General features: G+C 39.5%; 1 pseudogene; it reads left to right on the top strand.

Moving 5' to 3' along the window:
* The first annotated feature begins 42,118 nt into the window (after nt 1-42,118).
* On the top strand, nt 42,119-47,256 carry LOC126068748 (cation channel sperm-associated auxiliary subunit beta-like; annotated as a pseudogene).
* Nucleotides 47,257-72,089: the final 24,833 nt, after the last annotated feature.

Below are 72,089 nucleotides of genomic sequence, written 5' to 3'. Positions count from 1 at the left end.
CATATACACCTTGCTACACACTCCCAAATACTCTCCCCCTAATGAGACAGCCCGCTCTCGCCCTCCACTCTCTCTTTTCGTGTCCATTTCACCAGCTTCTAACCCTCTCCACCCTCTCATCTCCCATAGAGGCAGGAGATACCAACATAGTCTCAAGTGTCCACCTGATCCAAGAAGCTCAGTCCTCACCAGCATCCCTCTCCAACCCATTGTCCAGTCCAGTCCATGTCTGAAGAGTTGGCTTCGGGAATGGTTCCTGTCCTGGGCCAACAGAAGGTCTGGGGGCCATGACCAGTGGGGTCCTTCCAGTCTCAGTCAGACCAGTAAGTCTGGTCTTATGAGAATTTGGGGTCTGCGTCCCACTACTCTCCTGCTCCCTCAGGGGTTCTCTGTTGTGTTCCCTGTCAGGGCAGTCATCGGTTGTAGCCGAGCACCATCTAGTTCTTCTGGTCTCAGGATGAGATAGTCGCTGGTTCATGTGGCCCTTTCTGTCTCTTGGGCTCATAATCACCTCGTGTCCTTGGTGTTCTTCATTCTCCTTTGATCCAGGTGGGTTGAGACCAATTGATGCATCTTACATGGCTGCTTGCTACCATTTAAGACCCCAGATGCCTCTCTTCAAAGTGGGATGCAGAACGTTTTGTTAATAGATTTTATTATGCCAATTGACTTAGATGTCCCCTGAAACCATAGTCCCCAGACCCCTGCCCCTGCTACGCTGGCCTTTGAAGCATTCAGTTTATTCAGGAAACTTCTTTGCTTTTGGTTTACTCCAATTGTGCTGACCTCCTCTGTATTGTGTGCTGTCTTTCCCCTCACCTAAAGTACTTCTAACCTACTATCTAATTAGTGAATACCCCACTCCCACCCTCCCTCCATCCCTCCCCCGTCTTGTAACAACAAAAGAATGTTTTCTTCTCAGTTTAAACTATTTCTCAAGTTCTTATAATAGTGGTCTTATACAATATTTGTCCTTTTGCAACTCACTAATTTCACTCAGCATAATGCCTTCCAGGTTCCTCCATGTTATGAAATGTTTCACAGATGCCTCACTGTTCTTTATTGATGCATAGTATTCCATTGTGTGAATATACCATAATTTATTTATCCATTCATCCGTTGATGGGCACCTTAGTTGCTTCCATCTTTTTGCTATTGTAAACAGTGCTGCAATAAACATGGGTGTGCATATATCTGTTCGTGTAAAGGCTCTTATTTCTCTAGGATATGTTCCGAGGAGCGGGATTGCTGAATCATATGGTAGTTCTATTTCTAGCTTTTTAAGGAAGCGCCAAATCGATTTCCAAAGTGGTTGTACCATTTGACATTCCCGCCAGCAGTGTAGAAGTGTTCCAATCTCTCCACAGCCTCTCCAACATTTATTATTTTGTGTTTTTGGGATTAATGCCAGCCTTGTTGGAGTGAGATGAAATCTCGTAGTTTTGATCTGCATTTCTCTAATGGTTAATGATCGTGAACATTTCCTCATATATCTGTTAGCCACCTGAATGCCTTCTATACTGAAGTGTCTATTCATATATTTTGCCCATTTATTAATTGGGTTATTTGTCTTATTGCAGTTGAGTTTTTGCAGTATTATGTAGATTTTAGAGATCAGGCACTCATCAGAAATGTCATAGCTAAAAACTTTTTCCTAGTCCGTAGGTAATCTTTTTACTCTTTTGGTGAAGTTTTTGGATGAGCATAAGTGTTTGATTTTTAGGAGCTCCCAGTTATCTAGTTTTTCTTCTACATTCTTTATAATGTTTTCTATACTGTTTATGCCATATATTAGGGCTCATAACATTGTCCCTATTCTTTCTGCCATGATCTTTATCGTTTTAGATTTTATATTTAGGTCTTTGATCCATTTTGAGTTAGTTTTTGTGCATGGAGTGAGGTATGGGTCTTGTTTCATTTTTTTTCAGATGGATATCCATTTATGCCAGCACCATTTGTTAAAAAGACTGTCTTTTCCCCATTTAACTGTCTTGGGGCCTTTGTCAAATATCAGCTGCTCATATGTGGATGGATTTATGTCTGGATTCTCAATTCTGTTCCATTGGTCCATGTATCTGGTGTTGTAGCAGTACCAGGCTGTTTTGACTACTATTGTGGTATAATAGGTTCTAAAATCAGGTAATGCCTTATTTATCTGGGGCCTCTTTCCCTTACATATGAAATTGGTGATTTGTTTCTCCATCTCATTAAAGAATGTCGTTGGGATTTGGATCGGAATTGCATTAAATGTATAGATAGCTTTTGGTAGAATAAATATTTTTGTAATTTTAAGTCTTCCTATCCACGAGCAAGGTATGTTCTTCCACTTATGTAAGTCTCCTTTGGTTTCTTGCAGAAGTGTACTGTAGTTTTCTTTGTATAAGTCTTTTACACCTCTGGTAAGATTTATTCCTAACTATTTTATCTTCTTGAGGGCTACTGTAAATGGCATTGATTTGGTGATTTCCTCTTCGATGTTCTTTTTGTTGGTGTAGAGGAATCCAACTGCTTTTTTTGTTTATCTTGTATCCTGATACTCTGCTGAACTCTTCTATTAGTTTCAGTAGTTTTCTGGAGGATTCCTTAGGGTTTTCTGTGTATAAGATCATGTCATCTGCAAATAGAGATACTGTTACTTCTTCCTTGCTAATCTGGATGCCCTTTATTTCTTTATCTAGCGTAATTGCTCTGGCTAAGACTTCCAGCACAATGTTGAATAAGAGTGGTGATAAAGGGCATCCTTGTCTGGTTCCCGATCTCAAGGGGAATGTTTTCAGGCTCTCTCCATTTACGGTGATGTTGGCTGTTGGCTTTGTATAAACACCCTTTATTATGTTGAGAATTTTTCCTTCTATTCCTATTTTGCTGAGAGTTTTTATCATGAATGAGTGTTGAACTTTGTCAAATGCCTTTTCTGCATCAATTGATAAAATCATGTGATTCTTGTCTTTTGTTTTATTTATGTGATGGATTACATTAATTATTTTTCTAATGTTGAACCATCCCTATATAGCCAGTATGGATCCCACTTGGTCATGGTGAATTATTTTTTTGATATGTTGTTGAATTCTATTGGCTAGAATTTTGTTGATGATTTTTGCATCTACATTCATGAGGGATATAGGTCTATAATTTTCTTTTCTTGTGGTGTCTTTACCTGGTTTTGTTATCAGGGATATGGTGGCTTCGTAGAATGAATTTGGTAGTATTCCATCCTTTTCTATGCTCTGAAATACCGTCAGTAGTAGTGGTGTTAACTCTTCTCTGAAAGTTTGGTAGAACTCTGCAGTGAAGCCGTCCGGACCAGGGCTTTTTTGGGGGGAGAGTTTTTGGATTACCTTTTCAATCTCTTCTTTTGTTATGGGTCTATTTAGTTGTTCTACCTCTGTTTATGTTAGTTTAGGTAGGTAGTGTGTTTCTAGGAATTCATCCATTTCTTCTAGGTTTTCAAATTTGAGTGTAGTTTTTCATAGTAATATGATATGATTCTTTTAATTTCAGTTGGGTTTGTTGTAATATCGCCCATCTCATTTCTTATTCAGGTTATTTGCTTCCTCTCCTGTTTTTCTCTTGTCAGTTTGGCCAATGGTTTATCAATTTTGTTGAGTTTTTCAAAAAACCAGCTTTTGGTCTTGTTAATTCTTTCCATTGTTTTTCTGTTTTCTATTTCATTTAGTTCAGTTCTAATTTTTATGATTTTTTTTTTCTGGTGCCTGATGGATTCTTCTGTGGCTTTCTTTCTATTTGTTCAAGATGTAGGGATAGTTCTTTGATTTTGACCCTTTTTTTTTTTTTGGATGTGTGCATTTATTGATATAAATTGACCTCTGAGCACCGGTTTTGCTATGTCCCAAAGTTCCTGATAGGAAGTGTTTTCATTGTCATTGGATTCTCTGAATTTCTTTTTTCCATCCTTCATGTCTTCTATAATCCAGTCTTTTTTGAGCAGGGTTTTTTTTTTATTATTGTTCAGTTTCCAAGTGTTTGATTTCTTTTCCCTGCTTTTCCTGTTATTGATTTCCACTTTTATGGCCTTATGGTCAGAGAAGATCCTTTGTAATACTTCAATGTTTTGGATTCTGCTAAGGCTTACTTTATGACCTAATATGTGGTCTATTCTAGAGAATGTTCCATGTGCACTAGAAAAGAAAGTATAGTTGGTTGCTGTTGGGCGGAGTGTTCTGTATATGTCTACGAGGTCAAGTTGGTTGATTGTGGCATTTAGATCTTCCGTTTGTCTTTATTGAGCTTTTTCTGGATGTCCCGTCCTTCACCGAAAGTGGTGTGTTGAAGTCTCCTACTATTATTGTGGAGCTGTCTATCTCACTTTTCAATGCTGATAGAGTTTATGTACCTTGCAGCCCTGTCATTGGGTGCATAAATATTTAATATGGCTATATCTTCTTGGTGTATTGTCCCTTTAATCATTATATAGTGTCCTTCCTTATCCTTTCTGATGGATTTAACTTTCAAGTCTATTTTGTCAGAAATTAATATTGCCACTCCTGCTCTTTTTTGATTGTTGGCTGCTTGATATATTTTTTCCATCCTTTGAGTTTTAGTTTGTTTGTGTCTGTAAGTCTAAGGTGTGTCTCTTGTAGGCAGCATATAGACGGATCTTGTTTTTTAATCCATTCTGCCACTCTCTGTCTCTTTATTTGTGCATTTAGTCCATTTATATTCAGGGTAATTATGGATAGGTATGAATTAAGTGCTATCATTTTGATGTCTTTTTTGTGTGTTGACAGCTTCTTTTTCCCACTTGATTTTATGTGCTGAGTTGATTTTCTTTATATATTGTCCTTTCTTCATATTTGTTTTTGTTGATTTTGTTTCTGCTGAGTCTGTATTTTCCCTTGTATTTTATGTTGATGAGTAGGATAATTTGTCTCCTTTGTGGTTACCTTATCATTTACCCCTATTTTTCTAAATTTATAACTAACTTTTATTTCTTTGTATCGCCGTATCTTCCTCTCCATATGGAAGGTGTTCGATTACATTTCTTAGTCCCTCTTTATTATTTTAATGTTGTCTTCGTTTATATAATAACATCGCCATTACCCTGTGTTGGGCTTTTTTTTTTTTAACCTTGCTTTTTTTTTCTTTTTTTTGGATTTCCCTGTCTGGGTTGACTTGTGGTTGCTCTGCCCAGTGTTCTAGTCTTGGGTTGATACCTGATATTATTGATTTTCTAACCAAAGAACTCCCTTTAGTATTTCTTGTAGTTTTGGTTTGGTTTTTACGAATTCCCTCAACTTGTGTTTATCTGGAAATGTCTTAATTTCACCTTCATATTTAAGAGACAGTTTTGATGCATATATGATTCTTGGCAGGGAATTTTTTTCCTTCAATTTTTTAAATATGTCATCCCATTGCCTTCTTGCCTGCATGGTTTCTGCCGAGTAGTCCAAGCTTATTCTTATTCGTTCTCCCTTGTAGGTGACTTTTCTTTTACCCCTTGCTGGTCTTATAATTGTCTCCTTATCTTCGGTTTTGGCAAGCTTGATTATAATATGTCTTGGTTACTTTCTTTTAACATCTACCTTATGTGGAGTTTGGTGAGCATCTTGGATAGATATCTTCTCATCTTTCACAGTATCAGGGAAGTTTTCTGCCAACAAATCCTCAACAATTTTCTCTGTATTTTCTGTTATCCCTCCCTGTTCTGGTACTCCAATCACTCGTAGGTTACTTCTCTTGGTAGAGTCCGTCATGATTCTTAAGTTTTCTTCATTGTTTTAAATTCTTTTATCTGATTTTTCTTCAAATATATTAGTGCCAAGTGATTTATCTTTGAGTTCAGAAATTCTAGCTTCTACTTGCTCAATTCTGCTCCTCTGACTTTCTACTGAGTTATCTAATTCTGTAATTTTATTGTTAATCTTCTGAATTTCTGATTACTGTCTGTCTATGGATTTTTCCAGCTTATTAAACTTTTCATTATGTTCCTGAATAATCTTTCTGAGTTCTTCAGTTGCTTTATCTGTGTGTTCCTTGGCTTGTTCTGCGTATTGTCTCATTTCCTTTCTGATGTCTTGAAGGGTTCTGTATATTAAACTTTTGTATTCTGCATCCTGTAATTCCAAGAATGCACTTTCATCTAAAAGATCCCTGGATTCTTTGTTTTGAGAGCCTATTGAGGTGGTTGTGGCCTGTTTCTTTATGTGACTTGATATCGACAGTTTCCTCCGCGCCATCTATAAGTTATTGTATTAGTTTAAGCTTGCTTACTGTGTTGTAGCTGCTTGCTTTGTTTTGTTTTGGTATGCTCCCATGGGTTGCTTGAGTGAGCTAGCTTGGTTATTTTCACCTTTGGAGCTCTGGTGTCCTGTCACCAGCTGGCTAGAGCTGTTTTCTGGTATATCAGTCTAGGAGTCTATTCAGTTTTCTTGTATGAATTCAGCTCAGGTTTCCAGGTAGCTGATATCAAGTGTGTGGTACAGGCCCTGTCCTACAGTCTTAGAGGGGCAGGGGTGATTGGCGTATATACCCATATCTGATTGCAGCAGGGGGTCACACTCTGAACAAGGCAGGGGGCTGAGAACCGACCCCCATGTGTCTCTGAGGAAAACTCGTCTCTCTTCCCTAGACCATGCTGGTGGGTGGGCTCTGCAGAGGGACCATGGACACCCAAAGTCTTTGTCGTAAGGACTGAGAGGTACCAGTTATCCCTGGGCTCGTGTCGCGGGTGGCTGGGCGACCCAAGTGGAGCCACCAGTTCTTAGGTCCCTGTTGTGGTTAGGTGAGGACCTTGTTTAATAGGCAAAGCAATGTCAAACGTCAAACACCCACCTCTCCACTGCACCGCTGAAATGGTTGGAGTTTGCCAACAAGGGCCTATTCTCCTGAAATAGGACCACACAGGTCTGTGCAGAAGGAAATGGTGCTCAAGGTGCATGGGCAGCTTATGCCTGGGCAGGAGCAGCTTGTGTCCTGAGCTCACCCAGTTAATGGAGCTAGCAAATTATCTTTTCCCCCCAGTTGCAAATTTTTTCCTTCCCCAAGGCTGGGACGACGGCTCCAGTTGCTCATCAGGGTCTATATCAGGCCTAGGGATTCAGCCACTGAAGCTGGGTTGGGGGGGCGATAAAATATATGCAAATACTTAGCTTTTGCTGAGAGCGCCCTTCTCCTCAGGGTCTGGAGGTGTGAGTGGGTTGTGTGGCTGGCTGCTTCTCCCTAAGGAAACTGCAGCTCAACGCTAGTGCCAGCCCGCCACCGCTGCCACTCCGGGAATGGTGCCTGAGGGCTCCCCGTGATTCAGGTCCAGTAACTCCTCTCCGCTTCTGAATGGTCTCGTCCTTCCCCTGCCCCTCAGTTTGTTGTCTAAGCTTGCCTTTGATGCTCAGGGATCCCAGCTTGTCACAAATATACTCATTTCACTTGTTTTTTCAGGTCTTTGTTGTAAAGAGGGCTCGACGGAAGTGTCTGTCTATTTCGCCATCTTGGCTCTGCCTCCCAAAAGTGAAATTTAAAAATTCCTAGAATCAAATGAAAATGGAAACACAACATACAAAAGCCTTTGGGACACAGTAAAGTAGTATTCAGAGGGAAATTTACAACAATAAATACCAACATCAAGAAAGAAGAAAGATCCAAAATCACTAACTTAAACTCACAACTTGAACAAATAGACAAGGAAAACCAAAAGAAACCAAAAGCAACCAGAAAAAAAAGTAACAATAAAGATCAGGGCAGAAATAAATGAATTAGGAAATAGAAAAGCAATTAAAAAATAATTTGATTTCAAAAACAGTTGAAGAATTAAGTTGGTTCTTTGAAATGATCAATAAAATAGACAAACCATTGGCTACACTGACAAAAGAAAAAATCCAGAAGAGGCAAACAGGCAAATTAAGAAATGAAATATGACATTACGACTGATGCATCAGGGATAAATAAGACCATAACCGATTACTATGAAAAATTTTACTCCAACAAATTTGAAAACCTAGAGGAAATGGACAAATTCCTAGAAATGTACTATCTACCCAAATTAACACAGAGGTAGAAAATTTAAACAGACCCATCACAAAAGAAGATATCAAAGATGTCATTAAAAAACTACAAACAACAACGAAAAAGCCCCAGGTCCAGATGGCTACACTGGAGAAATCTACCAAACATTCAGAGAAGAGTTGACACCAATCCTACTCAATCTCTTCACACACATATTAAAGGAGGGAACACTACCGAACTCCTTCTATGGAGCCAGCATCACCCTGATACCGAAACAATGCAAAGACATCACAAAAAAAGAAAATTACAGACCAATATCCCTTACAAACATAGATGCAAAAATTTTCAACAAAATTCTAGCCAACAGACTACAGGAACATATTTAAAAAATCATCCATCATGATCAAGTGGGATTCATGCCAGGATTACAAAGGTGCTTCACTACATAAATAAAACAAAGGAAAAGAACCACATGATCATATCAATCAATGCATAAAAGGCATTTGATAAAATTCAACACCCTTTCCTGATTTAAAAAAAAAAAGCTCTCTGCAAAATAGGAATAGAAGGGAAATTCCTCAACATAATTAAGGGCGTATATAAAAAACCAACCCCAAACATCATACTCAATGGAGAAAGGCTGAGAAACTTTCCTTCAAGAATGGGAATGAGACAAGGACGCCCATTACCATCATTATTATTCAACATTATACTGGAAGTCTTAGCCAGAGCTGTAAGAGAAGAAAGAGAAATGAAAGCTATCCAAATTGGAAAAGAAGTAAAATGATCACTATTTGAAGATGACATGGTTCTATATACAGAAGACCCAAAAGATTCCACAAGAAAACTGCAGGAACTGATAAAAGAATTTAGCAACATTGCAGGATACAAGGTTAACACACAAAAATAAGTTGGGTTACTCTACACTAGTAAAGACCATTCTGAAAAGAAATTAAGGAAACAATAGCACTTACAATAGTCCCCAAATCATTAAATACCTAGGAATTTACCTAACCAGGGACATAAAAGACTTATACAATGAGAACTAAAAAACATTCCCACAAGAGATCTTCAAAATTGGAAAGACAGAGGCAGAGCCAACATGGCTCTATGGACAGAAGCACCATGCCATCCCTCCACAGCAAAGACCCAAAAAACTACATAAACAGAGACAAACATCAATCCTGGAATCCTAAGCACCAAATGAAGGGATAAACAACTCAACCAAGCACCGAATGGAATAAGAAACCCGCAGAGAACAGAGATCAAGGACAGATACGGAGTGGAGGTCCCCTATCAGCTAACACAGCACAGATTCGCCATCTCCGACCACTCAGGCACCAAGAACAGCAGACAGAAAGTACAGGAAGGCAGCTTCACGGAGCTCCCAGCAGAAGACAGAGCACCCTGTAACCAGAGAACCATGCTTTCCCACCTGCCACCCTTCTTCCCCCTACTCAGCTTCAGCCACTTTCCCATGAGCTGCGGTCACTCAGCCAGGGAGATGCCGGCTCCTTTAGGCTTGGATTCACCCCGCCCACATCAGCGAGCTCCTTCAATGACATTTTTTTGTTGCTGTTGTTGCTTTTTTTTTTTTTTCGGCTTCTTTTGGTTTCTTCTCTCTCTCTCACCTCCTTCCTTTCCTTTCTCTTAAACACCTGGCATGTGCCATTTCTGCTCCTTCTTGACAGGCTGTGCAGTGCTGCTCAGCTGGGTCCGAGCCACCATGCTGGTGGGCTCCCTGACAGCACTTTTTTTTTCTTTTTTTGTTTTTCATTTCTCGGTTTCTTGTCTCTTTCTGGAAACCCTGGTGGCATAATGGTTAAGAGTTTAGCTGCTAACCAAAATGTCAGCAGTTTGAATCCACTACGTGCTCCTTGGAAACCCTTTGGGGCAGTTCTACTCTGTCCTATAGGGTTGCTATGAGTAGGAATTGACTCAGTGGCAATGGTTTTTTTGGGGGGGCTGCCTCCTTCTACCTTCCTTCTTTTCCTTTCTCCTGAACACCTGGCTCCATGTGCCATCTCTGCTCCTGCTAGATGGGCTGTGCAGTGACACTAAGCTGGGGAGCCCCTTCCCTGGTCTGCATCACCAAGCCAGAGGGTTCCCTCAAGACATTTCTTTTCTCAGTTTCTTAGTCTCTACCTCACTTCCTTTCCTTTCTACTGGACACCTGGTGCCATATGCCATCTCCACTCCTTCCTGATGGGCTGTGCAGTACCACTTGGCTGGGGAACCCTTCCCCCCGGTCTGTGCCACCATACCAGTGGGCACACGTGGGGCAATTTTTTCTCTTCTTTTCTCAGTTTCTTGTCTCTCCCTACCCTCCTTCCTTACACTTTTCCTGAATACCTGGCACAGTGTGCCATATTGGCTCCTTCTTAACAGGCTGTGGAGTGCCACTCAGCTGGGGACCTACTTCTGGTGGGCTCCCTTGTGACTTTTTTTCTTTATTTCTCTGTTTCTTGTCTCTCTCTACCTTCCTTCCTTTCTTTCTTCCCAACCACCTGGCATCTTCCCCCACCACTTTGTTTTCTTTTCTCTCACTACCTTCCTTTCTTTTCTTTCTTCCAACCATCTGGCCACTTGTGCCTTTCTTTTTTTAAATCTAGTTTCTTAACTCCTTCCCCTTTCCTTTCACCTGCCCACCAAGCTGCGTGTGCCATATCTGTCCCTTCTTGACAGGCTGTGCCACACTGCCCAGCTAGAAAGCCACCAACACACAGTTTCCCAAGGTCTGTACCACTCCAACGGTAGGCTCCCTCAGCACTTTTTTTGGCTTCTGTTTCTCTCTCCTCTTACTTTTCTTTCCCACACCCACTTAGCTCTCCATATGTGATATCATATACTATCCCCCCTCTTGCTTATCTGAATTGTGTGATGAGCATCGGCCCCCTGAGTGACACAGGCACAGTCTACTGGGATCTGCCATGCACTGTCCCCTAGCCCCACCCTGTCAGCCCCAATACATGCCACAAACAACCCATTCCAGCTTCCCCTCTGCTGGACCTGCCCTGCTGCACCATAGCTAAGCAACTGGCCCTGCCCATTGGACAAGGTGGTGAGAAGTATTGTGCCCACAGACAAGCAAACAACAAAGAACATCCAGCTAGCCTGCCCAGGCATAACCAAATAAAACAAAAAAGCAGGACAAAATGAACAAATCTGTAATCAATAAACAAAGAAAATAATTACCAAATGTCATGAAGAGAGCAGACAATATTAGAATAATACTAAAAAAAAAAAAAACAGGACAGGGTGGTTCCAGCAGGCATCCAAAATAAAACACCGGATGACCTTCCAGTAGAAGAATAAGGAAATTCAAATCTCTAATATTCAGTACTATCCAATAGATGAAGGAAAACATGACAAAAATGAGAAAAAAAAGACAAAATCATGGAAAAATACATGCAAAATCATGGAAAAGACAGACAAAATCATGGACAAATTCAGGAAAATAATACAGGAACAAAATGTCAAAATAAACTCACAACAGAAATCATACAAAAACAGCAAATAGAAATCCAAAGGATAAACAACAATATTTCAGATATGGACAGCATCATAGAAGGTTTGAGGAGTAGGTTTGAAACAACAGAAGACAAGATCAACGAAATTGAAGAAAAATCCTTGGATAACACTTGGTTTGAGAAAAAATCAGAGAAATGAATGAAGAAAAATGCAGAAACCCTGAGAACAATGTGGGATACAATGAAAAGCAAAAATATGCAAGTGATCAGAGTTCCAGAACAGGGGCAGAAAACAGAAAACACAGAGAGGATCGTTGAAGAATTGCTGACAGAAAATTTCCCTAATATCATGAAAGATGAAAAGCTGATCATCCAAGACTCAGGGAACAACATATAGGATACACTCCAAAAGAAATACAGCAAGGCACATTATAATCACACTTGCTGAAACCAAACACAAAGATAGTATCCTGAGAGCAGCTCAAGAAAAACTAAGTAACATACAGAGGTGAGACAATAAGACTAAGTTCTGATTACTTCACAGAAACCATGCATGCAAGAAGGCAATAGGATGACATACACAAAATCTTGAAAGAAAAAAAAACAACTGCCAACCAGAAATAATATATACTGCAGAACACTTGCTCAAATATGATGGTGAAATTAGGACATTTCCAGATAAACAGAAACTAAGGGAATATGTAAAAACCAAACAACACTTACAAGAATTATTAAAAGGAGCTCTTCAGTTAGAGAACCAAAAACATCAGGTAACAGCCTGAATCTAGGATGCAAGACCACATCAGCCAGACACCAATCTAGGTAATGAATTCTAAAGGATAAAACAAAACTAAAAGAGTTACAACAGGCAACCAGAGAGATTAATCTGTAATTGACAATGTCAGAACAATAAAAGAGGAAATAAACAGTGTAGGTATAGAACTTTATAATGAAGAGGAAGTCAAGGTGATACCAAGTAATAAAAGACTGGTTCAAGCTTAGGAAGATTAGGGCAAATTTCAAGGTAACCACAAAGATAGTTAACAAACCTACTCACCAAAATAAAGAAGAAAAATATGAAGTCTCAGTAAACACAAAATCCACAAAAATGAAAGAAAGAAACAAAAAAAAATCCACAAACAAAAAGAATTCAGCACAGGAGATTAAGAGGAACAAAGATAATATCAGCACCACAAAAAAAAAAAAAAACAGCACTACAAAACGGCAGTAATAAACTCACATTTATCAAAAATTACACTGAAAGTAAATGCACCCATAAAGAGACAGGCAGTGACAGAATGGATAAAATGACAGAACCCATCAATATGCTGTCTACAAGAGGCATGCCTTAGACACAAAGGCATACATTTACTAAAAATCAAAGGATGGGAAAAAATATATGAAGCAAACAGCTACCAAAAAAGAGAAGGACTGGCAATATTAATCTCAGATAAAATAGATTTTAAAACAAAATCCACCATAAAAGACAAAGAAGGGCATTATATAATGATTAAAGCGACAATCCATCATGAAGACATAACCATAATAAATAGCTACACACCCAAAGACAGGGCTCCAAAATACATGAAGCAAACTCTAATAGCACTGAAAAGAGAAACTGACAGTTCCACAATAATTGTAGGAGACTTCAACACACCACTCTCAGTAAAGGACAGAACCTCTAGAAAAAAACTGGAAAAAGATACAGAAGATCTAAAGGACACAATCAACCAACTTGACCTCATAGACATATATAGAACACTAAACCCAACAGCTGCAAAGTACACATTCTTTTCCAATGCACATAGAAAGTTCTCCAGAATAGACCACATCTTAGGCTGCAAAGCAACCCTCAACAAAATCCAAAACACTGAGATACTACAAAATATCTTCACTGATCACAATGTCATCAAAGTAGAAATTAATAACAGGAAGAGCAAGGAAAAAAAATCAAATACAAGGAAACTGAATAATACCCTCCTTAAAAAAGCCACTGAGTAATAGAAGAAATCAAAGATGGAATAAAAAAATTTCTAGAATGAAAACATATCATACCAAAACCTTTTGAACACAGCAATGGCAGTGTTCAGAGGTCAATTCATAGCAATAGAATCACACATCAAAAAAGACAAAAGGAACAAAATCAAAACATTAGCTACACAACTCAAATAGAAAGAGAACAGCAAAAGAAGCCCATAGCCACCAGAAGAAAGGAAAAAATAAAAATTGGAGCAAACAGAATAGACAAACAGAAAGAATCAACAAAACCAAAAGTTTGTTCTTTGAAAGGATGAACAAAATTGACAAACCGTAGGCCAAACTGACAAAAGAAAAACAGGAAAGGATGCAAATAACCCAAATAAGAAATGAAATGGGGAGCACTACAGGAGACCCAGCTGAAATAAAAAGATCACAACAAAGTACTAGGAAAATTTATACTCAAAAAATAAGAAAACCTAGAGGCAGTGGACACATTTCTAGAAACACACTACCTACCCAAACTAATATAAACTGAAGTTGAAAATCTGAATATGCCCATACCAAGAGAAGAGATTAAAAAGGTAATTAAAAAAAAAAAAACTTCCAACAACAACAAAAAAGCCCTGGCCCAGATGGCTTCACTGGAGAATCCTACCAAACATTCAGAGGAGAATTTACACCAGTACTACTCCAACTATTTCAGAACATAGAAAAGTAAGGGATACTTCTGAATTTATTCTATGAAGTCAGCACAACCCTGATAACAAAACCAGGCAAAACCCATAAAAAAAAAAAAAAACAGGCAAAGACACCACAAAAAAAGAGAATTACAGACCAGTATTAAAAAAAAAATTTTTTTATCTTTCAGGAATATAGATGCCAAAATTCTGAACAAAATTCTAGCCAATAGAATTCAGCATCATATCAAAAAAATAATACACCACTACCGAGCAGGATTCATACCCGGTATGCAAGGATGGTTCAACATTAGAAAATCAATTGACATAATCCACCACACATATAACATAAAAGAATCACATGATCATCTCAATCAATGCAGAAAAGGCATTCAACAAAGTCCAACACCCATTCCTGATAAAAACTCTCAACAAAATAGGTATAGAAGGGAAATTCCTCAACATAATAAACAGCATCTATCCAAAACCAATAGCCAACATCATTCTTAATGGAGAGAGGTTGAAAGCATTTCCCTTGAGAGCAGGAACAAGACAAGCGTGCCCTTTATCACCACTCCTATTTAACATTGTTCTGGAAGTCCTAGTAGAGCAATAAGGCAAGAAAAAAGAAATAGAGGGCATACGAATTGGTAAGGAAGAAATAAAACTACTCTCATTTGTGGATGATATGATACTGTACCTAGAAAACCCAAGTGACTCCATGAGAGAACTACTGGAAGTAATAGATTCAGCAGAGCCGCAGGATATAAGATAAGCGTACAAAAATCAGCTGGATTCCTATACATCAATAAAGAGAATGATGAAAAGGAAATCAGGAAACCAATACCATTTATAGTAAAATATGCCCTAAAAAAAAAAAATACTTAGGAATAAGTCTAAAAAGGAATGTAAAAGACCTATATAAAGAAAACTACAAAACACTACTGCAAGAAACTGAAAGAGAACTACATAAATGGAAAAGCATACCACGCTCATGGATAGGTAGACTTAACATTGTGAAAATGTCAATGCTACCCAAAACAATCTACAAATACAATGCAATCCTGATCCAAATACCAACAGCATTTTTTAAAGAGGGGAAGAGGCCCCAGGTAAGTAAAGCACTATTGAAGAAGAAGAATTAAGTAGGAGGACTTGCTCCACCTGACCTCAGAACCTCCTATACAGCTATGGTAATCAAAACAGCCTGGTACTGGTACAATGACAGATACACCGACCAATGGAACAGAATTGAGAAACCAGATGTAAATCCATCCTTCTAAGGTCACCTGATCTTTGACAAGAGCCCAAAGTCCTTCAAATGGGGAAAACACAGTCTTTTTAACAAATGGTGCTGGCAAAACTGGATGTCCATCTGCAAAAAAATGAAACAGGACCCATGCCTCACACCATACACTAAAACTAATTCAAAGTGGATCAAAGACCTAAATATAAAGCCAAAGGCTATAAAGATCATAGAAGAAAAAATAGGGTCAGTACTAGAGGCCCTAATACATGGCATTGACAGGATACAAACCATAACTAACAACACACAAACTTTAGAAGAGAAGCTAGATAACTGGGATCTTCTAAAAATTAAACACTTATGCTCATCAAAAGACTTCACCAGAAAAGTAAAAAGAGAACCTACAGACTGGGTAAAAATTTTGGCCATAACAAATCTGACAAAGGTCTAATCTCTAAAATCTACAGGGAAGTTCAATGCCTCTAAAACAAAAAGACAAATAATTCAGTTTAAAAATGGGCAAAGGATATGAACAGACACTTCACCAATGAACACATTCAAGTGGCTAACGGACACATGAGAAATGCTCACTATCACTAGCCATTAGAGAAATGCAAATAAAAACCACAATGAGATATTATCTCACCCTGACATTACCAACACAAATCAAAAAAACCTAAAATATCACATGTTGGAGAGGCTTCAGGGAGACTGGAACTCTTATGCAGTGCTGGTGGGAATGCAAAATGGCAGAGCCATTTTGGAAAACCATATGCTTCCTTAGAAAGCTAGAAATAGAAATACAATGTGATGGGCAATCCCACTCCTAGGAATATATCCTACAGACATAAGAGCAGTCACACGAATAGATATATGCACACTCATGTTCACTGCAGCATTGTTCACAATAGCAAAAAGATGCAAGCAACCTAGATGCCCATCAACAGATGAATGGATAAACAGTGTTACATACACAGAATGGACTACTACACAATGATAAAGATCAGTGATTAATCTGCGAAGCATCTCACAACATGGATGAATCTGGAGGGCATTATGTTGTATGAAATAAGTAAATCATGAAAGGACAAATATTATATGAGATCACCACTATAAAAACTCATGAAAAGGTTTACACACAAAAAGAACAATCTTTGATGGTTACGAGGGAGGGGAGGGATGGGGATGGAAAAACACTAAATAGACAATAGATAAGTTGTAACTTTGGTGAGGGGTAAGACAGTACACAATACTGGGAAAGCCCACACAAATTGTCCAAGGCAAGGTCATGGAAGCTCCATAGACACATCCAAACTCCGTGAAGGACCAAATTATTGGGCTGAGGACTGTGGGGACCATGGTCTCAGGAAACATCTAGCTTAATTGACATAAAATAGTTCATAAGAAAATTGTCTACATTCTACTTTGGTGAGTAGCGTCTATGGTCTCAAAAGCTTGTGAACGGCCATCTAAGATACTCCACTGGTCTCACCGCTTCTGGAGCAAGAGAGAATGAAGGAAACCAAAGACACAAGGAAAAGAGTAGTCCAAATGACTAATGGACCACAAGTACTACAGCCTCCACCAGATTGAGTCCAGCACAACTAGATGGTGCCAGCTACCACCACTGATTTCTCTGACAGGGATCACAATAGACAGTCCCAGACAGAGCTGGAGAAAAATGTAGAGCAAAGTTCTAACCCATGAAAAAAAGAAAAAAAGAACAGACTTACTGGTCTGACAGAGACTGGAGAAACCCTGAGAGTATGGCCCTGGACACCCTTTTAGCTCAGTAATGAGGTCACTCCTGAGGTTCACCCTTCAGCCAAAGATTAGACAGGCCCAAAAAACAAAGTGAAACTAAATAGGCCCACCAGCCAGGGGCAAGGACAAGAAGGCAGAAAGGGACAGGAAAGCTGGAAATAGGGAACCCAGTGTCATGAAGGGAAGAGCACTGACATGTCAGGGGGTTGGCAACCAATGTCACAAAACAATATGTGTACTAATTGTTTAATGAGAAGCTAGTTTGTTCTGCAAATCTTCATCTAAAGTACAATTAAAAAAAAGGAAAGACATCTTGTGCTCATGGATAGGAAGGATTAATATAGTGAAAATGTCAATACTACCTAAAGCAATTTACAGATTCAATGCAATCCCGATACAAAGTCCAACAATATTCTTTAGTGAAATGGAAAAACTAATGAATAATCAACTTCATATGGAAAGGAAAGAAACCTGAATAGCCAAAGCAATATTGAAGAAAAAGAACAAAGCAGGAGGCTTCACATTCCCTGATATCAAAACATACTATACAGCCACTGTAATCAAAACAGCCTGGTACTGGTTCAACAATAGACACATAGACCAGTGGAAGAGAATAGGAAATTAAAAACTAAACCCAAACATCTTTTGACAAGGGGTCAAAGTCCACTCAGTGGGACAGAAGAAGCCAACAAACACATGAAAAGATGCAATCATGAAAAGATGCAAACACATGAAAAGATGCAACCATTAGAGAGATGCAAACCAAAAGCACAATGAGATACCATTTCACTCCTACTAAAATGGCACTGATTAAAAAAACAGAAAAAAAACAAATGTTGGTGAGGATGTGGGAAGATTGCAACCCTTATTCATTGTTGGCGGGATTGTAAAATGGTACAACCACTGGAAAACAGTTTGGCACTTCCTTAAAAAACTAGAACTAGAGCTGCCTTAAGGTCCAGCAATCCCACTCCTAGGGATATACCCTAGAGACCTAAAACTACTGACAATATCAAATATATGCACTCCTATATTCATTGCAGCTTTATTAACAACAGCAAAACAATGGAAACATCAAAGTGCCCATCAACAGACGAATGGATAAGCAAATTGTGGTGCATACACACAATGGAATACTATTAAGCCATAAAGAACAATAAGTTGGCGAAACACATTATAACACAGATGGATCTGGAGGGCATAATGTTAAGTGAAATAAGTAAAGCATATAAGGACAAAAATTATATGATCCCTCTTTTATAAGAAGACAAGAACAGATAAACATAGAGAAATCAATGTTCATTGGTAGTTATCAGGGAGAAGAGGTGGGGAGAGGAATGTAAATTTTAGAACTTAGAGACTTGTTACTTTTAGTGATGGGAAACGTGGCTCCAAGTGTGGAAAGAGTGAGGACAGCACAACCACAGTAAAGACAAGTGTCTGAGCACAAATAGAAGGGTATAGGCACAAAGAGAATGCTGATGAATTGTGATAAATGTAACTGTCAGTGAAGAATTTATGTGGAAATTGGTAAAAAAAAAATTTCATTGGCAATGCACAATTGTGCAACAACAGTGATAACAACTAAAATATGTGTTTGGTTACATATGCACATAAATATGTACAGGAAAGCATATATGAATATATGGATGTGCATGTACAGGTATAACTGTAGGCTTATGTATATACATGTTTTTGTGTGCTGCATATATTTTCCAATATAAAATAAATCACATAGGGGGCACAGTTATGGATACTTCCTAGACACAGTGAAACACCTCACGGGACTGATCTACTGGGTTTGAGGGCATAGGACCATAGTCTCATGGGGTAACTTGGTCAATTGGCAGAATATAGTACATAAAGACAATGTTCTACATCCTAGTTTGGTAAGTAGTGTCTGGGGTCTTAAAAGCTTGCAAGCGGCCATCTAAGATACAAACTATTGGTGTCTACTCATCTGGAGCAAAAGAGAAAGAAGGAACCAAAGACTCAAAGAAGAAACTAGTCTACAGAACCAATGGTCTATACAAACAATGACATCACCTACCCTGAGACCAGAACTAGAGGGTGCCCAGCTACCACTACTGACTATTCCAAACAGGGACTCAATAGATGGTCCTGCATAGAATGGGACATAAGTGTAGAACAAAACCAAATTCCTAAAAAAAGGCCAGACTTACTGGACCAGTAGAGACTAGATGAACCCCTGACACTATCACCCTGAGATACTCTTTAAACTTGGAACTCAAACCATTTCCAGATGTCATCTTTCAGCCGAATGACAGATTGGCCCATAAAATAAGTAATAGCGCCCATGAGTACTGTGTTCCTCAAAATAATCACCTAGATGAAACCAAATGGCAAAGATTTACCCTTGATCAAAGAAGAGAAGACAAGGGGGGATAGGGAAGCTAAATTAATGGAAACAGAACAACCAAACTGGAAATAACAAGGATGCTGGTATATTGTGAAGAACGTAACCAATGTCACTGGATAATATGTATAGAAATCGTTAAATGAGAACCTAATTTCCTGTGTAAACTTTCACCAAAAACACAATGAAATATTTTAAAAATAATGTTGTTGCTGGTTGTGGGGGAAAAAAAGAGTTTGTTTATGTATTTTTTAATGGGTATTGGTAGGTATCAAAATGCTATATTATTTAGATCCACTCAGATAACATTTAAAAGAGTGATATTCTATTTTAAAATGTTAACATTTACAATACACTTGAAATTATATCCTTTGCAACTACTTAAATGAATATATTTTTAGATGTCAATGTAAAATGTGTAAGGTAATTTAAAATTCTTTGATGTATATATAAGCAAAAACCTTTGAAAGCCACTGTTACGGAAAAACAAAAGTTAAGTGAAGGTTCTTCTTTAAGGAGTTTACCTTTTAGACTTGGTAAGTATACAAAAGAGCTTGTGATACAATACTTGAAAGGTAAAAGGGGTATAGAAGTTTAGACAAACGAGAACAGCATCACTTGCATAACCAAGGAAAGGTTCATGAAAGCATAGCTAAGTTTTTCAATATTATTCATTTACTCAATATTCAGGTATTCAGCATTTAGCACCTACTGCCCTGGTGGCACAGTGGTTAAGAGTTTGGCTGCTAACCAAAAGGTCAGCGGTTCGAATCTACTAGCCATTCCTTGGAAACCCTACTGGGGATTTCTGCTCTGTCCTATAGGGCTGCTTTTAGTTCAATCAACTCTATGGCAATGGGCTTGGGTTTGGTATATAAGGCACTGTTGTTTAGTGTCAAGTTTCAAAATGAACAAAACAAGGGCTCTGTCTTCTCAGAGCATGTAATTTGGTGAACTAGGATAATAATCGGAAGGATTTCAATAGGCAGAATGGCATGGGTGTTGGGAAAAGAGGCAGAAAAGGGCAAGGAAATGATCAATGAACAGCAAGTCAACCAAAAGCAAGATACCTGACATTTAACCATTTAGAAGTGTTATAAAAATAGGTTTCAAATTGAAGCACCTAACCCCTTAGATCTCTAAAGTGCAATGTATATGGTGCTTGAGAAACACTAGGTTCAAACCACAGAATTCTGTTAGATAGCAAATTTGGACTGAATCAAACAAAACTAGACAAGGATTAAAAAATAATAACTAAAAAAGGCATTTTAGCACCAGCAAAAAATGGACCAATTTTAACCAGGCAGGCTATGGTAATATGAAGAAGTAGATGATGGAAGCCTCCTGACAGTTCATGGGCCTCAGGCATGAGTGTCTGTTGGGGGAGGAGGAATGAGACAACAAGGGGTGGAAAAATTATTGGGAGGGCTAAGTTATACAGCACAGGAAAAGCATCTAATGTGCTACTCACTAGAAAATAACCATTTCAAATCAACATTTGGAGACTAGTAGGGTAGAACACTCAAGATGGAAACTGAGGGACAAAGAATAAAAGCAGAAACATTTCTATGTTAAGGTGTAGACTTTCCCACCATGACAGATTTTTTTTAATTTTTGTTTGCTTGTTTGTTTTTAAGAAAAGCTATCACACATTCATAGCACTAATTGGTTTTCACAGAGCAGTACACAGATGAGGTCTCTTTGGGAAATGCCCGCTACATTTTGGCTTAAAAAAAAAAAACCTGGCTCCTTCATAGGAAATTTAATTAACAGGGTCTGTGGTCCCCAGCTCTCTTGTGATGCTCCTCGCTCAGATACACTGCAAAAAATTAAATCCAAGCAAATTTGCACCTGTCACTTGTTGGGTACCAAAAGGATAGCAGTGAGAAGGGGAAGGAGATGGGTTTGAGACATTAAACTAAAGGAGAATGGCAGGAAAATGCCAGTGTCAAGGAGGACTCTCAAAATATACCTGAATTCAGAGGGCCATATGCCTCCCCCTTTTTGCTAACCTGACAACTTTTTTGGACTTGAGGTGAGAGGTGTGGAATAAGGAGAAATAGAAACAGTTTCCTAGGTTACAATTTCAGTTGATCTCTTGAAATAGTATTCCTAGAAAAATACTATTGTTCTCCTCTCTTGAGAACTTGCAAGCATTTAGGAGACTAAAGAGACATGACAGCTGAATGCAGAACATGATCCTAGAATGGATCCTGACCTGGAGAAAAAATACTATGAACATCATTTGGTCAATTGACAAACTAGGTAAATGGAAGATAAAGTACTGTATCAATGTTAAATTTACTGAATTTGGTAACTGTACCATTCTTATTTAAGAGAATTTTCTTGTTTTTAGGAAACACACACTGAGGTAGATGGGGTAAGGGGCCATGATGCAACTTATTCTCAAATGGTTCGGGGGAAATACATATGTGTGTGCGTATGTGTGTATATATATATATATATATATATATATATATATATATAACTTGCTGCTGTAGAGCCAATTCTAACTCATAGCAACCCTACTGGACAGAGCAGAACTGTCCCATAGGGTTTCCAAGGCTGTAATCTTTACGGAAACTGACTGCCATATTTTTCTCCCACAGAGCCACTGGGTGGGTTTGAACCACCAGCTTTTGGCTAGCATCCCAGTGCTTAACCTTTGCACCACCAGGGATCCATATATACATAGAGAGACAGAGAGAGAGAGAGAATGATAAATCAAATAGGGCAAAATATTAACAATAGGTGAATCTGGCTGAAGGGTATAGAGCTTTTCTTTGTATTATTTTTGCAAATTTTCTATAAACTGGAAATTATTTCCAAGTAAAAAGTTAAAAATAGTCCTATTGAAAGGACTATCCCATCTCTCCACCAACAACAGAAAAGTCAAATTATATACCTATGAATTCAGAGTGAGGTCAGCAGGAATGCATCTATTTCAAATGGCAGAGACTTTTACAAAAAAGGCAGACTAAAATTAAAGGACTACCTTATTTCCACATGACTTTATCTTAACACCCGTTTCACGTAAATACTCCCCATCCTCCAATGTAGAAACTTCACACAAACTCAGAGAGGACAGCAAAGGAGTAGTAGAAATCAAACATAACTTCTCAAGGAAAGCCACAGCCAGAACTAAATCCCTCTTCCACCAGCAACAGAAGGCAGCATTATGCCACCCATAAATTTCATCTGACATAAGGAGGATGGCCTAAGAGAAGGAAGCAGGAAATTGAAAAGGGCCAGATTTCCAGGCCATTACCAATACTTGCCCTTAGTTACATTTGGTAGCTCCCAGAGCCCCACCTATACCACAAACCTTAACATTCTGTGCATTACAGGTAGAGGATTTACAAGGGTTGACAATTACTTTAGGGCTTCATTGGTCCTCACAACTGAACCAATAAGCAACATCCATAATAAACGCAGAAAATATCGAAGTTGTCAAGGATTTCATTTTACTTGGATCCACAATCAGCATCCATAGAAGAAGCAGTCAAGAAATCAAATGACTTATTGCTTTGGGCAAATCTGCTGCAAAAGACCTCTTTGAAGTGTTGAAAAGTGAAAATGTCACTTTGAGGCCTAAGGTGCGCCTGATCCAAATCATGGTATTTTCAATTGCCTCATATGCATGCAAAAGCTGGACAGTGAATAAGGATGAATTAATGCATCTGAATTATGGTGTTGGCAAAGAATATTGAATATGCCATGGACTGCCAGAAGAATGGACAAATCTGTCTTGGAAGAAGTACAGCCAGAATGCTCCTTAGAAGTGAGGATGGCAAGACTTCATCTCCACGTACTTTGGACATGTTATCAGGAGGGACCAGTCCCTGGAGAAGGATGTCATCCTTGGTAAAGCAGAGGGTCAGCAAAAAAAAAAAAAAGGAAGACCCTTGACAAGGCGGATTGACACAGTGGCTGCAACAATGGGCTCAAACAGCAATGATCGTGAAGATGGCTCAGGACTGGGCAGTGTTTTGTTCTGTTGTATACAGGGTTCCTATGAGTTGGAACCAACTTGATGGCACCTAACAACAAGCACTGAGCACTCTGAATTCTTACATAGGCCTTCACTAGCACTGTGGTGAAGCTTAGAAGAATGAGCTTCATTTATTATCTATAATGCCAAAATTGAAAAGGTTAATCACCATTAGTCAATGGAAATTAGAAGTAGAGAGGATATTATTTATCATGCAAACAAAAGGGCTTCAAATTAAAGCCCAACTGCAAGACCACAAACACGTACCTAGATACTTCACACACCAAACAGCTGTACTCCTTCCTCCCACATGGCATGCTTCCTTCTTGGATCCCCCACGCCCACAACTGCAGTGGCTGGGTTTGTCTCAATGTCTTCTTACATACAAGATGGTGAAGAAAAGCTTAGGCAAGCATCACGAGCACCACCTTCCCTCTAACCCTCTGCTTAGCCAGATTTATTCAAGAGAAAGAACCTCATCCATTCCCAAACCCTAAGAGTACCTATTCAAACAGCTTCTAGGTACTTCTGCCAGATTTCCAAAGCTTCCAGAGTCCCTGTTGCCTTTGGCAATTAGGAATTGAGTTTATGAAGACTGGAAATCACTAGAGAGTCGTAGAGAGACAGACAGATAGACAAAGACACAGGCTCAGACGAAAGTTGACAGATGATTCTGTGTCCTCAGGTGTGCACTCTGTACCTACAACCCCAGAGGAGACCAAGGGAATCTCCCCTCAAGTTTATCGTGATACACAATTATTTCTTCACAACACAATGATATCATTCAAGTGCTCTGAGAGCCTTTACTACGTTTACATAAATGGATGACCCCCACCACTCACACCTACAACCAGAAAATAAAGGGGAAAAAGCACACAGACAAAATCAAAACAACTTCTCTTGGACCCAGGCTCTTCACTTAGACCAGAGTTTTTCAACCTGGGCATTACTGGTATCTTGGGTCGTGTAATTCTTTGTTGGATATTGGGGGGTGGGGGCAGGCAAGAGCTGTCCTGTGCATTGTAGGATGTTTAGAACCATCCCTGGCCTCAACCCACTAGATGGCAGTAGCAACTCCCCCAAATTGTGACCGAAAATGTCTCAAGGCATTACCAAATGTCTCAAATGGCAACCCTTCTCCCATGGAGAACCACTACCTTAGACCAAAAGGATTCCCCTAGTCTAGCCCCAATCTGCATGAAATTTGACATATTACAAAAAATAGAGGCAGGATTAACTAGTTACTCTTATCAATATTTTTAGTACGGAATCAGGGAGGAGATCAGGAATTTTCGTGATCAGAAGTCCCTCTCAGCAGTGGGAAAGGGCTCTTGCCACCTAGTAATGAGTCTTCTCTGCATATGTCTAATCTAGGATTATTTTGGCTTCCTTTGTGACATAGTTTCCCACATAGTGTTCAAGCACCAAGTGGTCCCAGTTGTGTCCCCCCAGGCCTGATATCCTGCAAACAATTGTCCACATTTGTTCTCTCAGCACATTCTCATATTTGCCAAGGCAATTCTCATGCATACTCAGTTTCTAAAAAGTAGCAAGAAAGGAGTTAGTCTGGGGAACTGATGATGTTAAGTGTAGTGGAACTTATTCATTTAAAAACTTTATTGGCTCTGTCTTTAGTTAGCGGTATGGCCTTGAGTTAGAATGAGGTCACGTCTTGCTTACCTACTGAGGTGTGGAAATGATCAAATGAGATAATGGATGTGAAAGTATCTTGGAAAATACAAAGTAATATACAATTACAAGGTGCTTATTATTTTTATTGGCACCCTGGTGGCACAGTGGTTAAGAGTTCAGCTGCTAACCAAAAGGTCAGCAGTTTGAGTCCATCAGTTGCTCCTTGGAAACCCTATGCAGCAGTTCTACTCTGTCCTGTAGGGTCGCTATGAGTCTGAATGCCAACAGGTTACAGGTTATTATTTTCATTAATGTCTAGGTCTGCAAAACTGAGAGGAAGAAATAAGCTGTGAGAGGCAGGGCATTTTTTATCCATTCCTATGGCCAAAAGAAAGGTAGAAAAGAATTGAAAGAGATGAGAAAGCAACTTGTTGGGCTTTGAAAATGAAAACCATGGTAAGATGGATGGATGCCAAGTACTAAAATCAGGCAGCAAAAGGTTTTCTTTCGTTGGGGCACAGAAGTGATAAAGACCACGTGGGCGCAAGAATGAAAATTATAAAGAAAATTTGATTTAAAAGCTCCAAGCCCTCTAAATTTTAAAAGTAGTGTTTCCCAAACTGTATGCCTTGGAATAGAAACATTTATTGAGATATTATCAATAGGTATTTTCAGCAAATGAGTTTGGGACAAGTTGCATCTTATTGAGTCACAATACACATTAAGAGAAAGACTCTGGGAAGGCCTATAGTAAAGAACTTGTCTTATTTTGCTAATCCATTATTTCCTAAACTTTTCTGACCTGAAAATCCTATTCATTCATTCATTCATTTAAGTCTCTGTTAAGATCAGATTGATAAATGTAACACTCAAAAGATTTCAGGATCAGAAACAAACAAAATATGAGCCAGTGAGGTGGATGCTAAATGTACATGTATGTACAAATAGAAGCCAGAAAGGTAAATCCATCTTCCCAGAGCACTGATCAAATTCTTCCTAGTTCTGGGCTCCCAGAGGCTATGAAAAAGAGAGAGCTGATAAGGAGAATGGAAAGATTAAAAAGTCATTAAAGGAATGGTAACAGACAGGAAGATCAAAAGGGTAGTTAAGTGAATAGCCATAACCAAAGACTAACTGTGCTTGCATCTGTTTCAGGTCCTTCCTGACCCAATTTCTCTCTCCCTCCACCAAACTTACGCTTAGTTTCTTCTTCTTCCCCACAGCTTACCACAGTATACTTTCCAGCTTTTGTTCCATGGACCTCTATCTCTATGTTGGCTGCAAGTCCAATGGTTTTGACCCCATTGTAGGACTTTGATCCTAGGCCTGCATGTTTTTTCTCGCAACCAACTACAGGAGAGGTATGTGTTGGATGTGAGGAAGATATCCTAACAGAGAGGGTATAGGAGACAAGACTGCATGGACAATATTAAAATAGAATACTCATTTACCCTTATTAATTAGGTGCAATTTTATTTGGAGGAGAAAACACAAAGTAGAAGATAATGGGAGCCAGGAGAGATCCAGAAAATCCAAAAGCTCCATTTTGGAGAAGTTGGAAATTGACAACTAGTCTGAAAAAAATATTAAGGAAATCAGGCATAGATACTCTAAAGAGTCCTAGGCAAAAATAAAAATTTAAAATGGGAAACCCTAGTATTAAATAGTGCAGGTACACCCAAAACTGCATCACTTGAATTATGCACATGTTCTCAAATACATTCTTCATTCCTAGGTTAAAAAGACGTTTTATTTCTTTTCCAAAAATCCTCAACAGAACCTGCAGCCACATGGGCAAACCCACCCTCCACAGTGACACTTGAGCATTTCCAAACTTAGAAACAAAATCTCCAACTCTTTCAGGCCATGTGTCACAAGAATAGTGACTGAATACTGCATGGCCAAGTGTGAGACCACAAGAGATGATGAGAAGTGTGGCTACAGTAAACCTTGGAAGCTTTGACCCTGCTGGCCAGACTGGAGCAGCACATGGGAGAGGAATAAGCAGAACAGTGGCAAGCCTCCATACGGTAACATGCATCTTGCAATATACATTGTGCCAGTGCTACAAAGTAAATATGGGCAGGAAAAAAATCTCTTTCTCAAAACAGACCTAGAGTGGGTGTGTGGCTTCAATCCGACAGTCTCAGTGCTTCTGGGAAGAGTTGGAAGAAAAGAGAGGAGGAGGTGAGAGAAAAAACACAGCCATTTTTGCAATTAAATTTCAGAATCTTTTCATTATGCAATTTTAATTCATTGAAAGTTTTCTTTTCCATCCAACCTCCTCTTCATTCCTTAAAACTCTTGCTCCACTCACTTCCCTCCTCCTGTGCAAATGCGTGCACACAAACACACGCTATGCTTACCTTGCTTTACCAGATCATCTGTAGTGAACAATTTCACATTTTCTCACCACATTAAAGATTCTGCTTCTAGGTATGGCTGGCATCTGTCTCTCTCCCAACCCCACAACACTTTCCTACAGAATCAAAGCCTCTTTTCAAATTTACAATCCCTGGCAGTGGTGAATGACCCAGTAAGTAAGGTAAGCAAAGGCTTATTTGTGCTTACTTACTAATCTGTAGTAAACAATTTCACTACAGATGATCTGGTAAGCAAAGTAAGTACCATGCTTACCTCTTGCCTATTGGATAATCCACTCTTGCTAGGGACATAAAATCCAGGAGGTTTTTTAGCCTTGAGAACAGTTTAACAATAATAGTACAGATCCACCCTTATTCAGAAAAAGCTGAAAAGAAACTAAAAGGTTTAATAGGCACAAATATTGAGCTTCTGCTACAATCAATAAATAATGCCTAAATGGAAGAATGGCAGCACCTGACAGCAGTTTCTGGTAATCCCTCAGTGAAAGTCTTTGTGAAGTTTTATGCTGCTAATTACGTTAAATTGACCTCTGAGGGTCGGAATGTAACGTTCTGTCATTGCTGTGTTTGGTTTACTATTTAATGGCTCTCATTTTAAAGCTTAACTTAAGTTAGGGAATGGTACAGACCAAAAAAAAAAGCAAGGCAAGGTTAGACCTGATGAATCTGTCCAAGAAAGAGTATGAGATTTGGACACAGATGCTTAGGGTTCTGGCCAAGGAGAAATTATTTCTGTGGAACATGAGACTGGGAGGCTAGGCCTTTGGTTTTTAATTAATCAAGCTGTGCTCTCTAGACATTTGACTCAGTCTATTCTATGCCTCCAAAATGACTCCTGTCCCCGTCATCATTTCACATCTCAACCTGGAGTGAAGTCTGAAGAATCCAGTACAGAAAGTTGGATGTTCCCAAACTGGGATACTATAATATGTTCCCACTGAGGCAGCAACACTTGCATCTACAATAAGACATTTTGAGGGAAGTTTTACTGAGTCTTAAATATGTGTTTTTTTACCCTCTCAGAAATTGTACGAAGTAAAATTAGTTGACTTGGCCATAGGCCATAAAACATAATTAGTTCTGTGAGGCTGTTTAATGTTTAAGCTTAACCATCAGTGGACAGCCCTCAGACACAAGGAAGTCTGAATTTAAAGCCTCAATGCAGAGGGACAAAAGCTAAGCAAAAGATAGAAAGGAATCGATTTCTCTTTAATCTGGGAACCAGCGGAAAATAAAACCTGATGAGGGAACAGAGATATTAGTTATAGGGCTTCTAAGATGCTAAGGCACTCTGGGAAATTAATCAGAGATCTTACAAAGGGCTAATAAAACATCTACATCTTCCTTTTTAGATGTCAGACCACTTTACACATATTTTCCTCACTCTCCCTACAGCCTCGTAAAGTAGGAGAGGCAGGTGTTTTTATCTGCATGGCCCTAATGTAGCTTTAGAAGCTTTGTCCTCCTGTCAGACTCTCAAGGGTTTCACTATTGAGTGATACATAGATACATATTGAACAAGCAGAACTGAAGTACTGCCTCTAATTCAGCTTCTTCATCAAAGCTGAAATTAACAGAACAATGATAAACTTTGCATTCACTTTTCAACATCAGCCACCTCATTTGAATGACACTATTTTAATGACAAGAAATGTTTCATGGGCACTGTGAAATGAAAACCATCACCCTGCTTTAATACCTCATCTGCCTGCCATCCCCTAAGATCCTGAGGCATGTTTCAAACTCACAGGAGAATTTACACTTAATTGAAACCACAGGAACGGAATGTCAGAGACAGAATTCAGTTTCTTTCTTAGAATTAGAGTAATTTTGAAGCATCAGAATACTCTGTCCACCAGACTTGACTATTCAATCTCTCAGAGAGAGAGAGAGGGAGAGAGGAGAAAGAGGAGGAGAAGGAGAGGAAGGGAGAGGGAGGGCAAGGGAAAGTAGGGAGGGAAAGAGAGAGGGAGAATGAATGAGAATACCCCTGCATAGAAGTGGGGGGGTGGGTAAGAAGGGGGAGCTAGACAGTTTTTTTTAACATAAAAATGCTGATTTAGGTCTGAAAAAACAAGAGTACTAGAAAATGGACTTTTTAAATTGAACTTTACATGAAGATTTGCAGAACAAACTATATTCTCATCAGACAGTTAGTACACACATTGTTCTATGACACTGGTTAACAACCCCACGACACGTCCACACTCTCCCTTCTTAACCCTGGGTTCCCTATTACCAGCTTTCTTGTTCCCTCCTACCTTCCAGTCCCTGCCCCAGGGCTGGTGCGCCCCTTTAGTCTTGTTTTGTTCCATGGGACTGTTCAATCTTTGTCTGAAGGGTGAACCTCATGAGTGGCCTCATTACTGAGCTGAAAGGGTGTCCGGGGTCCATACTCTCAGGGTTTCTGTAGTCTCTGTCAGGCCAGCAAGTCTGGTCTTTCTTTATGAGTTAGAACTTTGTTCTCCATTTTTCTCCAGCTCGGTCCGGGACCCTCTATTGTGATCCCTGTCAGAGCAGGCAGTGGCGGTAGCCAGGCACTATATCTAGTTTTACTGGACTCAGTCTGGTGGAGGCTGTGGTAGATATGGTTCATTAGTCCTTTGGAGTAATCTTTCCCTTCTGTCTTTAGTTTTCTTCATTCTTCCTTGCTCCCCAAGGGGTGAGACCAGTGGAGTATCCTAGACGGACGCTCACAGGATTTTAAGACCCCAGACGCTACTCACCAAAGTAAAACGTAGAACATTTTCTTTATAACTATGTTATACCAGTTGAGCTACATGTTCCCTGAGACCATGGTCCCCACAGCCCTCAGCCCAGCAATTCAGTCCCTCAGGGAGTTTAGATGTGTCTATGGAGCTACCATGACCTTGCCTTGTACAGGTTGTGTTGGCTTCCCCAGTATTGTGTACTGTCTTACCCTTCATCAAAGTTACTACTTATCTATTGTCTATTAAGTGTTGTTCCATTCCCAGAAAATGGACTGATTTTTACCCCCACAATGTTGTTTTGCCCTACATGCCTATGACTGTTACTCTGGTAGGATCAGGAAAATATATATATATATATATATATATATATATATATATATATATATATATATATATATATATAAACTTTGGTAGAAGTGACACTGAACAGCTGAAGGGTGAAGAAACAAGGGTCTGAGTAATCCACAATTCAGCTTGAATGAATTTCTGGCATTTCCTATCAATGTATTGCTGCAACCGCTTTTGAATGATCTTCAGTAAAATTTTCCTTGTGTGTGATATTAATGATATTGTTAGATAATTTCCACATTCGGTTGGATCACCTTTCTTGGGAATAGGTATAAATATGGACCTCTTTCAGTTAGTTGACCAAAGTTCAAAGTAAGTTTCAAAGTCTCTTCTGACATCCATTTTTGTCTTTTCTTTCTTTCCTGTCTTTTTAATGATCTGTTGCTTTCTTCATGTATGATGTCCCTGATGTCATTCCACAAATCATCAGGTCTTTGGTCATCAGTGTTCAACGTGCCAAATGTATTCTTGAGACAGTCTGTAAATTCAGGTGGGATATAGTCAAGGTCATACTTTGGCTCTCCCAGGCTTGTTCTATTTTTCTTCAGCTTCAACTTGGACTTGCATATGAGCAATTGGTGATCTGTTCTACAGCTGGCCTCTGGCCTTGTTCTGACTGATGATGTTGAGCTTTTCCATCATCTCATTCCACAGATATAGTTGATTTAGTTCCTGTGTATTCTTTCTGGTGAGGTCTATGTATAGCCAACATTTATGTTATTGAAAATAGGTATTTGCAATGAAGAAGTTGTTGGTCTTGCAAAATTCCGTCATGTGATCTATAGCATCGTTTCTATCACCAAAACTGTATTTTCCAACTACTAATCCTTCATCGTTTCCAACTTTTGCATTCCAATCACCAGTAATTATCAATGCATCCTGATTGCAAGTTTGATCCATTTCAGATGGCAAAAAAAAAAAACCATTGCCATCGAGTTGATTCTGATGCATAATGACCCTATAGGACAGAGCAGAACTGCCCAATAAGGTTCCAAGGAGCGGCTGATGAATTTGAGCTGCCAGCCTTTTGATTCGCATCCATAGCTCACTGTAGCTCTTAACCACTGAGCCACCAATCTGTTCATCTTTGGCCTTAGTGGTTGGTGCATAAATTGGAATAATAGCCTTATTAACTGGTCTTTCTTATAAAAAAAAATCCAAACCCGTTGCTGTCAAGTCAATTCCAACTCACAGCGACCCTATAGGACAGAGCAGAACTGCACCATAGGGTGTCCAAGAAGCAGCTGGTAGATTTGAACTACCAACCTTTTGGTTAGCAGCTAACATCTTAACCAGTGTGCCACCAGGGCTCAGCCTTTCTTGTAAAGGCATATGGATATTATCCTATTACTGACAGCATTGTACTTCAGGATAGATATTGAATGTTCTTTTTGGCAATGAATGCAATGACATTCCTCTTCAATTTATCATTCCTGGCATAGCAGACCATATGATTGTCTGATTCAAAATGTCCAATACCAGTCTATTTCAGCTCACCAGTGCCTAGGATATCTATGTTTATGCGTTCTATTTCATTTTTTATAATTTCCGATTTTCCAAGATTCATACTTGGTACATTTTCCATTTTAGTGTATACTTTTGCCACCTAGTTTTTAGTCCTCAGGCTGCAAAGCAAATGGAACACTGAAAATCTGTTTCTTTTTTTTCACTCTGATGTTTTTTTAAAGTCTTAAAGCATTTGCCTAACGAGGGAGTGGAGCTAACCAAGCCATTTCATTTTGTGCACAACATTAAATTATTATACTTAATATTGAAAAAATACTGAGCACTCAAAAAATAGAAAGAGAAGAGATGAAAGAGAGAATGAGGAAAGATGATGCCCAAGATGAAGATGGGAAGACTAGGTTGAGGTAAGTTGGAGGATTTTTAAAAAAAATATTCAGTATACATGTACACACAGTCAAATGTCTGTGGATGGTGTGGAAGCTTTTCCTCAGTCTCATCTTGGGCTCATCAGATCCACAGCAGAAATTATAGTCTCCTAAATTTATGTGAAGCTGCCCAACCAGCAGAGTTGTTCAGGGCCGTTCAAATCTGGAGTCACTACCTGGCTCTGCCATTAACTCAGTTACCTCTCTAGGAAAGGAGCATGGTAATCAATCTACCGTGACTAATCCTTCCGGGGGTAGGAGAGGATTAAAAAGTTCAAGTTTACAAAGGACTTAGTTTTTCTCCCGTGAGAAGAATCATATCAGCAGAATTCACATTCCTCATTCAATTCACTTCAGAACCTCTTTATGGTAGCAAAGAAATAAAGTTTAGGTTCAAATACTTAAAACCCCACCCCCTCTCCCTTTTCTCACTTGCAGATTCAGCTACTTAGCCATGCTTACCAGGATCCTCTAATTAATATTAGAGGAAATATTAGATATTTTCAGAAAATATTAAAGCTACAAAATCCTTACTCAACAATCCCTACTCTCCTAGTAGGGATAGTGTCCATACCCACTTACTCCTCCTCATTTGTCACCACAGTAAAAGAAGCTAGCTCTGATGCTCTCCTCCTTCTCAGGATACCATGCTTCCCCTACCTCAGCCCAGAAATTCAGCCCTATCCATTTGGCCTCCAAACCTCAGACAACCATCTTCCATTCTACCGTGGCCAGTAGGTGCTGCCACAGATAGACAGCTGTTTCTTTTCAACTGATGACTCTTGGAAGACAGCAGACTCCTTGGATATGGCAACCATTAATTCTGGAGAATGATTTGAAATATTCTGTACATACCACACTTTTTGGTTTGTACAAACTGATTATAAGATTGGGGGGCTGCAGGGTCAGGCATAAAGAAAAAAAATCTTCTAGCTCTTTTTGTTCTTTCCCCTCAGTCCTAATCCATATATAAAGTCCAAGTCCATAAATAAAGGAACGAGTAACAAGGCTTTTACTGACAATCTTTTGCCCTGGGGGTGAATGAACAGAGACAGCCCAGAAATAAAAGTTAATGCCATTTTCCAAATCTCCCAGTGCATTCTCTGCAACCTCCAAAATAGTAGAGCACAGACTGGGCACTGGGATATATATGTGTGACAGAACATGACTGCCTAAATTATTTTGGTATTATACATTGTTTGGGATTAGCCCCACTTCAGCACCTTCCTATTAGAACTTGATAAGTGGTGACAAAGAGACAGAGTTAGCTGTTTAATAGCCACAGCAGGCACGAACAATTAGTAAACATTCATTTTGGTTCCATTCACATCTGATTACTGGCTTGACTGCCTGATGGATATCTATAAACAAATGAAAATAATTTTGATTTTTAAAAACATTTCTTAAATATTTGCATTTCAGACTTACCTTTCAAATATCATTGTATATCAGGAGGCTAAGTTCAGCCCATACACAATTCTGATTAAGGCTGAAGGTCTGACAAACAAACATTATCCTACAGAGTCAAAGTTTAAACAAAATGCAAAGGGTACTGCAGTAAGAGTCAGAGGCCCCAGGTCTGTCTAACTCATGTGGTGAATTTGGATGAAGAACCCTTTCTGAGCCTTGGTTTTGGGACACACCACTACCTGCCCTATCCACCTAGAAAGGGGTTGGGAGGGTCAAAGGAAAGAGTTCCTGTCTTAGGTGGGTTCTCTAGAAAACCCAAACCAGTAAAGTGTATAAATATATAGAGAGAGAGAGAGAGAGAGAGATTTATATCAAGGAAATGGTTCACACAGTTGTAGGGCTGGAATGTCCCAAGTCTGTAGGTCAGAATAGAGGCTTTTCCTGATTCGCATAGCCGCAGGGCCTGGCAAACCCAAGATTGGCAGGGCAGAGAGCAGGGTTCTTGCTCACAGGCTGCAAAGATCGACAAATCCCAGGATTGGCAGACAAGACCACAGGTAAGCTGCTAACTCAAGTCCCAAGAACCAAAGATCAGATGAACAGGAGTCAGCTGCAGGATCCAGAGTGAGCAAAAGCCCATGAGCCTTGCCAGAATGCCTACTTATGTTCAATGCAGGCCACATGCCCAAGGAAACTCTCTTTCAACTGGCTACTCACAGCAGATTCCATCATGGAGGTGATCACATTATGTCAAATTTCATCATGGAAGGGATCACAAAATCATATGACTGCCAGACCACAAGAATCATGGCCCAGTCAACCTTAACCATCACAGTCCACCCCTTGTCTACTTGGCACCTGTACACATCTTCTTAAACCATACATTATCTCTGAATAAAGACAATTACAGAGTCATATTTGCACATAACATGATACCATGCACACACACACAACTGAAAATGTGCTAGCCCTGTTTACATCTTATATTTTATAAATAAACAAAACAAAAATATTTGATGGACACAAACGAAGCAGAAATACTCATAACAATTACATTCATTGTTTCTGCAACTGGTCACGTGGTCATAACTGGTAGTTAGAACTACCTTCTTCCACCACCCACTGCCTATTCCTTTGCCCTCAGCAAGCACCTCAGCTGGTCATGGTTCTTTGCTTGGTGGGATGACCGAAACCTTCATTCCCAAAGTAGTCTGGGCCATTAGTAGTCATGTCAGAATTGGATTGCTATAGCTTTCTGTTGACTTTAATCACAGTGAATGGTGGTACTAAGAGACACACTAAGGGATCTCCCACATTCCAGACATATTCTACTTTCATTATGTCATATCAATCCACTTTCCTCTTGGTAATTATGATCATTCACACCAGCCAGTATGATAATTCCCTTCTCTGCCTGTTGATCCAGAGGCATAAGCAGCCCAAATCGGCCAGGTGGCATTCTTAGCTTCCAGTTCAATGAATCAGTGGAGAATTTCCTTCCTTCCTCTCCTTGGGAGAATTTCCTTCGCCACTGTCCTTCTGGGAGGTCCCAGAAAGAGACTGTAGTGCTGCTGCTGTCCACTTTCGAGTGGTGCCTGCATATCGCACAGAACCATCTGTAAACCAGGCATGAGTTTTCTCTTCCTCATTCAACTGATCATAAAGAACTCTCCATGACACCATCAATGCCAACTGGGAGATAGAAGGTAATGTGACAGGAGTGGAGACCCTGGGCATTTGGGTCAATTCTTCATGCAACTTACTTGTGCCTTCAGGTCCTGCTTGGTCCCGATCTTGTATATACCAGCTCCATTTAACTATGGAGTGATGTTGAGCACATCCAACTTTATGAATCTGTGGGTCAGACAAGACCCAGTTCATGATGGGCAGCTCAGGCCGCATGGTGACTTGATGTCCCATGGTTAAGCATTCGGTCTCTACTAAGGCCCAGTAACAGGCCAAAAGCTGTTTCTCAAAAGTTATCTGCAAAGGATGGCAGGGCTTTAGTCCAAAATCCTATCGGTCTGCACTGTGATTCACCAATAGGGGCCTGCCGAAGACTCCAAACAGCATCCCTACCTGCTACTGACACTTCAAGCACCATTGGATCAGCCAGATCATATAGCCTAAGTGACAGAACCACTTTCACAGCAGCTTGAACCTGTTGCAGAGCCTTCGCTTCTTCAGGGCTTCACTCAAAATTAGCAGCTTCTCGAGTCACTTGATGAATAGGCTGGATTAGCACACGTAAACAAGGAATATGTTGCCTCCAATATCCAAAGAGGCCCACCAGGTGTTGTGCCTCCTTTTTAGTTGTGGGAGGGGCCAGATGCAATAACTTATCCTTCACTTTAGAAGAAATATCTCAACATGCCCCACACCACTGGACTCCTGGAAATTTCACTGAGGTGGAAGGTGCCTGAATTTTTGTGAGATTAATTTCCCACCGTCTAGCATGCAAATGATGATTTACCAATAAGTCCAGAGTTATTGACACGTCTTCCTTACTAGTTCCAATCAGCATAATGTCATCAATGTAATGGACCAGTAACATCTTGTGGAAGGCAAAGGAGATCAAGGTCCCTGTGGACTAAATTATGACATAGGGCTGGAGAGTTGATGCAGCCCTAAGTTAGGCAACTGAAGGTGTATTGTTGGCCTTGCCAGCTGAAGGCAAAATACTTCTGGTGGCCCTCCAAAACAGGTATGGAGAAAAAGGCATTAGTCAAATCGGTTGCTGCCTACCAGGTACCAGGAGATGTATTAATTTGCTCAAGCAATGAAATCACATGTGGAACAGCAGCTGCAATTGCAGTCACCACCTGGTTAAGTTTTCGATAATCAACTGTCATTCTCTAAGATCCATCTGTTTTTTGCATAGGCTAAATAGGCGAGTTGAATGGGGATGTGGTGGGAATCACCATTCCTGCATCCTTCAAGTCCTTGATGATGGTGGTAATCTCCACAATTCCTCCAAGAATGCGGTATTGCTTTTTGTTTACTATTTTCCTAGGTAGGGGCAGTTCTAATGGCTTCCACTTGGCTTTTCCTACCATAATAGTCCTTACTCCACTTGTCAGGGATCCAATGTGGGGGTTCTGCCAGTTGCTGAGTATATCTATTCTAATTATGCATTCCTGAACTGAGAAAATCACTACAGGATGGGTTTGGGGACCCACTGGACCTATTGTGAGATGGACATGAGCCAAGACTCCATTAATAACCTGACCTCCATATGTCTCCACTCTGATTGGTAGGCCACAGTGATGTTTTGAGTCTCCCAGAATTAATATCAGTTTAGAGCCAGTTTTTTTTTTATCAACTAATACCCGAAAAGTCTGATTATTACCTTTTCCCCAATGAACAGTCACTCTCATAAAAGGCATAGGTCCCTTTGGGAAAGACTGGGATAAAGGTTAACAGTGTAAGTTTTTGGTAGTGTACTGGAGTCCTTCCTCAAGGAGACCCGGCCTCCCCTTCATTCAAGGGGTTGTGGGTCTTTAAACTCACTCAAGTCTGGTAATTAATTAAGGGACCATGACTCTCTATTCTAGCGATTCAAGTTAGACTGCTGTTCACTTGCCCTAGAATTCATTAGCTTGTAGTACAGATCAAGTAAATATTTAGTAGATTTCCTATTTATTTCACTCCTAGGGACACCATGACTAAGCAGCCAACACCATAAGACCATGGAATTCAGACTATTCTGATTACTGCTTTGACTCTGCTGTCCATTACTGTAACCATGCCCACCTTGTCTCTGTCAACTGGGCTTCGCCACTTAGCCCCTACCACAACAGGCTTCAATCAGCCCCACTATACTTAGATATCTTAATTCAGTTAGGGTAGTTCCCACTGTCACATCTGACTTACATAAAATAGCAACCACAGCAGTTTTCAAGTATGCTGGGGCTCCCTTCACAAATTTGTTCCTCATCGTTGTCATAAAACATGTGTCCTCTGGGCACTCCATGCGTGGGTCTGTGGATCTAACCTGATAAATCCATTCTAGCATTCCAATTTCCCTAAGCCTTTGGATACCTTCTCCTGCAGTATACAAAGGCAGGTCTAGTACTTCAACTTGATTTAGTGTAGGCCACTACATAATCCATGCTTCAGTGACCCAATCAAATAAACTATTAGATCCTTTCCTAACTTCTTAAGCTGAAACACTGAATGAATTATCTGTGCTTAGTGGCCCCATATCAATAAACTCAGACTGATTCAACATTATGTTCCTTGCACCATTATCCTACACCCTTAAAAGCTATTCCCACACTTATTCCCCAGGTTTCTGTTTGTACATATTAGAAAAATCAAGCAGTTACTTTGGATTGTAGCGTGCCTCCTCCTGGGTCACAGTTTGTACTTTGCCTTTTGGGGCTTGCTGGGACTTAAGACTAGTTATAGGTCTAGAAGCCAAAATCGGTGATGGGGAAATGTTTTGAGAACATTCAGCATTGTCTTATAAAGCATCTGCCTCAGACAGTGCCCCCGGCAATGACTCAGACAAAGGCTCTTTAGAAGCAGCTGGGTTAATCGACTTAGATGGGGGTGGTGGGGCTAATAGTTTTGTTGGCAGGAGTGATTCGACAGAATCTAGGGGCTCAGTGTTACCTGCTTCCTGATTATCTGCCCATATGTTCCCATCCCAAGTTTCATGATTCCATTTCTTCCCAATCAATGCCCTCACTTTAACTTCAGACACCTCTCGAGGTTGACAATTGAGTTGGTGTTGTAATTCAGCCACTCTTACGATAAGACTCTCAGTCTGGTTTTCAGCAATATCAGCTTTGCTACTACAAGAAATAAGGCTTTCTTTCAAAGTACAAGTGGAAACTTTGAGGTCGTTTATGTGGCACTTGAGTCTTGACTCCGAAGCCCTGAACTCATCTCATTCTTTCATCAGTTTGTCTAGTGAAAGTAAGACCAACCAACCAGTTTCCTTATACTTCTCATTATGACCAAATTGTAGAAAGGTATCACACATGCAAACACTCATAGCCCCACCCTTCACCAGTACCTGATCTGATCTATTTGCATATTTGTATTGCCACCTCACACCACGGATTAGCAGTACCCACTTTACTACTGGAAGCAGAGTCATCATGTCTTTAAGACTAACCTGACTTGAGAACCAGTTTAGAAAACACCTTACAATTTTGTTTCTCTAGAACCACTCTCAGTACCAAATGTCTTAGGCTGGGTTCTCTAGAGAAGCAAAACCAGTAAAGCCTATAAATATATATAGAGAGAGAGATTTATATTAATGAAATAGCTTGCACGGTTGTAGAGGCTGGAATGTCCCAAATCCTAAGGTCAGGATAGAGGCTTCTCCTGATTCACGAAGCTGCAGGGCCTGGCAAACCCAAGACTGGCATGTCAGAGAGCAGGGCTCTTGCTCACAGGCTGCAAAAATTTACAAATCCCAAGACTGGCAGGTAAGCTGCTAACTCAAGTCCCAAGAACTGGAGGTCAGACACACAGGAACCAGCCACAGAATCCAGAGTGAGCAAAAGCCTATGAGCTTTGCCAGAATGTCCACTTATATTTGATGCAGGCCACATGCCCAAGGAAACCCCCTTTCAACTGACTAGCTACTCACAGCAGATCCCATCATGGAGGTGATCACATTATGTAAAATCTTATCATGGAAGTGATCACAACATCATACAACTACCAAAGCACTGAAAATTGTGGCCCAGCCAAGTTGCACACAACCTCAACCATCACAGTTCCTAGGTGGCTTTTAAAAAGATTAAGCTCTGCACAAAGCAGAAGCATTATATTTCCCCTCTAACTCCTAGAAGTCTTCATTTTGATACAGGGGTTGTTTATTCATTTGGTGACACAGCCTGTGCACTAGGTACTGTCACAAATATTTTCCAGACGAGGACCTCCTTTTGATATCTCCTAAAGTTTATAATTTTTGTGGAAGGTGAGGAAAGTGTGTGGAGGTAGTTCAAGCAACTGACAAAATGGAATGTTTCCAGAAGAAAGCAACTAGGAGACTAAAGGGTCTATAAATCTGTCCCATGTGGGATGTCTGAAGGAGTGGGTGGGAAATGCTTAGCTTGGAGAAAACTAGAAGGAATAACAATGGCTGTTTTCAGAAATCTGAAGGGCTGTCACATGCAAGAGAAAATCTTTTTCATGGCAGAAAGAAGAACAAAAACCAACCAGGCTCAAAAGAAAAAAAAAATTAAGCCACGATAATGGAGCTAAGTCAAAGGGATACAGGAGCCAACTGAAAGAGCTCCCAATGGCCAAAGTTGGAGGAGTCTGAACAACAAAATACATAAAGTAGTACTGGATTATAACCCAAAGTTGAAAATAAACATCCATGAGTCAATATTGATATAAATAAATGACTGAATATATAACTAACAGAGAATAGACAAATCTCCCATGCAGAATACTTCCAAATAATTTATGTAGACATTCCATCCTCAAGGAGGTATAACATAACTCCTGACTCTTCAAGTGTGGACCGCCTATAGTGACTCTTTCAAACAGTACATCACAGAAACGCGGAGAAAAGTTACTTTATGCTGAAGAAACCTGACAAACACTACCTAAGACAGGTGAATGGAGTCAACATCAGCAATGATAAGTATGTTGATAGTACGTACCCTTGATATGATATGATGCGAATGGCACTTTACCTCTGTGGTCTTCTTCCCAAAACACATGACTCCAATCTAATCATGAGAAAAACATAAGATAAATCCCAACTGAGAGTCTACAAAATACCTATTAGTCTCAAAATTGTCAAGGTAATAAAAAACAAGAAAAGTCTGAGAAACTGTCACAGACAAACTGAAGCCTAAGAACACATGATGACTAAATGTAATGTAGTATTCTGGCCAGGATTCAGCAAAAGAAAATGGACATTAGGGGAAAACTGAGGTAATATGAGTAAATTATAGACTTTAGTAACTAATAACAATATATCAATATTGGTCCATAAATTATAACAAATATATCACACTATCCAAAAAACCAAGCCAAGCCAAACCCAATGCTGTTCAGTTCATTCTCACTCATGGCGACTCCATGTATTGCAGAATAGAACTGTTGCATAGGGTTTTCTTGGCTGTAATCTTTATGGAAACAGATCACCAGACCTTTCTTCAATGGCACCACTGGGCAGGTTCAAACCACCAACCTTTAAGTTAGTAGCCAATAACAAACTGGTTGCATCACCCACAGATCTGTATCATACTATAAGATATTAATAACGTGGGTAACTGAGTGTGGGGTAAACGGGAATTCTTTGTATTATCTTCACAAAAACTCTGCAAATCTAAAAATGTTCTAAAATTGAAAGTTTGTTTACCAAAAAAACAGGGTATTCTCCAGAATAGACCACATATTAGGCCATAAAGCAAGCCTTAACAGAATCCAAAGCATCAAAATATTACAAAGCATCTTCTCTGGCCATAAGGCCATAAAAGTAGAAATCAATAACAGAAAAAGCAAGGAAAAAAAATCAAACACATGGAAACTGAACAACACCTTGCTCAAAAACCACTGGGTTACAGAAGAAATTAAGGATGGAAAAAAGAAATTCGCAGAATCAAATGAGAATGAAAACACATCTTACCAGAACCTTTGGGACACACACACAGCAAAGACAGTGCTCAGAGGTCAATTTATACCAATAAATGCACACATCCAAAAAGAAGAAAGGGCCAAAATCAAAGCATTAGCCCTACGACTCAAACAAATAGAGAGCAGCAAAAGAAGCCCTCGGGTACCAGAAGAAAGCAAATAATAAAAATTAAAGCAGAATTAAATGAAACAGAATAGGAAAACAATTGAAAGAGTTAACAAGACCAAAAGCTGGTTCTTTGAAAAGATCAACAAAATTGATAAGCCATTGGCCAAACTGACAAAAGAAAAACAAGAGAGGAAGCAAATAACCCAAATAAGAAATGAGATGGGCAATATCACAACAGACCCAACTGAAATTAAAAAAAAAATCAATGGAATACTATGAAAAATTGTACTCTAACAAATTTGAAAACTTAGAGGAAATGGACAAATTTCTAGAAACATGCTACCTACCTAAACTAACACAAAAGAGGTAGAACAACTAAATAAACCCATAACAAAAGAAGAGATTGAAAAGGCAATTAAAAAAAACCAATGGAAAAATGCCTTGGCCCTGACAGCTTCATTGGAGAATTCTACCAAACTTTCAGAGACGAGTAAACACCACAACTACTTAATGTATTTCAGAGCATAGAAAAGGGTTGAATACTCCCAAACTCATTCTATGAAGCCAGCATAATCCTGATACCAAAACCGGGTAAAAGACACCACAAAAAAAAAAAAAAGAAAATTACAGACCTATATCCCTCATGAACTTAGATGCAAAAATCTTCAACAAAATTCTAGCCAACAGAATTCAACAATATATCAAAAAAAAAATGATTCACCATGACCAAGTGGGATTCATACAAGGTATGCAGGACTGGCTCAACATTAGAAAATCAATGTAATCCATCACATAAATAAAACAAAAGATAAGAACCACATGATCTTATCAATTGATGCAGAAAAGGCATTAGACAAAGTCCAACACCCATTCATGATAAAAACTCTCAGCAATATACAAATGGAAGGGAAATTCCTCAACATAATAAAGGGCATCTATACAAAGCCAACAGCCAACATCATCCTAAATGGAGAGAGACTGACAGCATTCCCTTGAGATCAGGAACCAGATAAGAATGTCCTTTATCACCACTCTTCTTTAACATTGTTCTGGAAGTCCTAGCCAGAGCAATTAGGCTAGATAAAGAAATAAAGGACATCCATATTGGTAAGGAAGAAGTTTAAGTATCTCTATTTACAGACGATATGATCTTGTACACAGGAAACCCTTAAGAATCCACAGGAAAACTACTGGAACTAATAGATTTCGGCAAAGTATCAGGATATAAGATTAACATACAAAAATCAGTTGGATTTCTCTACACCAACAAAGAGAACTTTGAAAAGGAAATCACCAAATCAGTACCAAATAGCCCCCAAGAAGATAAAATAGTTAGCAACAAATCTAACCAGAGACGTAAAAGACCTATACAAAGAAAACTGCAAGAAACCAAAAGAGACCTACATAAGTGGAAAAACATACCCTGCTCATGGATAGGAAGACTCAACATTGTGAAAATGTCTATTCTACCCAAAGTGATTTATATATTTAATGAATCTCAATCCAAATTCCAATGCCATTTTTTAATGAGATGGAGAAACAAATCACCAACTTCATGTGGAAAGGGAAGAGGCCCTGGATAAGGAAAGCATTACTGAAGAAGAAGAACAAGGTGGGAGGCCTCACACTACCTGAGATTTAGAACCTATTATACTGCCATGGTAGTCAAGACAGCCTGGTACTGGTACAACAACAGATACATACACCAATGGAACAGAACTGAGAATCCAGATGTAAAATCATCCAGCTATGAGCATCAGATATTTGACAAAGGCCCGAAGTCCATTACCTGGGGAAAAGACAGTCTCTTTAACAAATGGTGCCAGCATAACTGGATATCCAACTGCAAAAAAATGAAACAAGACCCATATCTCACACCATGCACAAAAATTAACTCAGAATAGATCAAAGACCTAAATATAAAATGACAAAGATCGTGGAAGAGAAAATTGGGAAAAGGCTAGGATCCCTAATATATGACATAAACAGAATACAAAACATTACTAACAATGCACAAACACCAGAAGAGAAACTAGATAACTGGGAGCTCCTAAAAACATCAATAACTATGCTCATCAAAAGACTTCACCAAAAGAGTAAAAAGACAACCTACAGACTGGGAAAAAAAATTGGCTATGACAATTCCGATCAGTGCCTAATGCCTAAAATCTACAAGATACTGAAAAACCTCAACAACAAAAAGACAACCCAATTAAAAAAAGGGCAAAGGCAAGACAGGAACCATTCCCAAAGCCAACTCTTCAGACAGGGTTTGGACTGGACTAAAGGATATAAAATGATACTGGTGAAGAGTGAGCTTCTTGGATCAAGTAGACACATGAGACTAGGTGGGTAGCTCCTGTCTGGAGGGGAGATGAGAGGGCAGAGAGGGTCAGAGGCTGGCTGAATGGACACGAAAATAGATAGTGGAGAGAAGGGTTATGCTGTCTCATTAGGGGGAGAGCGACTAGGAGGTGTATATAAATTTTTGTATGAGAGACTGACTTGATTTGTAAACCTTCACTTAAAGCACAATAAAAAAATTTTTAAAAGGAGCAAATGGAAATTCTGGAGAAGAAAAATACAATTGCTAAAATGAAAAATCACTAGAGGGGTTCAGCAGCAGATTTGAGCAGGCAGAAAAAAGAAGCAGCAAACCTGAAGATAAGGCAATTGAAATTATCCAGTCTGAGAAGCAGAAAGAAGAAATAATGAAGAAAAATGAGCAGAGCCTGAGGGACCTGTGGGACACCATCAAGCATACCAACATATGCATCACAAGAGTCTTGGAGGGAGAAGAGGAAAAGGCGCAGAAATAATATTTGAAGAAATAACAGCCAAAAACTTTCCAAATTTAATGAGTCATAAATATAAGCCAGTAATATCCAAAAAGCTCAACAAACTCCAAACTCAAAGAGATCCACATGAAGCCATATTATAGTCAAATTGTTGAAACTCAAAGAGAATCTGGAAAGCAGCAAAATAAAAGTGACTAATTATGTACAAGGGATTCTCAATAAGATTCACAATCAATTTCTCATCAGAAATCAAGGCCAGAAGGCAGTGGGAAGGCATATTTAAAGTCCTGAAAGGAAAAAAAAAATGTTCATCAAGCATTCTATATGTGGCAAAACTATTCTTCAAGAATTAAGGAGAAATTAAGATATTACCAGAAAAACAAAAACTGAGGGAGTTTGTAGGTCTGCCTACAAGAAATGCTAAAGGGTGTCCTTCAGGCTGAAAAGAAAGGACACTACAAACCATAGGAAGAAACAAAGAACACTAGTAAAGGTATTTTAAACACCAATAAAACTCAAGATTTATTGCACGAATGATTCAGAAAACTTGACTGCAGTGATGATACTATACACAGCTGTGACAAAATATATGCATCTGAAACAACTGACCTCTATGCTGTGAGTGACACCTGGCAGACAATGATTGTAAGATGCCATCAATTATAAGACGATTAAAAACATATAGTGAAATTGGATCTGTTACTCATAAAATTTTTACATTATACTATGATCATCCGGGATTCATCCATGAACTGACTCCAGATCATTTTGAAGCTGATGAGTTACTATCAGCCATTGGAAATTCTAAAGCTATTTTTGCAGAGGATCTTGATATGGGCTTTGAGACTGCACTGCTCCGCAGTTTATCTCCTTAAATGAAATGATTCTTTATGCATACGTACCTCCAAATGAACCTACAGAAACTATACACGCCAAGAAATTCAACATTATCCACTTTGGAAAAGTGATACATCATGGTTATTGCAGAAATTATAGATCCTTTTGGAACAGAAGTGAGAGACAGCTCTTCTTTGTCTAGTTCCCTTTTCGTTACTGATGTTGGAAATTTCTCCTATAAACTTAGTCTTAATTTAAAAACTCCAGGTGTTAATTCCTCATTTCGACATTGGGATCTACAGAAGACTGTGGTGATTCCTGATTACAGAAGCTTCCGGATCACAGCGATTTTAGATGATATGAACACTTTAGCTATTGCCACCATGCCTAAAAGCGTGTCCATCAATATGACCTTTCTAAAAAACACCTGGTTCTTATACAACTTTGGCCTAAGTAGTAGACGAATGTGGAATATATTTTCAAAACGATGTTAATTATTGGTTTCAACAACTTGATAAGTCACTCTCCCTCAATATCCTGAGATACACTGATCTTGGGACGTATTATTCTTTAAATGTTAAGATCATACCTCATGCATGAGGTTTTCAAATACTTGACGTACCACCAGTGAAAATATTAGTTGGAAACCCAAGTTCATTGGATGTTAGAAATGAAGGTTTTTTTAATTTTTATTTTTATTGTGCTTTAAGAGAAAGTTTACAAATCAAGTCAGTCTCTCATGCAAAAATTTATATACACCTTGCTATACACTCCTATAGGGTCGCTAAGAGTCAGAATCAACTCGACAGCACTGGGCTTGTTTGTTTTTTTTTCATATACTCCTAGTTGCTCACCTCCAATGAGACAGCACATTTCAGTCTCCACTTTCATGTCCATTCGGCCAGCTTGCGACCGCTTCTGCCCTTGCATCTCCCCTCCAGACAGGGGCTGCCCACATAGTCTCATGTGTCTACTTGATCCAAGAAGCTCACTCCTCACCAGTATCATTTTCTATCCTATAGTCCAGTCCTACTCTGTCTGAAGAGTTGGCTTTGGGAATGGTTCCTGTCTTGGGCTAAGAGAAGGTCTAGGGACCATGACGTCTGGGGTCCTTCTAGTCTCAGTCAGACCATTAAGTCTGGTCTTTTTATGAGAATTTGGGGTCTGCATCCCACTGCTCTCCTGCTCCCTCAGGGGTTCTCTGTTGTGTTCCCTGTCAGGGCAGTCATCAGTTGTAGCCGGGCACCATCTAGTTCTTCTGGTCTCACTGAAGGTTTTTTTTTTTTATAATACTGGTAGTTATCTACTGAATATTACCTTATCTAGCAAAATTTTACATCCAGGTTCAAGTTCACTGGCATTTGCATCTGGGAAGCATCAACTGAGTGCTTTGTTACAACATTCGTGCCAATAGTGAAAAGCAGCTGTAGTTACCTCAGATCTATGCATCACACTCCTAGTAAACTTATCTCACTAGAAGACTGGATTAACGGAATTCACAAAGACGATCAGGGTTTTAATATGATCAAAACTTTACCAATAAACTACATGCCTCCGTCTAAAACGGGAATTACCATTCCACTCACAATTTTTACCATGCAGATCCTACCAAACTTATACCAAGAAATCTATTTATGTCAAAGGTAAATCATTTTTTTCTACAAATAAATTAGTATTTATATGAATCCAAGAAATCATGCAGTAAAATTACATAGGGACTGAGCTGCGGGAATAAAATGAGAAGCTGCTTTCAGGACAATGCTCCATCTGTCCCAACATGACAGCCACTATTGTTCCTATTGCCACTCCTGCTCCTCCTTGTACTGCTTAGTCTTCCTCCTCTGACTGATACTCCTGGATGCAGTTTTGGAGCCAAGAAGTCTAAAATGGACCCTTTCCGCTTTACCTCTCTCCAGATGCCATTTGGATTTCAAATGGGATTGGTGGCGATTCTCCGACAAAAAGAACCCCCAGACCCATCTCATCCCTGCAGCTTTGTGAAAGGAATGGTGTCCAGAAGGAAAAGAGAGTGTTTGTTTCAACACAGGCAAGTTTAATATCCTGCTAAGATTCTGCCTAGAAAACAACCAAACTCCAGAAGCTCCATGCCTCTCTGGGGGCAGAATAAGCAGATAGAAACCATTAAGTTCAGAGGAAAAGTCTATTATGGGGTAGATTCTCAAGGAAACTTTGCAGATGTCTGTGGAGTCTCTCTTCAGAAAAAAACACCTACCTGCCTATACAGACACACAAATAAAACTGTCATTTCTTTAAAAAAAAATGGGCAAAGAATATGAACACTTTACCAAAGAAGACATCCGGGAGGCTAAGAGATTCATGAGGAAACCAAACCAAAACGAAACCCAGTGCCATCAAGTTGATTCCAACTCATAGCGACCCTATAGGACAGAGTAGAACTGCCCCATAGAGTTTCCTAGGAGTGCCTGGCAGATTCAAACTGCCAACCCTTTGGTGAGCAGTCATAGCACTTAACCACTACACCATCAGGATTTCCACATGAGGAAAAAAAAAAGGAAAAGCTCATGATAATTAGCCATTAAAGAAATGCAAATTAAAACTACAATGAGATACCATCTCACTCCAACAAGGCCAGCATTAATCCAAAAAACACAAAACAATAAATGTTGGAGAGCTTGTGGAGAGACTGGAACACTTATGCACTGCTGGTGAGAATGTAAAATGGTACAACCAATTTGGAAATCAATTTGGCACTTCTTTAAAAAGCTACAAATAGAAGTACCATATGATCCAGCAATCCCACTCCTTGGAATATATCCTACAGAAATAAGAGCTGTCACACGAATAGATATACACACACCCATGTTCATGGTGGCACGGTTCACAATAGAAAAAGATGGAAACAACCTAGGTGTCCATCAACAGATGAATGGGTAAACAAATTATATAGTATATTCACAAAATGGAATACTAAGCAATGATAAAGAACAAAGATGCATCCTTGAAACATAACATGGATGAATCTGGAAGGCATTATGCTGAGTGAAATTGGTCAGTCCCAAAAGGATAAATATTACATGAGACCACTATTATAAGAATCCGAGAAAAGGTTTAAACACAGAAGAAAACATTCTTTGATGGTTATGAGGGTGGGGAGGGAGGGAGAGGGTATTCACTAACTAGATAGTAGACAAGAATTATTTCAGGCGAAGGGAAGGAAAGACAATACACAATACAGGGGAAGTCAGCACTACTGGACTGAACCAAAAGCTAAGAAGTTTCCTGAATACAACCAATCACTTCAAGTGACAGAGTAGTAGGGGTGGAGGTCTGGGGAACACGGTTTTGGGGGACATCTAGGTCAATTGGCATAACAAAGTTAATTAAGAAAATGTTCTGCAACCCACTTTGGTGAATGGGGTCTGGGGTCTTAAAAGCCAGCAAGCAGCCATCTAAGATGCATCAATTGGTCCCAACACACCTGGAGCAAAGGAGAAAGAAGAACACCAAAGACATAAGGTAATTATGAGCTCAAGAGACAGAAAGGGCCACATAAACCAGAGACTCCATTAGCCTGAGACCAGAAGAGCTAGATGGTGTCTGGCTACCACCAATAACTGCCCTGACAGAGAACACAACAGAAAGTCCTTGATGGAACAGGAGAAAAGTGGGGTGCAGAACTCAAATTCTAGTAAAAAGACCAGACTTGATGGTCTAACTGAGACTAGAGGGACCCCAGAAGACATGGCCCCCAGACTCTTTGTTAGCCCAGAACTAAAACCATTCCCAAAGCCAACTCTTCAGACAAAGATTAGACTGGAGTATAAGACACAAAATGATACCAGTGAGGCGGAGGCAAGATGGCGGAATAGACAGATGCTTCCGTTGAAGCCTCTTTACAACAAAGACCTGAAAAAACAAGTGAAACAAATATATTTGTGACAAGCTCTGAGCCCTGAGCATCAAAGGCAAGCTTAGACAACGAACTGAGGGGTGGGGGGAGGAAGAGGCCATTCAGAAGTGAAGAGGAGTAACCGGACCTGAATCACGGGGAGCCCTCAAGCACCATTCCTGGAGCGGCGGTGGTGGGCTGGTACTAGCGTTTGGCAAGTTTCCTAAGGGAGAAGCAGCCAGCCACACAGCCTACTCACATCTCCAGCAAAAGCTAAGTACTTGTGTGTATTTCACCACGCACCCCCCACCCCCAAGCCGGCCTCAGCAGCTGAATCCCTGGGCCTGAGATAGACCCTGGTGAGCACCTAGAGCCATCCTCCCAGCCTTGGAGAAGGAAAAAATTTGCAAAAGGGGGGAAAATATAATTTACTAGCTCCATTAACTGGGGAAGCTCAGGACAGAAACTGCTCCTGTCCAGGCATAAACCAACCATGGACCTTGAGCAACTTTCCCTTCTGCATCGACCAGTGTGGGCCTATTTCAGGAGAATAGGCCCTTGTTGGCAAACTCCAACCATTTCAGCGGTGTGGTGGAGAGGTGGGTGTTTGATGTTTTACATTGCTTTGCTTATTAAACAAGGTCCTCACCTACCCACAACAGGGACCTAAGGATTGGTAGCTCCACTCAGGTCACCCAGTCACCCGCGACAGGGGTCCAAGGATAACTGGTACCTCCCAGTCCTTACAATCAAAAACTTTGGGTACCACCGGTCCCTCTGCAGAACCCACCCACCAGCACGCTCTAGGGAACAGAGATGTGTTTTCCTCAGAGACACTTGGGGGTCAGTTCTTAACCCGCTTCCTTGTTCAGGGTGTGACCCCCCTGCTGCAATCAGATACCAGTATATACGCCAATCACCCTTGCTCCTCTAAGGCTGCAGGACAGAGCCTGTACCACACACTTGGTGATCAGCTACCTTGGAAACCTGAGCTGAATTCATAAAAGAAAACTGAATGGACTCCTAGACTGATACACCTGATAACAGCTCTAGCCAGCTGGGGACAGGACACCAGAGTGCCAAAGGTGAAAATAATCAAGCTAGCTCACTCAAGCAACCAATAGGGGTATACCAAAACAAAACAAAGCAAGCAGCTATGACACAGTAAGCAAGCATAAACTAATACAATAACTTATAGTTGGCTTGGAGACAACAGTCAATATCAAGTCACATAAAGAAACAGATCATGATCATCTCCACAGGCTCTCAAAACAAAGAATCCAGGGATCTTCTACATGAAAGTGTATTCCTGGAATTACTAGATGCAGAATACAAAAGTTTAATATACAGACTCCTTCAAGACATCAGTAAGGAAATGAGGCAATACGCAGAACAAGCCAAGGAACACACAGATAAAGCAACTCAAGCAATTAGAAAGATTATTCAGGAACATAATGAAAAGTTTAATGAGCTGGAAAAATCCATAGACAGACAGCAATCAGAAATTCAGAAGATTAACAATAAAATTACAGAATTAGATAACTCAGTAGAAAGTCAGAGGAGCAGAATTGAGCAAGTAGAAGCTAGAATTTCTGAACTTGAAGATAAATCACTTGGCACTAATACATTTGAAGAAAAATCAGATAAAAGAATTTAAAACAATGAAGAAACCTTAAGAATCATGTGGGACTATATAAAGAGAAATAACCTACGAGTGATTGGAGTACCAGAAAAGGGAGAGATAACAGAAAATACAGAGAAAATTGTTGAAGATTTGTTGGCAGAAAACTTCCCTGATATGGTGAAAGATGAGGAGATATCTACCCAAGATGCTCATCAAACTCCACATAAGGTAGATGTTAAAAGAAAGTAACCAAGACATATTATAATCAAACTTGCCAAAACCAAAGATAAAGAGAGAATTATAAGAGCAGCGAGGGATAAACAAAAAGTCACCTACAAAGGAGAGCCAATAAGAATAAGCTCGGACTACTCGGCAGAAACCATGCAGGCAAGAAGGCAATGGGATGACATATTTAAAATTGAAGGAAAAAATGCCTGCCAAGGATCATATATCCATCAAAACTGTCTCTTAAATATGAAGGTGAAATTAAGACATTTCCAGATAAACACAAGTTGAGGGAATTCGTAAAAACCAAACCAAAACTACAAGAAATACTAAAGAGAGCTCTTTGGTTAGAAAATTGATAATATCAGTTATCAACCCAAGACTAGAACACTGGGCAGAGCAACCAGAATTCAACGCAGACAGGGAAATACAAAAAAACAAAGCAAGATTATATTAAAAAAAAAAGCTCAAAACAGGGTACCAGAAATGTTATTATGTAAAAGAAGACAGCATTAAAATAATAAAGAGAGACTAAGAAATGTAATCATACACCGTCCATATGGAGAGGAAGATAAGGCGATACAAAGAAATAAAAGTTAGTTTCGAATTTAGAAAAACTGGGGTAAATGATAAGGTAACCACAAAGGAGACAAACTATCCTACTCATCAAAACAAAATACAAGGGAAAAATACAGACTCAGCAGAAACAAAACCAACAACAACAAATATAAGGAAAGGACAATATCTAAAGAAAATCTACTCAGCACATAAAATCAAGTGGGAAAAAGAAACTGTCAACACAGACAAAAAAAGACATCAAAATGACAGCACTAAATTCATACCTATCCATAATTACCCTGAATGTAAGTGGACTAAATGCACCAATAAAGAGACAGAGAGTGGCATCATGGATTAAAAAACAAGATCAGTTTATATGCTGCCTACAAGAGACACACCTCAGACTTAGAGACACAAACTAAAACTCGAAGGGTGGAAAAAAAATATATCAAGCAAACCACAATCAAAGAAGAGCAGGAGTGGCAATATTAATTTCTGACAAAATAGACTTGAAAGTTAAATCCATCAGAAAGGATAAGGAAAGACACTATATAATGATTAAAGGGACAATACACTAAGAAGATATAACAATATTAAATATTTATTCACCCAATGACAGGGCTGCAAGATACATGACACAAACTCTCAGCATTGAAAAGGGTGATAGACAGCTCCACAATAACAGTAGAAGACTTCAACACACCACTTTCGGTGAAGGACAGGACATCCAGAAAGAAGCTCAATAAAGACACGGAAGATATAAATGCCACAATCAACTAACTTGACCTCGTAGACACATAGAGAACACTCCACCACACAGCAACCAAGTATACTTTCTTTTCTAGTGCAAATGGAACATTCTCTAGAATAGACCACATATTAGGTCATAAAGCAAGCCTTAGCAGAATCCAAAACATTGAAATATTACAAAGCATCTTCTCTGACCATAAGGCCATAATCAATAACAAGAAAAGCAGGGAAAAGAAATCAAACACTTGGAAACTGAACAATACCCTGCTCAAAAAAGACAGGATTGTAGAAGACATTAAGGAGGGAATAAAGAAATTCAGAGAATCCAATGAGAATGAAAACACTTCCTATCAGAACTTTTGGGACACAGCAAAAGCGGTTCCCAGAGGCCAATTTATATCAATAAATGCACACATCCAAAAAGAAGAAAGGGCCAAAATCAAAGGATTATCCCTACAACTTGAACAAATAGAAAGAGAGCAACAAAAGAAACCCACAGGCACCAAAAGAAAACTAATAATAAAAATTAGAACTGAACTAAATGAAATAGAAAACAGAAAAGCAAATGAAAGAATTAATGAGACCAAAAGCTGGTTTTTTGAAAAAATCAACAGAATTGATAAAGCACTGGCCAAACTGACAAAAGAATAACAGGAGAGGAAGGAAATAACCTGAATAAGAAATGAGATGGGCGATATTACAATGGACCCAATTGAAATTAAAAGAATGATATCAGATTACTATGAAAAACTATATTCATATTTGAAAATCTAGAAGAAATGGATGAATTCCTAGAAACACACTACCTACCTAAACTAACACAAACAGAGGTAGAACAATTAACTAGACCCATAACAAAAGAAGAGATTGAAAAGGTAATCATAAAAACTCCCAACAAAGCCCTGGTCCAGATGGCTTCACTGCAGAGTTCTACCAAGCTTTCAGAGAAGAGTTAACACCACTACTACTAAAGGTATTTCAGAGCATAGAAAAGGACGGAATACTACCAAACTCATTCTATGATGCCACCATATCCCTGACACCAAAACCAGGTAAAAACACCACAAGAAAAGAAAATTATAGACCTATATCCCTCATGAATGTAGATGCAAAAATCCTCAACAAAATTCTAGCCAATAGAATTCAACAACATATCAAAAATAATTCACCATGACCAAATGGGATTCATACCAGGCATGCAGGGATGGTTCAACATTAGAAAAACAATTAATGTAATCCACCACATAAATAAAACAAAAGACAAGAATCACATGATTTTGTCAATTGATGCAGAAAAGGCATTTGACAAAGTTCAACACTCATTCATGATAAAAACACTCCGCAAAATAGGAACACGAGGAAAATTCCTCAACATAATAAAGGGCATTTCTACAAAGCCAACAGCCAACATCACCCTAAATGGAAAGAGCCTGAAAACATTCCCCTCGAGATCGGGAACTAGACAAGGATACCCTTTATCACCACTCTTATTCAACATTGTGCTGGAAGTCCTAGCCAGAGCAATTACACTAGATAAAGAAATAAAGGGCATCCACGTTGGCAAGGAAGAAGCAAGGGAATCTCTATTTGCAGATGACATGATCTTATAAACAGAAAACTCTAAGGAATCCTCCAGAAAACTACTAAAACTAATAGAAGAGTTCAGCAGAGTATCGGGATACAAGATAAACATAAAAAAGCAGTTGGATTCCTCTACACCAACAAAAAGAACATCGAAGAGGAAATCACCAAATCAATGCCATTTACAGTAGCCCTCAAGAAGATAAAATACTTAGGAATAAATCTTACCAGAGATGTACAAGACTTATAGAAAGAAAACTACAGTACACTTCTGCAAGAAACCAAAAGAGACTTACATAAGTGGAAGAACATACCTTGCTTGTGGATAGGAAGACAACATTATAAAAATGTCTATTCTACCAAAAGCGATCTATACATTTAAAGCAATTCCGATCCAAATCCCAACGGCATGCTTTAGTGAGATGGAGAAACAAATCACCAACTTCATATGCAAGGGAAAGAGGCCCCGGATAAATAAGGCATTACTGAAAAAGAACAAAGTGGGAAGCCTTATTTTACCTGATTTTAGAACCTATTATAACACCATAGTAGTCAAAACAGCCTGGTACTGGTACAACAACACATACATGGACCAATGGAACAGAATTGAGAAACCAGACATAAATCCATCTACATATGAGCAGTTGATATTTGACAAAGGCCCCAAAACAGTTAAATGGGGAAAAGACAGTCTTTTTAACAAATGGTGCTGGCATAACTGGATAGCCATCTGCAAAAAAAATAAAACAAGACCCATAGTTCACTCCATGCACAAAAACTAACTCAAAATGGATCAAAGACCTAAATATAAAATCTAAAACGATAAAGATCATGGAAGAAAAAATAGGGACAAAGTTAGGAGCCCTAATACATGGCATAAACAGTACAGAAAACATTATAAAGAATGTAGATGAAAAACTGGATAACTGGGATCTCCTAAAAATCAAACACCTATGCTCATCTAAAGACTTCACCAAAAGAGTAAAAAGACTACCTACAGACTGGAAAAAAGTTTTTAGCTATGACGTTTCTGATCAGCGCCTGATCTCTAAAATCTACATGATACTGCAAAAACTCAACTGCAATAAGACAAATAATCCATTTAAAAAATGGGCAAAGGATATGAATAGACACTTCACTAAAGAAGACATTCAGGTAGCTAACAGATATATGAGGAAATGTTCACGATCATTAGCCATTAGAGAAATGCAGATCAAAACTACAATGAGATTTTATCTCGCTCCAACAAGGCTGGCATTAATCCAAAAAACACAACATAATAAATGTTGGGGAGGCTGTGGAGAGATTGGAACACTTATACACTGCTGGTGGGAATGTCAAATGGTACAAACACTTTGGAAATCAATTTGGCGCTTCCTTAAAAAGCTAGAAATAGAACTACCATACGATCCAACAATCCCACTGCTTGGAATATATCCTAGAGAAATAAGAGCCTTTACACGAACAGATACCTGCGCACCTGTGTTTATTGCAGCACTGTCTACAATAGCAAAAAGGTGGAAGCAACCAAGGTGCCCATCAACGGATGAATGGATAAATAAATTATGGTATATTCACACAGTGGAATACTACACATCAATAAAGAACAGTGAGGCATCTGTGAAACATTTCATAACATGGAGGAACCTGGAAGGCATTATGCTCAGTGAAATTAGTTACATAAGGACAAATATTGTATAAGACCACTATTACAAGAACTTGAGACATAGTTTAAACTGAGAAGCAAACATTCTTTTGCGGTTACACGCAGGGGGAGGGAGGGAGGGTGGGCGAGGGGCATTCACTAATTAGATAGTAGATAAGAAGTACTTTAGGTGAAGGAAAAGTCAGCACACAATACAGGGGAGGTCAGCACAACTGGACTAAACCAAAAGCAGTTTCCTGAATAAACCGAATGCTTTGAAGGCCAGCGTAACAGGGGCAGGGGTCTGGGGACCATGGTTTCAGGGGACATCTAAGTCAATTGGCATAATAAAATCTATTAAGGAAACATTCTACATCCCACTTTGAAGCGTGGCGTCTGAGGTCTTAAATGCTAGCAAGCAGCCATCTAAGATGCATCAATTGGTCTCAACCCACCTGGATCAAAGGAGAATGAAGAACACGAAGGACACAAGGCAGCTATGAGCCCAAGAGACAGAAAGGGCCACATGAACCAGCGACTACATCATCCTGAGACCAGAAGAACTAGATGGTGCTCGGCTACAACTGATGACTGCCCTGACAGGGAACACAACAGGGAATCCCTGAGGGAGCAGGAGATGCAGACCCCAAATTCTCATAAGACCAGACTTACTGGTCTGACTGAGACTAGAAGGATCCCGGTGGTCATGGCCCCCAGACCTTCTGTTGGCCCAGGACAGGAACCATTCCTGAAGCCAACTCTTCAGACATGGATTGGACTGGACAATGGATTGGAGTGGGATGCTGGTGAGGAGTGAGCTTCTTGGATCAGGTGGACACTTGAGACTATGTTGGCATCTCCTGCCTGGAGGGGAGATGAGAGGGTGGAGGCAGTTAGAAGCTGGTGAAATGGACACGAAAAGAGAGAGTGGAGGGAGAGAGTGGGCTGTCTCATTAAAAAAAAATTAGGGGGAGAGTAATTGGGAGTGTGTAACAAGGTGTATATGGGTTTTTGTGTGAGAGACTGACTTGATTTGTAAACTTTCACTTAAAGCACAATAAAAATTATTTAAAAAAAACGATACTTGTGAAGACTGTGCTTCTTGGCTCAAGCAGTTACATGAGACTAAATGGGCAGCTCGTGTCCAGAGGCGAGATGAGAAGGCAGAAGGGGACAGGAGCTAACTGAATGGACATGGGAAATACAGGGTGGAGAGGAGGAGTGTGTTGTCACACTGTAGGGAGAGCAACTAGGGTCACATAGCAATCTGTGTATAAGTTTTTGTATGAGAAACTGACTTGAATTGTAAACTTTCACTTAAAGGACAATAAAAAAACAAAAATTAAAAAAAAAGAGGGAAAGGTATAAGAAAACAGGTTTCAGCTCAACTTAAAAAATGAGCTTTCTGGCATGGACTGCCTTTGGAAGTAGTTGTCTGTCCATGGATATATTTAGGCAAGGCAATCTAGGAAATGTGATTATTGTATGTATCAGATAAAGATGGTTTAGATGACTACCTAGGTTGTTTCCTGGAGGTAGAAATTATTTGTGGCCAAGAAGTCAATGTAAGTTTTAATGGATAAACATACAAATAGCCAGGATGCTAGAGCTTCTAAATTTTGTTGTAAATTACCACACGAAGCACTAGAGGCTCAACTGACAACACTTGTCTTCTCCTAGCAGGCAACTGGAAATGCTTAGAAGATGAAGTATATAAATATGTAAAATGTATAACCACAGAAAATCATTAGAAAGAGTGCAGTTGCTAGTTTACCTGGTTCTACCATACACCTTTCAGTCCCAGGGAATCCTGCTGAATAAAGTGTTACATAAGCAATTTACAATCCTCAAATGCACTCACTACCTTATGTCTTACCTTAGAAATAGTCCTGTGTACATTTATCTCCCCTAATAAAATGTAGTTTCCTTGAAGATGAGGGCTACCTTATTTATGTTCCACTCCACTGTTATTCCTATTCCTACCCCTTCCCTCCTCCCAACTGAAGTATCTTACACTTGTAGGTAGCCATTAAGTCTACTGTATCTATGACTGACTTTGGGTTTCAGATAAATGAAATGAGACGCCTGCATTAATGCCCTTCCCAGAAATCAAGGGCCCTGTCTCAAATCTCGAGGCAGTTCCTCATCATCCTGTGTACCTTAAATGTACACTAAAAGCCACAGCCAATTGTCCCCTTCAGGGCATTTTTTAATTTAGATTATGAATGAGTCAAAGTTATAGGCTAAAAATAGCATAGGGGATGCCAAGTAAAAGGATACAAACTGGCCCTCAGTAAGGTGACTTCTAGTCCCAACTCAACGACTCACTTTCTATTTGGCCAAAAGTCTTGCTTGCTGACTCAAAAACTGGGAGGGTGGTGGGGAGCCTAACTAGATCAGTGGTTCCCAACCTGAAATCCCTGGACATCTTAGCAGACCACAAAATTAATCATTGGGATCCTCAAGCCATTTTCAATATTTCAAAATCTTAAGGAAATGAGCACTTACCTACCATACAGCAGCTCCTGTTAGCTAAGTGTCAAGTTTCTTTGATTTTCCCTAGAATTTACAGCAACCAAGCACAATAACGTTGGTTAACTCATGTAGATCAGAAGCTCTGATGTGTGTACATATACGCACATATATATATGTATATGGGTACAGTGGTGTTTCTGTGGTAGAATTCCTGCCTTCCATGCATAAGACCTGGGTTCAATTACTGGCCAGTGCATCTTATGTGCATCCACCATCCCTCTGTCAGTGGAAGTTTTCGGTTGCTATGATGCTGAACAGATTTCAGTGGAGCTTCCAGACTAAGACAGGCTATGATGAAAGGCCTGGCATCTACTTCTAAAAATCAGCCAATGAAAACCCTGTGGATCACAATGGTCTGATTCACAACCCATCACGGGGATGGCACAGGACTAGGCAGGCAGTGTTCTGTTATGCGTGGGGTTGCCATGAGTCTGGGCCAATGCAGTGGCAGCTAACAACAGCAAAACACACAAACAGAGAAACTATTAATTTAATAAATGCAGTTTTTTTAGGAGGAAAAATATTCTTAGAAGCACTGTGGACTTATGAAAAAAGATAACAGAAGTAGATTGGGAGAGCACAGAAGGACTGAGGTCCCTTGCAACTCTACTCGGCTCCCATATCCACTTGTCCCTCTCGTCTTTTCCAGCGAGGACTACAATCTTCACTTACCGAAGACACTGGGAACAGATAACAGACGGACTTCTTGTTTTGCCACCTTCCTTGGATCTGAGGACAGTTGTAACTTTTTTGCAGTCCTCCACCTACCATGTCGCTTACACCTATACATTCAAAATCTGATTGGTTAGGAGAGGGCCTTGGATACAGGCAGAAAATAGCAAGGTGTCCCACAGCCAAACTGGTCAGCATGCAGGAAACTTCTTGGGTGTCTAGATGCAGTAAATGCCACTTCACATTTCCCAAAGCCTGTGATAGGTGTGGCAGCTTCAGACTTCCACAAAGAAGCTGTCTGCCCAGTTTCAAAGGAAAATTCTACCTCAGCACCTGCAGCCATTCCTTTTTGAAGGAGCCCTGGTGGCACAGAGGGTAAGAGCTTGGCTGCTAGCCAAAAGGTTGGCAGTTCAAACCCACCAGCTGCTCCACGGGAGAAAGATGTGGCAGTCTAAAGATTACAGCCTTGAAAACCCTATGGGGAAGTTCTACTCCATCCTATAGGGTGGCTATGAGTTGGAGTGGACTCGACAGCAGCAGGTTTGGTTTTTGGTTTTTGGTTTAGCTCAGCTGTGTCAATCTCCATAGCTGCGGGGAGGAGAAACGGATGTGGAAAGAGGTACCCCTCAGTTGAAACTTGAATCTGGAGGTAAACACAGCTGGGGTTTGTTCCAACATTGGCCTCTATGACCTGGAAACAAGAGCACCCAATGTCCCAGCAAAATGCACGTTCTCTGGGCCTCACCCTGCCTATTTCCAAACTTCAATCAACTGCAGAAATAAGTATCTTTAAAAATAAAATATTTGGGCAGTGGAGAGGGTTCTGTTTAGAGGAATTTGTTTAATTACTTCCATTTAAAATCTTGAACGTTCCCAATCCTGGAGTTCTCACTGATTCAAAGGCATACACACACACAACAACAACCCTGAATGAGCAGCTAGCAGCTGGCATGACTCATGGATTTCGCACCCTGGGAGACTGAACTGAACCCAGAACTAAAAAATTGAAACTGTCAAGTGCTCCAGAACAACTACTGCAAATTGACATTTGGCCAATGCAAAGAGAATCAAAGGCGGCAAAGTCAAGGTAGCAATGAATTAAACTGATTAACGTAGAAGTGTGGCTAAGGTCTGGGTTTCTAAGACCCAAGATCAAGAAGAACAGCACTTCCATTTTTTTACTTTTAATTTCAGCATCGTGTGTTCCTGCTGTGTGACCTTGATCAAGTTGCTTGATCTCTGGGTACCTCTTTGTTCCAAACACATCAAACTGTCTAGATTGATAAGCCATCACCTCTTTCTCCCGGCAGGTCTTGATAGCTGAGCGCAGTTTTGCATGCATTGCAATTATACAACGCAACCAAATTTTCACATAATTCTAATCACCTGGGTGTGAGCTCGCACGTGTGTGTGTGTGTGTGTGTGTGTGTAGAAGTGGTTTGGCTTTGCGAGAGGGAAAAGGATGCCTTTCCTCTCAGAGTAAGTGCTGAAGAACTTTAATGACTCACCCGCTTTGTGCTCCAGCTCTGGAAAAATTGTGCACCTCATCTCACCCTGGAAACCCTGGTTGCACAGTGGTTAAGATCTACCGCTGAAAACCAAGAAGTCAGCAGTTGGAATCCATCAGGTGCTCCTTGGAAACCCTATGGGGAAGTTCTACTCTCTCCTTTAGGGTTGCTATGAGTCGGAATCGACTCGTCACAGGTTTGGTTTGGTTTTCATCTCACCCCTAAGAACCAGGAAAATTACCACTGCCTTTCCCTCAGGGCCAGCTCAGGGAGTGGCTCTGAATTAGCCCTGTGGGCCCCAAAGGCACACCTTGCTCTTGCTTGGAGATGTGGAGTGTCTATCACGGCGTCCCTTGATCACACCCCAAAATATTTTAGAACGAAATCTAACTGCTCTGAACGAATCCTTCGGAAGCAGAAATCCTGGAAATACCTATCTAGTTTTTTGTTGTTTGTTTGTTTTTTTAAGAACAAGATATGGCTAAAAAAAACAAGAATAAAGTTAATGGGGGTATATACCATGGTCCTTGCTTACATGATTTTAACGGCTAAATAGCGAAAATGCTTTTTTAAAAAATTAATCCACTGTCAAAATTTCAATATACAAATCTCCTTTTTGAAAAATGTGCATCATGATACTACAATGCTAAGTGGGAAAAAAGCAAGATAAAGTCTAATTACAGAAACAAAAACTGTACGGGGGGGAAATTGGAAGATAAAAACATTAAAATGGGCAGTCCTTGATTTCTTCATCTTTTTGCTTTTCTATATTTCCCATTCTTCTTTTATTAAAATCATTGTTTTTATAATGAAAAATAAACCTTATTTTAAAATACGAGTAAACTTGCAGTTTTAGGTATCTTTTTTTCTTTTTGGCCATGGAAAGGCTTCAAGTACAGGACAAGAAGCCAGGAGCCTTGAGTAGAATATTAAATGGATGTGTGCTATTGGTAAGTCGTTTTTCTTTTCTGGGCCTCCATATACTCCTTCATGAAATGGAGAAGGGAGCTGGTAAGGAGGTATCCCTAAAGATCCTTCCAGTTTTGCTCTTCAGTGTTTTATAACCAGAATCACTGGACTGGCCAAGCTACCTAGAGTCTTTGAAAATTGAGATCTACAGTAAGACATTAATGTCTCTGGTCCTAAGAGGCATCAAATGGTTGGACTTTCTAATTTTCCTGTAATGTGATTATGTATTATTTTATCATAAAAAATATTATGAAAAAGTAATGTACATGTCTATGGCTCTAGGGCACAGTTAGAATGGAAAAGGAATTGGAATAAATCCCTAAACAAGATGTTCAGTGGAAAAAAGTAGTTGCAGAATGAGATATACATTAGGATAGTACTTATGCAAATTAAAAACATACACAGAAAAACTCTATATATTATTTATGGATACATATGTATGTAAAAGTATAAAAATGAAATGGAATAATACCAAATTCATCTTAGTGTTTGCCTCTGGAAATGGACTGAGAGGAACAGGGCTGGGAATAGGGAACAGAATTTAACTTGTCTGTAATGCTTTCTCTCACTTGAAAAACGATCTAAAGCAAACTTTATGTTTAAAATGTTAACAGTTTGTCAGTTCTGGGTAGACATCCAGGTGTGTTTGTAACTTTATTGATTCTCAGTGCTTTTCAGTATTTGTTAATTACTCAAACAAAAACAAATTTTTTTTTACTGTGCTTTAGGTAAAAGTGCACAAAGCAAATTAGTTTCTCATTAGTTGATACACAAATTGTTTGTGACTTTCTTTGTCGACATCGTGATGTGTCAACACTCTCCCCTTCTCCACGCCAGGTTCTCTGTTTCCATTCTTCCAGTTTTCCTGACCCTTCCTGCCTTATCGGCTTTCCTTTTAGGCTGTTGTTCCCATTAGTCTCCTATACATGGTTGAACTATGAGGCACGTTCCTCATGTATGTTACTGTTGGCCTTAACACCTGTCTAATCTTTGGCTGATGGGTGAACCTCAGGAGTGACTTCAGTACTGAGTTAAAAGGGTGTCCAGCACCATGCTCTTGGGGTTTATCCAATCTCTGTCAGATCATCAAGCCTGGTCTTTTGTGTGTGAATTTGAACTTTGTTCTACATTTTTCTCCCGCTCTGTCTGGGACCCTCTATTGTGATCCCTGCCCAAGCAGTCAGTGGTGGTAACCAGGCACCATCTAGTGGTTCTGGGTCCAGTCTGGTGGAGGCTATGGTAGTTGTGGCCTGTTAGTCCTTTGGACTAATATTTCCCTTGTGTCTTTGGTTTTCTTCATTCTCCTCTGCTCCAGCCGGTATGGGACCAGTAGATGTATCTTACACAGACACTCTCAAGCTTTTAAGTCTACAGATGCTACTCACCACAGTCAGACGTAGAACATTTCTTTATAGACTATGTTATGCCAACTGAGCTAGATGACCCCCAAGACCATGGTCCTCAGCCCTCAGCCCAATAATTTGGTCCCTCAGGGCATTTGGATGTATCTGTGAAGCTTCTATGACTTTGTCCTGGTCAAGTTGTGCTGACTTACCCAGTATTGTGTACTCTCCTACCCTTCACCAAAGTCATCACTTATCTACTGTCTAATGTTTTTCCCTCCCCATCCTTCCCCTCCCTCATAACCATCAAAGATTGCTTCTTTCTGTGTGTGAGCCTTTTCACGAGTTTTTATAATAGTGGTGTGATACAGTATTTGTCCTTCTGTGATCGGCTTATTTCACTCAACATAATGTCTTCCAGACTCATACATGTCTCGCAGGTTCATCATTGTTATTTATTACTGTGTAGTATTCCATTGTATGTACCATAGTTTATCCATTCATCTGTTGATGGAAACTTAGGTTGTTTTCATCTTTTTGCTATTGTAAATAATGCTGCAATTAACATGGGTGTGCATATGTCTAGACATGTGACAGCTCTTACTTCTCTAGGATATATTCCTAGGAATGGGATTGCTGGAACATATGGTATTTCTATTTCTAGCTTTTTCAGAAAGTGCCATATTGTTTTCCAAAATGGCTGAACCATTTCACATTCCCACCAGCAGTGCACGAGAGTTCCAATCTCCTGCAACTTCTCCAACATTTGTTATTTTCTGGTTTTTTGATTCTTGCCAATAATGTCAGGGTGAGATTGTATCTCTTTGTAGTTTTGATTTGAAATCCTGGTGGTGTAGTGGTTAAGAGCTATGGATGCTAAACAAAGGGTCAGCAGTTCAAATCTACCATGCACTCCTTGGAAACCCTACAGGGAAGTTCTACTGTGTCCCATAGGGTCACTGTCAGTCAGAATTGACTTGACAGCATTGGGTTAATGGCTGGTAATCACAAGCAATTCCTCATGTGTCTGTTAGCCCTCTGAATGTCCTCTTTGGTGAACTGCCTGTTCATATCCTTTGCCCATTTTTAAAGTGGATTTTTTTAAATTGTAGAGGTGTCGAATTTTCCTATAGATTTTAGAGATTAAACCTTTATTGGATATGTCATAGCCATGTTTTTTTCCCAGTCTGTATGTTCTCTTTTTACTCTTTTGGTGAAGCCTTTTGATGAGCCCAAACAAACCCACTGCCATACAACCCTATAGGGTTTCCAAGGCTGTAAATCTCCACAGAAGCAGACTGCTACATGTTTCTTCACGGAGCCACTGGTGGTTTCCAACCTCCAGCCTTTTGGTTAGCAGTCCAGCACTTTAACCACTGTGCCACTAGGGCTTCTTTCTGACGAGCATAAGTATTTAATTTTTAGAAGATCCCATTTATCTAGCTTATCTTCTGGTGTTTGTGTATTGTTAATTATGGTTTGTATCCTGTTTATGCTGTATATTAGGGCCCCTAGTGTTGACCCTATTTTTTCTTCCATGATTTTCATAGTTTTTCGCTTTATATTTAGGTCCTTGATCAGTTTTGAATTAGTTTTTTTGTGTATGGTGTGAGGTATGGGTCTTGTTTCACTTCTTATGGATGGACATCCAGTTTTGACAGCACCATTTGTTAAAAAGGCTGTCTTTGACTTCCAGTCAACATAGCACCACAGACAGAAATGCCACACTGTTCCTCCACAGAAAAGACCCAAAAAACTAAGTAAAACAGAGACAAACGTCATTCCTGTAACCCGAAGTATCAAATGAAGAGCGAAAGAACTCAGCCAAATACCGAATGGAATAAGAAGCTGATAGAGAACAGAGAGTGAGGAGAGATATGTGTGGCGGTTCCCAATCAGCTTACACAGCACGGATTCACCATCTTGGACTCCTGTTGGAGAATGGTGGACAGAGAGCATGGGAAAGCAGCTTCATGGAGCTTCCAGCAGGAGACAGAGTACTCAGTAACCAGCGATACATGCTTTCCCACCCCACATCCTCTCCTCACTTGCTTCCTGGCTACCTGTGGTGGCTCACCAGGCCAGGAAGTGCACCATCTGTGCCATTTGGTTTCACCCCACCCACATTGGAGATCGGTGGACAGGGAGTACAGGAAAGCAGCATAATGAAGTTCCCAACAGGAGACAGAGCGTCTGGTAACCAGCAATATATGCTTTCCTAACCTCCACCCTTCTCCTCCCTCCCCTTCAGCCTTCTCTACTTCACACTGGTCACAGTCTCTTCGCTGGGAGGCAACTGCTTCAGCCCCAGGCCACTTGGATTCGCCCTGCCCACAGTGGCCAGCTCCCTGAGTGGCATTTGTCTGTTGCTGTTTTTTTTTTTTTTCCATTTCTTTTGGTTTCTTCCTTGCTTCCCACTACCTCCCCCTCCTTTCTCTCCAACACTTGGTCTGTGCTTCTTCTAAAAAGGCTGTGAAGCAAAGCTCAATTGGAGAACCACTCCCCCGGCCCATGGCACCATGCTGGTGGGATCTCCGAGGTTTTTCTTTCTTTCTTTCTTTCTTTTTGCTGTTTTGCTTTGTTCTGTTTTATTTTTGTGGCTTGTACTGCACAGCTTAGGAGCCATTTCCCCAGTCTGAGCTGCCCCTGAGGGCATTCTTTTTTATTTTTCTTTCTTTTTTCTTTCTGTCTTTCTTCATTTCTCAGTACTTCTTGCTCTAGGTGTATCTTCTTTTCCTGTCTCCTGAATGCCTGGTGCTGGGTGACACGTATACCCCCTTTGCCCAGGCTATACTACGCAGCTTGGGAGCCAATTCCCTTGTCCTCACAGCTGCACTGGTGGGACTCTGGGGGCTTTTCTTTTCTTTTTTCCCAAAATTTAAACTAGTTATTTTTTTTTCTTTTCCCTTTTTTGTTTTTCTGCATTTCTCAGTTTCTCATCTCTCCAGTCCAATGGTAAGCTCCCTTAGCACTCTTTCTGTTTGTTTGTTTTTGGCTCTTGTTTCTCTCTCCTCTTTCCCATGCCCATATTAGCTCCACACATCACAACCTCCCCCCTCCTTCCTGCCAACCTGCAAAGTGCACTGAACATCACACCCCTGAACTGCACAGGCACGGCCTACTGCTACCTGCCCAGCACTGATTCCAATTCCACCTTGTAAGCCCTAGCACGTGCCACACATAACCCATCCTATAGCTGGACCTGCCCTGCTGCACCATAGCTGAGTGACTGGCCCTGCCCATTGGACAAGGAGGTGAAAAGTATCGTGACCACAGACGAGCAAATAACAATGCACAGCCCACATGCTCAGACATAACTAAATAAAACAAAAAAGTGGAGAAACAAACAGATCTACAATCAATACACAAAGAAAATAACTACTGAATGTCCTGAAAACAGCAGACAATATCAAAACATATTAAAAAAACAGGACGGATGGTTCCAGTAGGCATCCAAAATAAAACACAAAATGGATTTCCAGTAGAAGAAAAGGCACTAGAACCACCTGATATGGAATTCAAATTTCTAATATTCAGAGCTATCCAAGAGTTGAAGCAAAAAGCAGACAAAAAATAGGCAAATTAGGGAAAAGGCAGACAAATTCATGGAAAATACAGACCAAAAAAATGGAAGAATTCAGGAAGATAATACAGGAACAAAATGCCAAAATAAATTCACAACTAGAAATCATACAAAAACAACAATTAAAAATCCAAAAGATAAAAAACAAGATTTCAGAAATGGACAGTATCATAGAAGGGCTGAGGAGCAGATTTGAAATAATGGAAGACAGGGTCAGTGAAATTGAAGACAAATACCTGGATACAACTCTGTCTGAGGAAAAATCAGAAAAAAGAACTAAGAAAAATGAAGAAACCCTGAGAATTATGTGGGATAAAATCAAAAGCAAAAATCTGGGAGTAATCGGAGTTCCAGAACGGGGGAGAAAATGGAAAACACAGAGAGGGTAGTTGAAGAATTGCTGACAGAAAACTTCCCTAGAATCATGAGTGATGAAAAGTTGACCATCCAAGAAGCTCAATGAACCCATATAGGATACACACCAGAAGAAAATCACCAAGGCATATCATACTCACACTAGCTAAAACCAAAGACAAAGAAACAATCCTGAGACCAGATCAAGAAAAACAAAAAGTCACTTACAGAGGAGAAACAAAGGACTAAGAAGCTTTGATTATTTGGCAGAAACCATGCAGGCAAGAAGGCAACGGGATGACACATATAAAACCTTGAAAGAAAAAAATTGCCAGCCAAGAATAATATATCCTGCAAAAATCTTCTTCAAATATGATGGTGAAATGAGGACATTTTCAGATAAACAGAAATTAAAGGAAGATCTAAAAACCAAACCAAACTTACAAGAATTATTAAAGGGAGTCCTTCGGTCTCAGAACAAACAACGTAAGACCACAGCCTGAATCTAGGATGCAAGATTGTACCAGCCAGATACCAACCTAGGAAATGAACTCTCAAGGACTATCCAAAACCAAAATAATTGCAACAAGGAAGCAGAGAGGTTAATCTGTAAATGACAAAAATGTCAGAACAATAAAAGAGGGAATAAAAGGTTTAGGTATAGAACTTTATAATGGAGAGGAAAGCAAGGTGATACCAGGTAATAATAGACTGGTTCAAACCTAGGAAGATAAGGGTAAATTTCAAGGTAACCACAAAGAAAGTTAACAAACCTACTCATCAAAATAAAGAAGAAAAACATAAAGTCTCCAAAAAAAAAAAAAAGCCAACAAACAAAAGGAACTCAGCACAGGACAGTAAGAGGAACAAAGTAAATGTTAGCACCACAAAAAAGCACTACAAAATGGCAGCAATAAACTCACACCTATCAATAATTACACTGAATGTATAAGGCCTAAATGCACCCATAAAGAGACAGAGAGTGACAGAATGGATAAAAGAACTGGATCCATCAATATGCTGTCTAAAAGAGACACACCTTAGAAACAAAGACGTAAATTTATTAAAAATCAAAGGATGGAAAAAAAAATAACAAAGAAATAACTACCAAAAAAGTAGGAGTGCCAATACTAATCTCAGATAAAATAAACTTTAAAACAAAATCCGTCATAAAAGACAAAAAAAGGGCACTATATAATGATTAAAGAGATGATTTGTCATGAAGACTCAACCATAATAAACATCTACGCACCCAATGACAGGGCTCCAAAATACATAAAAAAAACTTTAACAGCACTGAAAAGAGAAATTGACAGTTCCACAATAATAGTAGGAGACTTCAGCACACCATTCTCAGTAAAGGGCAGAACATCTAGAAAGAAACTCAAAAAAGATACAGAAGAGCTAAAGGGCACAATTAGCCAACTTTACCTCATAGCTGCAAACTACACATTCTTTTCCAACGCACATGGAAAGTTCTCCAGAATAGACCACATCTTAGGCCACAGTGCAACCCTCAAAAAATTTCAAAATACTGAGATAATACGAAGTACCTTCTCTGACCACAATACCATCAAAGTAGAAATTAACACCAGGAAGAGCAAGGAAAAAAAAAATCAATTACACGGAAACTGAATAACACCCTGCTTAAAAACCACTGGGTAATAGAATAAATCAGAGATGGAATTAAAAAATTCCCAGAATCAAACCAGAATGAAAACACATCATACCAAAACCTTTGAAACACAGCAAAGACAGGGCTCAGAGGTCAATTTATAGCAATGGATGCCACATCAAAAAAAGAAGAAAGGGACAAAATCAAAACGTTAGCTACACAACTTGAACAAATAGAAAGAGAACAGCAAAAGAAGCCCACAGCCACCAGAAGAAAGAAAATAATAAAGATCTGAGCAGAAATAAATGAAACAGAGAATAGAAAAACAATGGAAAGAACCAACAAAACCAAAAGTTGGTGTTTGAAAGGATCAACAAAATGGCCATCTACTTACCAAATTGACAAAAGATAAACAGGAGAGGGCACAAATAACCCAAATGAGAAATTAAATGGGGGACATTACAACAGATCCAGCTGAAATAAAAAGGATCATAACAGAGAACTCTGAAAAACTATACTCCAATAAATTTGAAAACCTAGTGGAAAGGGACAAATTTCTGGAAACACACTACCTACCAAAACTAGCAAAAAATGATGTTGAAAATCTGAACAAACCCATAACAAGAGAAGAGATTGAAAAGCTAATAATAATAAAAAAAAATTCCCAACAGATGGCTTCACTGGAGAATTCTACCAAATATTCAGAGAAGAGCTTATACCAGTACTACTCAAACTATTTCAGAACATAGAAAAGGAAGCAATACTTTCAAATTCATTCTATTAAGCCATCATAACCCTGATAACAAAACCAGGCAGAGACACCACAAAAAAAAGAAAATTGCAGGTGGATATCTCTCAGGAATATAGATGCAAAAATTCTCAAAAAATTCTTGTCAATAGAATTCAGCATCATATCAAAAAATAATACACCACGACCAAGTAGGATTCATACGAGGTATGCAAGGATGGTTCAACATTAGAAATTCAATCGATGTAATCCACCACTGTCATGGATTGTGTCCCCTAAAAAATATGTGTCACCTTGGTTAGGCCATGATTCCCAGTATTCTGTGGTTGTCCTCCATTTTGTGATTGTAGTTTTATGTTGAGAGGATTAGGGTGGGATTGTAATACCACCCTTACTCTGGTCACCTCCCCGATCCAAGGTAAGGGCAGTTTCCCTGGGATGTGGCCTGCACCACCTTTTATCTCTCAAGAGATAAACAGAAAGAGAAGCAAGCAGAGAGTTGGGGACCTCATAACACCAAGAAAGCAGCACCAGGAGCAGAGCACATCCTTGGGACACTGGGTCCCTGTGCTTGAGAAGCTCCTCAGCCAGGGGAAGACTTCCTCCAGAGCTGACAAAGAGATAAAGCTTTCCCCTGGAGTTGACGCCCTGAATTTGGACTTGTAACCTACTAGACTGTGAGGAAATAAATTTCTCTTTGTTAAAGACATCTACTTGTGGTATTTCTGTTATGGCAGCTCTAGATGACTAAGACAACCACATAAAGGAAAAGAATCACAAGATTATCTCAATAGACACAGAAAAAGCATTCAATAAAGCCCAACACCCATTCCTGATAAAAACTCTCAAAAAATAGGTATAGAAGGGAAATTTCTCAACATAATAAAGGGCTTCTATGCAAAACCAACAGCCAGCATCGTTCTTAATGGAGAGAGGCTGAAAACATAGCCCTTGAAAACAGAAACAAGACAAGGATGGTTTTTATCACCATTCCTATTTAACATGGTGCTGGAAGTCCTACCTACAGCAGTAAGGCAAGAAAAAGAAATAAAGGGCATCCAAATTGGTAATGAAGAAGTTAAACTGTCCCTATCTGTGGATGATTGTATACTATACATAGAAAGCCCAAAAGATTCCACAAGAAAACTACTGGAACTAATAGAAAGATCATCAGAGTAACAAGATACAAGGTAAACATACAAAAAGCAGTTGGATTCCTATACACCAATAAAGAGAAAGATGAAAAGGAAATCAGGAAAACAATAACGTTTATAATAACCCCTAAAAAAATAAAATACTTAGGAATAAATCTAACCAGGGATGTAAACGGCCTATACAAACAAAAATATAAAACACTACTGCAAGAAACCAAAAGAGAGCTACATAAATGAATAAACACACCATGTTCATGGAGTGGTAGACTCAACATTGTGAAAATGAAAATTCAACACAAAGCTATTTAAAAATACAATGCAATCCCGATCCAAATACCAATAACTATCTTTAAAGAGATGGAAAAACTTATCATTAACTTTATAAGGAAAGGGAAGAAGGCCCAGAAAAGTAAAGCACTACTGAAAAAAAAAAAAGAATAAAGGAGGAAGGCTCCCACTACCTGACCTCAGAATCTACTATACAGCTACAGTAGTCAAAACAGCCTGGTACTGGTGCAAAGACAGATACATTGACGAATGGAACAGAATTGAGAACCCAGATGTAAATCTATCCACCTATGGTCACCTGATCTTCGACAAGGACACAAAGTCTATCAAATGGGGAAAAGATAGTCTTTTTAACAAATGGTGCTTGCAAAACTGTATGTCCATCTGCAAAAAAAATGAAACAGGACCCACACCTCACACCATGTACAAAACTAACTCAAAATGGATCAAATATCTAAATACAAAGCCAAAGACTATGAAGTTCTTAGAAGAAAAAATAGGATAAACACTAGTTGTTGTTTTTAGGTGCTGTCGAGTTGGTTCCAACTCATAGTGACCCAATGCACAACAGAACACAACAGTGCCCAGTCCTGAGCTATCCTTACAATCGTTGTTATGCTTGAGCTCTTTGTTGCAGCAACTGTGACAATCCACCTTGTTGATGGTCTTCCCCTTTTCTGCTGACCCTGTACTCTGCCAAGCATGATGTCCTTCTCCAGGGATTGATCCCTCCTGGCAACATGTCCAAAGTATGTAAGACGCAGTCTCACCATTCTTGCTTCTAAGGAGCATTCTGGTTGTACTTCTTCTAAGACAGATTTGTTCATTCTTTTCGCAGTCCACGGTATATTCAATATTCTTCACCAACACCATAATTCAAAAGCGTCAACTCTTCTTTGGTCTTCCTTATTCATTGTCCAGCTTTCACATGCATATGATGTGATTGAAAATACCATGGCTTGGGTCAGGCCCACCGTAGTCTTCAGGGTGACATCTTCGCTCTTCAATACTTTGAAGAGGTCCTTTGCAGCAGATGAATGGGTGTTGGACTTTGTCAAATGCCTTTTCTGTATCAATTGATAAGATCATGGGGTGCTTGTCTTTTGTTTCTTTTATGTGATGGATTACACTGATTGTTTTTCTAATGTTGAACCATCCCTGTATACCTGGTATGAATCCCACTTGGTCATGGTGAATTATTTTTTTGATATGTTGTTGAATTCTATTGGCTAAAATTTTGTTGAGAATTTTTGCATCTGTGTTCAGGATTGATACTGGTTTGTAATATTCTTTTCTTGTGGTGTCTTTACCTGGTTTTGGTATCAGAGTTATGCTGGCTTTATAGATTGAGTTTGGGAGTATTGCATCCTTTTCTATGCTCTGAAATACCTTTAGTAGTAGTGGTGTTAACTCTTCTCTGAAAGTTTGGTAGAAGTCTCCACTGAAGCTGTCAGGGCCAGGGCTTTTATTTATTTATTTTTTGGGGGGTCTTTTTTAACTACCTTTTCAATCTCTTCTCTTGCTATAGGTTTATTTAGTTTTTCTACCCCTGTGTTAGTTTAGGTAGGTAGTATGTTTCTGGAAATTTGTCCATTTCCTCTAGGTTTTCAAATTTGTTGGAGTACAATTTTTCATAGTATTCTGTTATGATGCTTTTAATTTCAGTTGGATCTGTTCTGATATCACCCATCTCATTTCTTATTCAGGTTATTTGCTTCCTCTCTTGTTCTTCTTTTGTCAGTTTGGCCAATGGTTTATTGATTTTGTTGATCTTTTCAGAGAACCAGCTTTTGGTCTTGTTAACTCTCAATTGTTTTTCTATTCCCTATTTCATTTAATTCTGCTGTAATTTTTATTATTTCCTTTC

The sequence above is a fragment of the Elephas maximus genome, chromosome X (assembly GCF_024166365.1).
Source record: "Elephas maximus indicus isolate mEleMax1 chromosome X, mEleMax1 primary haplotype, whole genome shotgun sequence".
NCBI classification, from domain to species: domain Eukaryota; kingdom Metazoa; phylum Chordata; class Mammalia; order Proboscidea; family Elephantidae; genus Elephas; species Elephas maximus.
Note: the sequence above shows the minus strand (reverse complement) of the source record. Positions and strands in the feature narration are given on the sequence as shown.